A 72089-nucleotide genomic window follows, 5' to 3' on the forward strand; every position below is an offset into this window, starting at 1 on the left:
AAACACTACAAAAGAAAGATTTAAGGGAAGAAAGTATATTTAATCTGATAAAGCCCTGTAGAAATGACAGAGGCAGAGTTTCATCTCTGTATCTCTCTCAAGTCTCCACTCTCCTGGTACTTCTGCCTTTATATATATATATATATAAAATTATCTATTTTTACTGATTTATTTGACAACTGCACAAGAATGACAAATAGCCCTATGGTGGAATGGGTTTTCATTTCTCTTTTCTCTTCATTCCAAGGTCAGAATGTGCTTACTGGAACTTAATCAGGTATCATTAAAATCTTTCTTCTTTCTCTCCCTTTTCCCTTCTGTCTCTATCTAGAGGCTTGACTCAAGCAGGTTTTAGGTGACACTCAACTTAAAGTTGACTTTTAGATGAAAAGATTAGTTATGTCCTTGACCTGCCAATGTTAGTCTAATTTACTACAAGGTCACCACATGAACCAACATTATATCAGCAGCTGCAATTTCTAGGCATTCTGTTTTATAGAGTGTTGTAGAAATCCAAAAATGACTAGAACACAGTCAGTTCTTCAGGCTGGTGTAGTGTGAAGAGCACAAGGCTGAAATCAGAAGACAGTTGACCAGATTTCTGCCACTGTAGTTATGGCTACATTCCCTCCACTTTCCCTTCTCTAAAATAGTACTCTGCCAGCAGTTTACAGTGACATGATGGGCCTAGCTGGACAGACTTTTATTCTGTGACAACAACCGGCCCACTGACTGCAGGTTCTCAGCTCAGTGATGAAGTTGGGATGACGATATCAGATTTTATTTCTAAAATGTAAATTTAGTATATTAGGTCTTAGATTGCTAGATTTAGGGACAGAATCATTGCTATGATGAAACAGAGTTAAGGTCAAGCAGAATCTGAAAGGCACAGAAACTAAGATTGTTGCAGAGAAAGCCAGTGTACAGAGAAATGAATATATCAAACAAGCAGAGAAAAACAAAAATATGAGACAGCTATTGAGAGAGAGAGTAAGGTAGATGATAAGTGGGGAGCAGGAGACAGGAATTAAAAAAAGGGAGAAAAATGAATGAAGACTGTTTTATTAGGATGATGCCTTGTATTTCTTGCAAAGTATTCTGTGACAGTCCTTATAATCTTGCTATAGCATCCCTTATTTTGACTTCAACTTGTATATTTTTTGTCCTCTGGAAGAAAAGACATTAATTACAGCAAATCTTGAGTAGTGCATGACCTGAAATAGGTCATTTTACCTTGCCTCTCAGAGCTAAAACTTGCTTAACTCTGTGATCCTGGTATTAATGTCTCCTGGTGACAGAACAGATGCCACATGTGAAAATGCTACTCATATGTGGCACTTATATGCTATATAAAGTGTCTCTGAACTTTAATCTGAATCCCTAGCCAAAACATTAGTGATAGACAGTATCTGGAATGCTGCCAGAAATTGGGAAGTGTGTAGAGAATCAGGGGTCCTTGGGGAAGATAAAATGGCAAACACGCTACTGTGGGCAAGCAGGGGAAGGAAGAAGGTGAATTGGAAATGGTGCTGAGCTTGCTGTGGCACGTGTTGGCAAGAGAGTGGGACTAGAGATGGAAAAAGAAATTAAGGTTTGGCCAGTGTTTTCCTGAGCACATTCATGGATTTGAATTTCAAGCTGGTTTTGGTTTTATTCTAAGGCATATTCAGTTAAAAAAGAATGGAAAGGAGAGGGGTATAAAGACATGATAAGCACAAAGTTCCTGAGTCTTTTAAATTCATATCTCTGAAGTTAAAATTCTGCAGTTTTATTTTCTAAATTTGTGTTTAAAAAAGAATTGGAATTTTTCCAAAAATACATTTATATTATACTATTCAATATATTTTGAATAGCATATTATCCCAGATTAATGTAAGAATCCTACTTATTCTCCCTCCTCCAATCCTTCCCTCTCTTTCAGAATCAGCACATTTGAAATGCTACCCTCATGTGCAGTGTATACCCTAAGCCAGTTCATATAGTTCCAATACAAAAGCAATATTTTTCTGAGACATTTTGTAGCACAGTGCTTGACATATAGTAAGAATTCAATCAACATTTAACTGAATAAATTAATACATATGGGCTTTCTTAATTTCCCAAAACTGTCAATAAGGTTTACTCCAGGAATTCTGATTCTATATGGAAGAAGAATAAGGAAGAGGAGGAAGGGAAAGAGAAGGAAAAGCAATCTGTGCATTTTATTTAAAGAGAAAATTGGATAACATTCCAATCATAATAACACACTGCTGTTTGAATATAGTTGGGTTGTTCTTACATCTTACATCCCCACCGTCTTGTGACCTGCAACCCTGTGCATATCATTTGGATTTTGAGGTCACTTGCCCTAAGGAAATAAATACATCATTACATTAAATCCTTACTTCATTTAAGAAAAAAATAGATGAAAAGTTAGAAGACAGGCTAAAATATTTATTCCAGTTATAAGAAATGATATATGTTCACTGCAGATAAAATAGTAACTTAAAGCTCAGGTATACAGAGATAAAAGTATGAAAGCATTAATTTATAAAGGGGAGAACTCAAGGCCAAGACAACATATACTTTCTGTTTGCCCTATAATGGAAACACAAACTACAAAAAGTCAATTAATACATTTACAGTGTGGGGGTAATCACCCAGGCCCTAAATTTTGCAGCCTCAGAGCATTTTGTGGCAAATTACTATTGTCTTTTTAGTTAAGTATGGGTGTTAGTAGGATGTACACACCATGATTTCGACTATGCTTTAGGCTAGTAGGGTTTTGAGTGGTTCTGTCATCAGCAGTCTTTTCTCTGGGGTTTTCTCCCCCTCCAACACACACACACACACACACACACACACACACACACACACACACATACACATGTGCTCACAAAGACTGACTGGAGATAAAAATGCTGCCTTTCCTGGAGTCTCCCTTAATTTCTCTCCATCAAGGCAGACACATAAACCTATTCATATTTCTTCTGAGTGTTTGAACCCTGTGAGAAAACAAATAGGACAACCAAAATAATGTTCATGGAGAAATGTTAAAATTCACCAAGTTCACATGATATTAATTCTTGGTCTTTGCTGTAGATGTGACTCCTGAATAACATATTTTGAAGCAGAATGTTGGGTAGAATACTGCTCGCCATTATTTTCTTTTCTGAAACTAGGTATTGTAGTTCACTCCTTCTGGAGCATTCCTTGAAGTAGAAGTCTAAGCATGCCAGGTGTTTTCACTCACAGGAAAGGAAAAAATTGTTCCCTCTGCAATTACACCAGGCTGGTCTATTGACACACAAGTGAATGAAGTATTTATACCCTAAGAGGGAGTTCCTGCATCATTCTCAGAATTACAGGCCCTCAGATCACCACTGAATGTCTAACCCTAGAAAATTTGCAGAGATAGACAATGAATAGGGAAAGAGAGCATGGCGCCTGTATTTATGGCATTGTGTCATAATGGAAACATCAATCTTGTTTTCTGGGGAAACTACTCAATATCCTGACCATAATATTGTCCTCTACTCAACTGTCAGATTGTCTTATAACTCATTCTTTCAAACAGCTAGAAGCTAAATTCTCAGTACCATACAGAGTTCACCCTGAAGATGAAATTGTAAACAATTTCCAAGGCTTGTTTAACATAGAAAATGATGTATCCTGGCATCAAACCATTAATTCTAAGGTGGGTTTTTGAGCAGTTCTCAGATGTGATGGCAGAGGAGTACCTCAGCACCTAGCCTGGTATTGGACACATAATAAAAAATATTTCTATAAATAAAAATTATAGCATTTATTTATTGACATATTTATATGTGATATATAGTTAATTCAGAATACGGCCATTTGTGCAACAAAAATTTCTGAAGCAAAAACTGTCTTTGAGAGAATCTTCTCATATTTCTTGTGTATGAAAAATAATTTGAGACACATTTTGGTGTCATTTATGTTTATATAGTTCTTTCCAATCACAAATTTTTAATCTAATAACTAGACCAACCAGATTCAATGCCATAGTGTTGATAGTAATTATGATAAGTAGTCTCTGATGACTTTACCTAAATATCCTGCTCTTAAAAAAAATCACTAATATCTTTGCCTCTTTTTCACACATGACCTCTTTTTATCTCCAAAACTTTGACTACTACACACACTAGATGGCTCCAGATGGATCCAGCACAGGCTTTTCTCCTGAATTTTAGATTTCATTTAAATCAGTATTTCAGCAGTATAGTTCACCTGGTCTCCCTCCTCCACACTCATCCCTAAACTGCACACTCTTTATTCTCTATGCTAAGACTTCAGTAGTAGGGAACTAACTTTGCACATCCTCCCTGCTCTCAGAATTTGAAAGATTTAATCACTTCAGTTAGAAATGTCAAATTCATGTTTGTGTACTCTTATGTAGAGTTATTCCATTAGTCCCCAAGTCTTATAAATTCTATATTTTAAACACCTCTCTGATATATTCCTTACTCTCTACATTTTCTACCTCTGCTTTAATTTTGTTCCATACTGCTTTATATTGTTCCATATTTCCTTATATCTCATAGTCCATCTATTAAAATGATACAAAGTTCAGAAAAAGAGAAAGAAAATGCATTAAAATAAAGAAAAAGAACATTTTTAGGGACACTTGAGAAACTATCAAAATGTCTAATTAATAATAAGTATTAATTAGAGAACAAGATAAGAGGTAAAAGACATTTGAGTGGAAAGACTATTTGAAGAAATAATGGATAAAAAGTTCTCAGATTTTTCAAAATGACATACATTTATAAATGGAAAAGTCAAGAAATGATGAATAGGATAAGTTAAAAGGTAAACTAGCTTATTCACATAAAATCAACTGGCTGGGAAATCAAGGTAAAGAAAAAATTCAAAGAAAGTAAAGTGACATATTAAATAGAGGGGAACAATAATTAAAATGATAGTAGTCAGAAATCATGGTGTCTGTAAGACAGTGGGAAAAATCAATAAAACAAATAGCTAAAGTGTTGAAAAAAAGGTGAAACGAGTTTTTACCCTAAAACCTATATTCAGTAAAAAATCTTTTTCAAGAAGAAAGGAAAAAATAAAGACATTATCATATGAAGAAAAAACAAGAAAATTTGGTGCCAGAAGGTGTTTTACACAAGAAATAAAAAATGAAAAAATTGCAAAAGTACATTAACTAGGCAAGAAAGGGAAGTATATTACAGAGAAATTTTGAAATTTGAGAGTAAAAAATAGCATCAGAAATCATAAATGTCTTAGTAAATATGAAAGTTTGTTTTCTTGTTTAGCTTAAAAAATAAATGTGGCTGAATCTGTTGCTTTAAGCCAAAAAAAAAAAAAACCCAAAACAAAACAAAACAAAAACAGAAGCAAAACAAAAAAACACACCAAAGTTATTATTCTCATATGTGGATCTGATCATATCACACACAAGCTTAATAAAACTACAATAAATTCTAATTTTCTATTAGATGAAACTCTTTAGAATATCATTCACTCCCTTCACAGTTAAATGTCAATGTAAGCATACTAGAATTTAAGTTCCATGATGGTGAACATTTTTCCAGTATTGTTCACAGCCATTTTCCCAGTGCTTAGAAAGAGTGCCTTGTATATAACATAGTCCTTGGTATCAATAACTATTTGCTGAATGAATGAATACTTCTGGCCTCCTTCCCTCCTAGGTCCCTAATGTTGATTGCTCTTCACATGCTCTACTCTTACCTACCACCTTTTATTCCCCAAGACTCTTCCACTCACCTTGACATTCCAAGTTTAAATACTAATCATTTATGTGGAATTCCCTCCACCTTTTTCAGTAAACATTTATACAAATTTTCTGCTCCCCAAACATTCTGTGTGTACACCAATTATTCTACTTAAACATTTTACTTTAAATATTCCTGTATATCTTAAGGGACTGTCTTGCACACCTATCCATCCTGAAATGCTGAATCTAGACAGATAACAGTAATTCAATAAAAAAATTTGGTGAATGTAAGAATAAAAGTGCATGGCTCCACATGTCTATAAGAAATAAGTATTTTTTTAAAAATATTTGAACCAAAATATAAAAAGGTAAATATGGTTCTTATTTAAGGGAAAGCACAAATATACATTTAAAAGAAATTTATAAAAAGTATGTAAATTTTGCCCCCAAAATCTTTACTTATGAAAGGCCTTATGAAAAATCTGGGCAGAGCTAAAATACAGTGTTGACATTTTTAAAAAATAACAGAGAAATAACAAATAACTCTGAATAGACTCTATTCCAAAGATATTTTGTAAGTAAGTCATGTAGTGTTTGAAAACTATTTCTTAAAGGAAGAAAAAAAGGACGAGAAGATGGGAGGGAGGAAATAAAAATAATGGTTATATTCTCAGATCATTCCATTGAATATAATTTAACCTAAAATATACCAGCGATGGCACATGTGGTACTGCTGAAAAAAAAATAGCAATCTGTATTCCTCCTACCACCTGTATATTGCCTTCTACCTTGAGAAGTGTTATCTGGCAGAAGTTGTATATTGTTGTAAATGGCACTATAGATTTTGCTTTGCTCTGAGATGCAGGGTAAGTGGGAGAAAGAAAATCAACAACCCATAATTATCAAAAAGAAAATAAAAGCAGGAGGAGAGAGTAGAGACTCAAAAATTTCCATACACCTGTGCACACATTTACATGCACTGGGTTCAGAATGTACTGGTTACTTTACTTTATCACCATTTCAGTCAATGCAGGCCACAGATAGGATAAAAGCATTGAGAATTCCTCCTCCTAACTCTTGATTGAGGAACAAAAAATAGAAATAAAAATAAAAATAAAACAATGTTCCAACCCAATTCTTATACCTTCTCTTTCATAGTAGTTTTTGATGGATGCATTAAACATGTACAGTGGGTTTTCTGTTCGATTATGTGTGAATTGAGAGTTGATTATTCTTGGGTTCTGTTGTGATAACTAGAATCACTCACTGAAAAGAAAATGTCTGTTTTCTCTACATGCACCTAACTGGGTTAGCCAAGTATATAAGGAATTTTTAAGTAGCCCCCAAATAATGATATCAAGTCAAGAGATACTTGATATCAAATTTACATTATTTCTTTACTCTGCATCCTCATTCCACTTCTATTTGTGTTCTTTTCTTCTCTCTGCACATCATTCTTGTGACTGTACTTAACATCATTTAATGAAACAACAATTATAGTGCTTGTTTTCTCTCTCTCTTCTCTCTTTTAAAGAAGATTGGCAATGAATCAGTGTACTTTTCCCAATTACCTTATCTGGTGTTCCCTAACTGATCACAGAAACTTCCCTAAACCCAGGGGCTACTAAATACATCAGTGAACTCCAGAGGAGAAATTTATATCCTCCTCATCCTTATAGTTATCCAATCTTGGGCACATGACTTGCTAGACATCCCCCTTAAATTGAGCATTAACAAATCTAAAACCGGATCACTTTACCTAATGGTGATAAGTAGAGGGAATGAGGAGCAATGTGATCTGTTTAGATTCTGGAAAAAAAGAATAATCTCAAATTGCTTAATGAGTACCATGCTTTCCCTTTCCTTCTACATCAGACTTAAAAATCCCTGCTACTTTTTCTAAGTGGTAACTGGATGCTTTTTCTCTGTATCTTCTTCCTCCTTTGGAATAACCCCTGCAGATGGTGTGATAAGCTGCCAGCCAATTTAAATTAATATTGGGAAGAAATAAGTGTTCCTTTCTGAGACAACAGAATTTCTCCTTTAGAACCCCCAAAATAATCTGGAAGAATGATTAGCTCTGTAATAGATTCCCTTGGTGTGTGTCACTCTTAGATTGTCACAGATGTTTGCTGCTAATAGGATTTTGTGTTCCATGCCAAACATTCTTATTTCACTGTTACTTTCATTTATCTAACCATAAAATTATGACTAACATATTTAGCTTGTATTTTCAAGAAACTAACGTTCCCCAAAGGAGAACCTTTTTATTCTAGTGAATAAAATAACTCATTTCTTTTTTGAAAGTGCAGAGTACTAACCACTGGAAAGCCAGGGAATTTCCAATAATTCATTTCTCAAATGTCTTATTATAAATAAAAAAAAGATGCTACTATATTAAACTTTAAAATAAAATAACTCATAATTGACAAAAAAGAAAGTGTTTAATTTAAATTAGGAAGGAGCTGAATTATCTAAGGGGAGAATATCAATTCCATTGTCAAAATTCTTTTAATAACCACCATGATTAGCTATGCTGACGTTAATTTTTCTCACATGGTAGTTAAAGAATAGAGAGCTAAGGAATTCACCAGCAGGGCAAATGCCAGCGTTTGAAGGTACAGGGTATTTTCTAAAATAACCCATATTATTCTATGGAATTACTTATAAGCTTTACAGCTATATCCATTAAAGAAATTAATATATACTTCAGGAAAGTTCCTGTAATTCATCTAGTTCTTTAAAGCTTTTAATAATTAAATCATCTTCACTTGTTTAGTAAAAATAAAATGGAATTTTATTTTATCAGTTAATGCTATTATAAAAACTTAAGGGGAATTAATGCCATTAAAAAGTATCTATTTCTACTTTTTTTCTAATTTGCAATCAAAGACTGAACTAAAGTTTACCTTTGCCCTATAATAATAACATTTTTCATTTTCTAGCACTTCATAGCTCACAAAGAACTCCATGTAAATTACCTCCCTTATTTCTTAAGTAGTTTTAGAAAGTTGATGGTAGTTTGATGCACTCTACAACATGAAAAATAAAAGACTACATGAGCAGTTACAGCTGAGATTATTAGACACACTATCTAGACAATTTAAATAATATATGCACACACATGACAAAAATTTACTCTTACAGATAAAGGTTGCTTTAATCTACTAACAAAATTATTTTTTTCCTTTTTTTTTTGGTATCTATGTGAGATTATGGATGTTTAACTTATTGTAGTAATAATTTCACAACATATGTAAGTAAATTCTTGTGTTGTACACCTTAAACTTACACAGAACTGTATGTTATTTATATCTCAATTAAACTTGAAAAAAGTTATATGAAGTAATAGAATTATTTTATATGAAAATACATTGTATTGACCTCAAGTGTTGGCCAACATAGACTAACTGGTACTGGATCTGGCTTCCTACTGAAAACAACTATAAAACTGAACAAAATATATGAAGACACAGTATACATCCACCTTGAACAACAAGTAGCACAGGAATATGGCCCTTGAAAGAAGAAAAAAAGTGAGGTGAGCTTATCAATCATATCAAAATTGCCTTAGCTTTCTGCTCTGAGCAGGAAAGTGGACCAGAAACGGAGTAGCAGTTTGGTGAGCTAAAGAGATAGAAGCAAGTGTTCCAGATACTGAAGCAGAGCAGGTAGAATTTGTGACAGGATACCAGTAAAGTTGGAACGTACACAGAAAGAGGATCCCACAAATCTGCGTAGACATTCATTGTGAATGAGATTACACAAGGCTCAAGAGAGAACTGACAGTTGAATAGTGCTATCAGTGACTTGGCAGTGATGGAATTTACTAGAGTTCCAGCTCAGCCAAAGCGTGGAGACCTCATTGAACACATCAGGAACCCAGTTAAGGCAGCATAATGTCCACTACTAAGGAATTAGAACCACAAAATGAAATCATGAGTACACCTCTTGGTTTACAACTAAGTTCACAAGTTAAAGAGACTTATTCCAAATAAGCAATTGAACCAGTTTTAACAGAATTAAAGTAATGCCAATGATTTACTAACAACATAATCTACAGCCTACATATCATATATATACAAATGTTCATCAAATAACCACACATAATTAGACCTTTGAAGAGAAAAATGTGAACCATAGTAAAGAGAAAAATAGTCAGAATCCAAATAGTAGAATCTGCACACAGGTCTTTAATGCAGAGTTATTTTAAATGTGTCCAAGACCATGAAAAGAAAAACATACTCATAATGAAATAATATGTGGGAAATCAACAGTAAACTAAAAATTTAATTACATGGAAAATTCTGGAATTTAAAGGTACAGTACCTGATGTAAAAATTCAATTATAGCAAATAAAATAAAGCAGAGAAAAACTGATAATCTTGAATGTGTGAATATATATGATATAATCTGAAGAATAGACAGAAAACAATAAATCTAAAAAATAAACATAAAAGAGCTTCAGTAACTGTAAATCTATAAAATGTGTATGTGAAGTCCTAGAAGAGAAAGCAGTGGGGCATAAAAATACTTAAATAAATAATCATATAAAGTTTATCAATTTTTTTACAAAAATATAGTCCCAAGAAATCTGTAAACTTCAAGAAAAATAAATGTAGGAAAAAAAGAAAACAAAATATCTAGGTACATCTGAGTCAAACTGCTGAAAACAAAAGATAAAAGGAAAACCTTGAGAGTGATTTGAAAAAAAAATTATATATGGGCCATAATGACATAAATAATGACAGGTTTTTCAGAAAAAAAATGGAGGACAAGATTATTTACAAGTTAATTCTAACATTTTATAAAAAATAAAATATATTATGAGCAGGTTTATTCCACATTTGAAAAAATAGTTAATGTCTCTTACCATATTAACAGAGCAATTAAAAAATATTATTATCTCATCTAAAGCAGAAAAAGCATTTTAAAAAAGTAAACTAACTTTTTAAATAAAATTTTAGCAAACTACTTGTACATTGAACTTCCTCAATTTCACAAAGGGTATCTTTTAAAAACCTATACCTAATATCATATGTAATGGTGAAATATTTAACTTTTTATTCCTAACAATGGGGAACATGACAAAGATGTTCATTCATCACTTCTATTCGACATTTTAGTATAGATTTTTCACAGTTAAGTAAGGCAACAAAGAAATAAAAACAAGCAAAACCAATGACAAAATTGTATTTATGCTAATTTATATTTGACAAATTGCAAAGGTAATTTAGAGGAAGGCTTATAATAAATGTGCTACATATTCATATGCAAAAAAATATAAAGAATTATGATCTCACACCATACACAAATACACAAATATTGATTTAGAACAGATCATAGTTACCAATGTAAAAATTAACAGTGTTAAGCTTTAGAACAGAATATAAGTATATATGTTTGTGATTTGTAGATAGCAAAGATTTTTAAGAAAATACTGAAAGCAGTAACCAAAGAAGAAATTAAAAGAAAAATAAATTAGACTTCACCGATATTAATGCATCAAAAAAAGTCAGAAAGTGATGGTTCAAGATGGCAGAGTAGGAGGACATGAGCTCACTCCCTCTTGCAAGAGCACTGAAATTACAACTAACTGCTGAGAAACCATAGACAGAAAGACACTGGAACTCACCAAAACAGGCAACCCACATCCAGAGATAAAGCAGAAGCCACAACAAGACAGTAGGAGGCGTTCAATCATGTTAAAATCAAATCCCATAAGTGCTGGCTGGGAGACTCACAAACTGGAGAACAGTTATACCACAGAAGTCCACCCATTAAAGTGAGGGTTCTGAGTACCACATCAGGCTTCCCAACCTGGGGGTCTGGCAATGGGAGGAGGAATCCCCAGAGAATCAGACTTTGAAAGCCAATGGGATTCAATTGCAGGACCTCCACAGGGCTGGGAGAAAGAGACTCCACTCTTGGAGGGCACACAAAAAAATAGTGTGCTCACCAGGACCCAGGGGGAAGGAGCAGTGATCCCATAGGAGACTGAACCAGACCTACCTGCTAGTGCTGGAGGGTTGCCTGCTGAGGTGGGGGGCAGCTGTGGCTCACCAGGGGAAGAGAGACACTGGCAGCAGGGGTTCTGGGAAGTGCTTATTGGTGTGAGCCCTCCTGGGAGACTGGAGTCCAAAGTCCCTCTGCCATTAGCCCCACAAAAGAGCCTGTAAGCTCTAGTGCTGGGTAGCCTCAGGAAAAACAACCAACAGGGTGAAAATAGCCCCACCCATTGGCAGACAAGAGGATTAAAGTTTAACTGAGCTCTACCTACCAAACCATATTATTGAGCTCCGCCCATCCAGCTCAACCCACTATCAGTTCCTCCCATCAGGAAGCATGCACAATCCTCTTAGATAACTTCCTCCACAAGAGGTCAGACAGCAGTATCAAGCAGTATCAGCAGTATTTCATTCTGTGGAATTCAAAACCACAGTCACAGAAAGATAGAGAAAATGAAAAGTCAGAGGACTTCTTACCAGATGAAGGGACAAGATAAAATGCCAAAAAAACAACTAAATGAAGTGGAGATAGACACTCTTCCATAAAAAAAAAAATTCACAATAATGATAGTAAAGATGATCCAGGACTTTGAAAAAAAAACTGGCCGCAAAGATCAAAAAGATGTAAGAAACTATACAAAGACCTAGAAGAATAAAGAGCAAACAAACAGATAAGCAACACAATAACTGAAATAAAAAATACACTAGAAGGAACCAATAGCAGATTAACTGAGGCAGAAGGGTGAATAAGTGACCTGGCAGACAGAATGGTAAAAATCACTGGTGCAGAAAAAAAATAAAGAAAAAAGAATGAAAAGAACTGAAGACAGCCTAAGAGACCTCTGGGACAATGTTTAATGCACCAACATTCACATTATAGGGGTCCCAGAAGGAGAACAGAGAGAGAAGGGACCTGTGAAAAATCCAGGAAGTGCAGAGAGTCCCAGGCAATATAAACCCAAGGAGAAACATGCCAACACACATAGTAGTCAAATTGACAAAAATTAAAGACAGAGAAAAATTATTAAAAGCAACAAGGGAAAAACAACAAATAACATACAAGGGAACTCCCATAAGGATAACAGCTGATTTCTCAGCAGAAACTCTGCAAGCCAGAAGGGAGTGGCATGATATATTTCAAGGGATGAAAGGGAAGAACCTACAACGAAGAATACTCTGCCCAGCAAGGGTTTCATTCAGATTTGATGGAGAAAACAAAAGCTTTACAGACAAGCAACAGCTAAGAAAATTCAGCACCACCAAACCAGCCCTACAACAAATGCTAAAGGAAATCTCTAAGCAGGGAAGATGAGAAGAAAAGGAACTACAAAAACAAAAACAAGACAACTAAGAAAATGGTAATAGGAACATACATATCAATAATTACATTGAATGTAAATGGACCAAATGGAGTTGTGATACCCATATCAGATAAAATAGACTTTAAAATAAAAAATGTTACAAAAGGCAAGAAAAGACATTACATAATGATCAAGGGATCAATCAAAGAAGAGGAGATAACAATTATAAATATATATGCACCAAATATAGGAGTACCTCAATACATAAGGCAAATGCTAACAACTATAAAAGAGAAAATTGACAGTAACACAATAATAGTGGGGGATTTTAACACCCTACATACATCAATGGACAGATCATCCAGGCAGAAAATTAATAAGGAAACACAAGCTTTAAATGACACAATCAACTAGCTAGATTTAATAAATATCTATAGGATATTACATCCAAAAATGGCAGATTACCCGTTCTTCTCAAGTTCACACAGAATATTCTCCAGGATAGGTCACATTTTGGGTCACAAGAGAACACTTAAAACACTACAAAAATGACTGCAAAATATACATTATTCTCAAGCAAATTAGAACACTTTCAAATGACCAAATTTTCATAATACTTTCTCTAACTACAAGGCATTTAATGCCAATTGCAAAAATATAACTGAGTTTCCTGTGTTTATAAATTATGAAATACTTCTAAGTAATCCGTGAGTTTTAAGAGAAAAGAGAGAGAGAGAGAGAATATTTGGTCTCAATAGTAATGCATAATCAATATACTGGCAAGGAGAACAGCCTGGATGGAGAGGGAATTTTGGAGCCTTGGAGGAAACTGCAGCAACTGGTTTGCAGAAGGCAAAATTGAGAGTGACCTATACATGTGGTGGTCTGTATTATCTCACTGCAGTCCCCAGTCTGAGATGCTTGTCTGCCAGTGTGGCCTGGGAATGGGTGCTGAAGCTCGGGTTTGGAGATCTGACCTGGGGAGAGAACTGGGGTTGGCAGTGTGGAGACAGCCTGATGGGGATGGAGTGTGGCAAATGAGGGTTCATGTGGAAGAAGCCTAAACCTGCCAGAGAGACAAGTGGCAACTGGGGGGCATGTGATGAGAGGTGTGGGACTGCCATAGGAGCTATAGGACACTGCCTACATGAGCTCCAAGGACAGATGTGGGCTACTGCTGCCATTGTGGGCTCCAGAGGCAGGCACAGGCCATCACCACCACTAAAAGACTCAAGAGCAGATGCCAGTTGCTACATACACCCAGAGCAAGCCCCAGGAGTACACACACTGCCACACCTGTACACACCATATTAAGAGGATAATGGACAGCACACACGAAGTAAAGAAGCAGCAAGCATCAAAACTAAAAACAGCCATCATACCAAAAATAGTAAACCCACACAAGCTACACAGGGACACTCCTACATATAAATATCCCTTCAAGACTACAGTAGCTAATTGTTACCCCTAAACTCACAGAATCAGAAAAATATAAGTAAAATAAAGAAGCAGAGGAATGACTCCCAGTTAAAAGACCAAGAAAATTCCCCTGAAGAAAGAAACAATGAAACAGACCTCATCAGTCTAATAGGCACCAAGTTAAAAAAAGAGGTAATAAAAAATTGATGTACTTAAGAAAGGCTATTGACAGAAATGCAGATTAATGTAAAAATGAACTAGAAACTATAAGGAGGAGCCACAAAAAATGATAAAATTTATTTGCCAAGACAAAAGCTAAGCTAAAGGCAATGACTAGCAGACTGAATAAGGCAGAAGAATGAGTAAATGATCTGGAAGATAAAATAATGGAAATCATCTAATCAGAACAAGAGGCAGAAAGTCAGATTAAAAAAATAATGAAGGCAATGTTAGAGATCTTAGGGATAATATAAAGCATGGTAATCTACATATAACAGGAATTCCAGAAGGAGAAGAAGGAGAAAAGGGGATTGGAAATGTACTTGAAGAAATTATGGCTGAAAACTGCTCAAGCATAAAGAAGGAAAGAGATATCTGGATTACAAAGCACAGAAGGCCCCCCCCCCAAAAAAAAAAAAATGAATGCAAACAGACTTACATCAAGACATATTACAATAAAAACCATGTGATCATATCAATAGATGCAAGAAAAGATTTGACAAAATTCAACCGCATTTATGTTAAAAATTCTCCAGAAAGTGGGCATAGAGGGACCCTACCACAACATAGTAAAAGCCATATACAACAAACCAACAGCAAACACCATTCTCAATGGTGAAAAACTGAAAGCATTTCCTCTAAGATCAGGAACAAGACAAGGATGTCCACACTAGCCACTAACATTTAACAGTTTTGGAAGTCCTAGTCATGGCAATCAGAGAAGAAAAAGAAATAAAAGGAATGCAAACTGTAAAAGAAGTAAAACTGTCATTGTTTGCAGATGACATGATACTATACCTAGATAATCCTAAAGATGCCACCAAAAAACTTCTAGAGCTAATCAACGAATTTTGTAAAGTTGTTTGATACAAAATCAATGCACAGAAATCTCTTGTATTACTAAACACTAAATGAAAGATCAGAAAGAGAAATTTTAAAAAAATCCCATTCACCATTGCAACAAAGAGAATAAAATATCTAGGAATTAACCTACCTAAGGAGGTAAAAACCTTTATTCAGAAAACTATAAGTCACTGATGAAAGAAATCAAAGATGACACAAACAGATGGAGAGATATACCATGCTCTTAGATTGGAAGCATCAACATTTTGAAAATGGCTATACTACCCAAAGCAATCTACAGATTCAGTGCAATCCCTATCAAATTACCAATGGCATTTTTTTACAGAACCAGAACAAAAAATCCTAAAATTTGTATGGAGACACAGAAGACCCCAAATAGCCAAAGCAATCTTGAGGAGAAAAACTGGAGCTGGAGGAATCAGACTCCCTGGCTTCAGACTATACTACAAAGCTACAGTAATCAAGACAATATGGTACTGGCACAAAAACAGAAATATAAATCAATGGAACAGGATAGAAAGCCAAGATAAACCCATATACCTATGGTCAAGTAATCTATGACAAAGGAGGCAAGGATATACAGTGGAGAAAAGACAATGTCCTCAATAAGTGGTGCTGGGAAAACTGGACAGCTACACGTAAAGGATTGAAATTAGAACACTCCTTAACATCATATACAAGAATAAACTCAAAATGGATTAAAGACCTAAATGTAAGACCAGACACTATAAAACTCTTAGAGGGAAACATAGGAAGAACACTCTTTGACATAAATCATAGCAAGATCTTTTTTGGTGCACCTCCTAAAGAAATGGAAATAAAAACAAAAATGAATGAGTGGGACCTAATGAAACTTAAAAGCTTTTGCACAGCAAAGGAAACTATAAACAAGACAAAAAGACAACCCTCACAATTGGAGAAAATATTTGCAAACAAATCAACAAAGGATTAATCTCCAAAATATATAAACAGCACATTCAGCACAATACAAAAAAATAGAAAATAAAAAAACAATCTAAAAATGGGCAGAAGACCTAAATAGACATTTCTTCAAAGACATGCAGATGGCCAACAAAACATGAAAAACAGCTCAACATCACTAATTATTAGAGAAATACAATCAAAAGTACAATGAGGTATCACCTCACACCAGTAAGAATGAGCATCATCAGAAAATCTACAAACAGTAAATGCTGGAGAGGGTGTGGAGAAAGGAAACATTCTTGCACTGTTGAAATGTAAATTGTACAGCCACTATGGAGAACATTATGGAGGTTCCTTAAAAAACTAAAAATAGATTTAACATATGACCCAGCAATCACACAACTGGGCTTATACCCAGAGAGAACCACAATTCAAAAAGACACGTAGGCCCCAGTATTCATTGCAACACTGTTTAAAATAGCCAGGTCATGGAAGGAAACTAAATGTCCATCAATGGACGAATGGATAAAGACAATGTGGTACCATATATACAATGGGATATTAGCCAAAAAAGGAATGAAATTCGGTCATTTGTAGAGACATGGATGGACCTAGGGACTGTCATACTGAGTGAAGTAACTCAGAAAGAGAAAAACAAATATTGTGTATTAACACATATATGTGGGATCTGAAAAATGGTGCAGACCAACCAGTTTGCAAGGCAGAAATAGAGACACAGATGTAGAGAACAAATGTATGGGCACCAAGGGGGGAAACTGGAGGTGGTGTGGTGGGATGAATTGGGAGATTGGGGTGGACATATATATGCTAATATGTATAAAATAGCAAACTAGTTTAAAAAAAAAAAAAAGCTCCCTACTAAACAAAAGCCCAGCACCAGTGCTTCACAGGTGAATTTTATCAAATATACAAAGAAGAAATTATACTGATTCTTCTCAAACTCTTCCAGAAGTTTGAAGAAGGAACACTCCCAAAGATATTTGATGAAGCTACCATCACCCTGATACAAAAACCAGGAAAAGATACCACCAAAAATGAAAATTACAAACCAATATACTTGATGGATATAGATATAACAATTCTCAACAAAATACTAGCAAACCAAATCCAACATATAAAAAAGATCATACACCACAACCACGTGGGATTCATACCAAGTTCACAAGGATGTTTCAACATATGCAAATCAATCAATGTCACCACACCAACAAAAGAAAATATAAATACCAAATGATCATCTTAATAGATGCAGAGAAGCAATTGACAAATTCAACATCTATTTAAGATAAAAACTCTTACAAAAGTGGGAATAGAGGGATCATATCTCAACATAATAAAAGCTATTTATGACAAACCCACCACAAATATAATACTCAATGGCGGAAAGCTAAAGCCTTCCCACTAAAATCTGGAACACAAGGATGCCACTCTCACCACTTTTATTCAGCATAGTACTGGAAGTTCTAACTACTGTAATCAGACAAGAAAAATAAATAAAACCTATCCAATTGAAAGGAAAGAGGTAAAATTTTCATCATATGGAGATGACATGATACTATATACAGAAAACTCAAGACTCAACACAAAAACTACCATAATGGATAAGTGAATTCAGCACTGTAGCAGGATATGAGATTAACATACAGAAATCAGTTTCATTTCTTTACATTAACAATGAAATAGCAGAAAGAGAATATAAAAAAATAACACCTTTAAAATCACACCAAAAAAATACTTAGGAATTTACCTGCCCAAGAAGGTGAAAAATTATATGTTGAGAACTATAAAACATTAATAAAGGAAATTAAAGATAGTTCAAAGAAATGGAAAGATATCCCATGCTCTTGGATTGTAAGAATTAATATTGTTAAAGTGGAAATACTACCTAAAGCAATCTACAGATATAATGCCATCCTTATCAAATTACCCATGACATTTTTCCCAGAACAAGAACAAATAATCCTAAAATTTATATGGAACAATAAAAGACACAGAATTGCCAAACAATCTTGAGGGAAAAGAAGGTTCTTTTTTGGAAGGAGACATAACCTTCCCAGACTTCAGACAATGCTACAAAGCTACAGTAACCAAAATAGTGTGGTATTGGCACAAAAACAGACATAGGGATCAACGGAACAGAATAGAGATCCAAGAAATAAACCCATGCATCTATAGTCAATTAATCTTCAACAAAGGAGGCAAAAATATAAAATGGGAAAAGTCTCTTCAGCAAGTGGTGCTGGGAAAGTTGGACAGCTACATGTAAGTCAATGAAGTTAGAACACACCCTCATACCATGCACAAACATAAACTCAAAATGGCTTAAAGGCTTAAATATAAGACAAGACACCATAAAACTCCTAGAAGAGATCATAGGCAAAACATTCTCTGATATAAAATTCACCAATGTTTTCTTAGGTCAACCTCCCAAGGCAATAGAAATAAAAACTAAATACACAAAAATAAATTGGATGTAATAAAATTTACAAGCATTTGCACAGCAAAGAAAACCATAACAAAACAAAAAGACAACCCACAGAATGACTGACAAGGGCTTAATTTTCAAAATATGCAAATGGTTCATACAACTCAATTGAAAAAACAAACAACCAACCCAATCAAAAAATGGTCAGAAGACCTAAATAGACATTTTTCTGCAGAAGACATACAGAGGGCCAAAAGGCACATGGAAAGATGCTCAACATTGCTAATTATTATGGAAATGCAAATAAAAACTACAATGGGGTGCCACCTCACAAAGGTCTGAATGGCCATCATTAAAAATTCTACAAATAAAAATGCTGGTGAGGGTGTGGAGAAAAGGGAACACTCCTACACTGTTGGTGGCAATATAAGCTGGTGCAGCCACTTTTGAAAACAGTGTGGAGGTTCCTCAAAGAAACTAAAAGCAGAGTCACCATATGATTCAGCAATCCCAGCCCTGGGCATTCATTCAGACAAAACTATAATTCAAAAAGTTACCTGCACCATATGTTCATAGCATCACTATTCACAATAACCAATCCACATGTTAATCAACAGAAGAATTGATAAAGAAGATGTGGTACATATATACAATAGAATACTACTCAGCCATAAAAAAGAACTAAGTGATGCCGTTTGAAGCAACATGGATGAAACTAGAGATTATCATACTAAGTGAAGTAAGTCAGAAAGAGAAAGACATATGATACCATACGATGTCACTTATATGTGGAGTCTAAAATATGGCACACGTGAAATTATCTATAAAACAGAAATAGACTCAGAGAATAGACTTATAGTTGCCAAGGGGGATGGAGGGTGAGGGAGGGATGGACTGGGAATTTGGGGTTAGAACAGGTAAACAACAAGGTTCTACTGTATAGCACAGGGAACTATATTCAATATCCTGAGATAAACCATAATAGAATATAATATAGAAAAGATTGTATGTATGTGTATAATTGAGTCATTGTACTGTACAGCAGAAATTAACACAACATTGTAAATCAACTATACTTCAATAAAATATATTTAAAAAATAATGGAGTTTGTATGAACAAATTTACATGAAAATGTAAACAAAATAGATAAGTTCTTAGAAAAATATAATTTAGCACAATTGATAGGGAAATCTGCTTGATGCTTTGTGATGACCTAAAGGGGTGGGATAGGGAGGTTGGGAAGGAGGCTCTAGAGGAAGGGGATATGGGGATATATGTATACATGTGGCTCTTTCACTTTGTGGTAGAGCAGAAACTGACACAACACTAAAGCAATTATACTCCAATAAAGATAAAAAACAAACAAAAAACAGAATAAAAAATTTGGATAATATTTTACTAAACAAAATCAATCAGTAGTGAGAATACCTTCCCTTGAAGAAAATTTATGCATGTTGCTAACCAATGATGTCTAATGAATACTCAAAGAAGACATAACACCAGTCATAGAAAAAGTCTTCCAAAGAGCATAATATGTGACCAGAAATTCATGAATTACAGGCTAATTTCACTAATGAACATAAATGCAAAAATCCAAAGCAAACTATTATAAAATCAAATTCAGCAATATGTAATGAGGATCATGCACTCTTGCAAAGTGAGTTCATTCAAGAATGAAAGGTTTAGTTAATATTAGAAATTAGGCTGAGCAGTCTCACTTTTATATTCATAAGTCATTCCTCCCTTCTTTCATTGTGTATTAGCAATGAGGCTTTAGGGGGGATTTACTCTACCCTCAAATTCAGAAATGTACTTTGATTGGCATAAAATAAGAAAGGTAGTTTTAATGTCCTGGCCACAGTTGAGAGATGGATAAGCAGACCAGGCTGAGGCCAAATGTCCAAATTGTGCACAGCATGTTAGAGACAATAACATATTGGGGAAATGGACAAAGGGTTTAAGTTAATTCAATCACAGTGTGAATTAGCACTTCTACTTGATGTTTGAGAGGAAAGGTGCTATCATTTTCAACTTGGATGAGAAACATGCAGTCCCTGAAGCTCAAGTAGACATCCTGTTACCATGGGAAAGTTGAAGATACCAATAATTCCAGGCAGACAAGTGGGGAGAAAAATAAATACATAACATCAAACCATTAGTGATAGCCCTGAGCTAGTGATGTAAAACAAACCTCAAGCCTGCCTTACCTCTGAAATTTCAATATTTTCATAAAATATTATTTTCTTTTTTAATGTAGATGGTGTGTTTGTTTTATAATTTTGAAACAACATAGACTGTGTGATTAATAAATAAATAAATTTTTCTTTAGGTAAATTATTTCTTCTGTTAGTGAAACTGATGGAAATTGGTAAGGATGAATCTCAGTATGAACAGTAACAGAAAATGTGTAAGAAAGTTAAATAATGAATAAAGTTTAATAACTATGGAATTAGTTTTCTCTTGTATGAGCACAAGGTAAAAATAAAATCTACATAAATGCATCCTTCACTTCCACTATAAGCAACAATTTTCTTAGACATAATAAAAATATTATTTAAAATTTTGACACTGCAGTAAAAGTTAAAAAGTCATTAAATCCTCATGTTTGAGTTTACTTGAAAGTTCTTTACAAAGATTTTTCACAAGATATAGAATAATTTATATTTTCAGATAAAAGCTCCCTAACTCCTTTAATTTCATATATTTTTCTAAGAGTTACTTTTGCCTGCATACTGCAGGCCTGTAAGCCTTGTAGTTACCCAACCTGGAGTCCAAAGAAAGAGACCAGAGTCAGCAAAAGAAACATCAATGATTTAATGGATAGGGGAAAATCGTACACATTTGAAGCAAGGTCCTGGAGTGACACCCCACTGGTGTGTGTCAGATAGCAGGCAGGACATGGAGGCAGTCATTGCTAGGGGGGTGCTTGCCAGTTATAGGGGGGATTGAAGTCAGGTTGTCTTATTGGTTACCAGGGAAATTAGCAGAGGGGCATGCCCCTCACTGCCCCTTTGATAAGTTATCCCAGTGGAAATGTTCTGATTAAAAGATTAGAACAATACTAGCAGGGCCTGGGAGCAAGTATGTAGGAAGGCCAGTCATGTGAGTAGGGTGTAGGTGAAGCAGGCACTGGTTGAGTAGGGGATGTACAGAGATCAAGAGAACAGCCATCTTTTGTGGCCTGATCATACAGTTACTTTAATTACAACACATTTTATAAAAGGTAATATTATGGGACTTAAAAATAGTTTAAAACTCAGCCTAAAGTACAATTTAAACCCCTATGTTAGAAATAAAGATAATTGTTCTGAAATATAAATAAAATTGTTCTGAAATATTTCCTGTAATGTTGACTGTGCCTTTACTAGCATTTAAATGAGAAAAGCCTTAATGCTGATCTAAAGAAATCTAAACCCTGAAACCAGTAAATTTGTCCCTTCTCAAATAAAACAATATGGGAAAAATGTACACACAGGGTGAAAAATACTCTCCAAATATAGTATTCTTAACCCTAAACAATTCAGAAAATTTTGATAGGTAAGCAAGCAATACATTATTATTTTACTTTCTTATTATTATTTACTCATTATTCTCAGCCCTGTAGTCTAGTGATCATCAGCTATTTAAATCCACATCAGACCATTAGAAGCTTAGCATTTTGGTGTAGTGGAGTCATAGCATATTTATTAGCTATTGACTGGGCTATAACTTTTAAAAACAGATGTTATCTAATGCAGTATGATTACCTACTTTTGGTTGTGTGTTGATATTTGTGGTGGTTCTAATGGTTATAGCAAGTAAAGACAATCATTTTTCCCCCCACAGTCAACCAAAATGCCATGCTGAGTCCTATTTTTGACCTATTTGTTGATTCACCTGTAGTTAGAGGATTATTTCATGCCATATAACAGAGTAAATTCAGCTAGTCCCAAGGGAACAAAAAAATTGTGTGGTCTAATTCAAACTGGGGCCTAAACAACTGATTTAAAGAGACTTCTCCAGCCTCAGTTAAACCTGCTGCTCTGGTTAACATCTTGACTATAAAGTAATCTCATAAGATATATCAAGCCAGAACTGCTCAGTTAAGCTACTTCCAAATACCCAGTTCATGAAAAGCTCTGAGAAAACAAACAAATATGTATTCTCTTAAGCAATTGTGTTTTGGGTAATTTGTTATACAGCAATATATAATTAATATATTGTGTCCATCCTAGAAGCACACAAAGATTCAATGTGTTTAATTTAATTGTCTTCACTTAATGATGAAGAAACTGAGAGCCAAACAAAATTAGTGACATATAGTTTTCTAGAATCTCAGTTAAGAAAATATCTCTCTAAGTGGAAAGAAAAAAATCAATGTAATATTGTATAAAATATGGATAATCATTAGCAAGTATACATTAACATATTTTGCACATGTAGGGTCTTTTGCTTGCAATATACCTAATAATGTGTTTAACAGTTTTCTCTGGAATTTCTTAACCCATCAAAATGGCACTTAGAAATGCAAACCATTAGTGAAAGAAGATGAAGGCACACCATTAATTTCTTTTCTTGGTTCAAATAAAACTTTTCAGAAAAAAATAGTCTATCAGATGAAAAAAAAAAAAAAAAAGCACTCTCTGAGAGTTGTGAGTTAAGCTTTATTTGAGGGCAAAATGAGGACTATAGGCCAGGAGGCAGCATTACAGATAGCTCTGAGAAACTAATCCAAAGAGACATGGGGGAAGATCAGTATATATGTACTTTTGGTGAAGGGGGTCTATATACAATCAAGCACATTTTTTTTTTTATAGAAAGTTGCTGCTTAGTCTTGTGAAGGTTACTGCTAGTCACAAGGAGCAGATGTCAGCACAAAGGATTTTAGTGCTTTTTTGGAAGTGAGTAGATGCAAGAACTGGGCTCATAAAATATTCTCCTGAAAATATCTATCTGAAAACCTTTTATGCCAGCTTTTCCCAGAACACAGAATGCCTCCTTCCTGATCTCCACTCTGAACTCCTTTCAGGGGTCTTGAAAATCAACAGATGCAGCAGCTCATGATTTAATCCTTGTAGAAGTAGATGGCAAGTGCCAATTTGTATTTGGCAGTCTCTGTCCTTTTTGAACATTAGAAATATAAATATGACTTAGAATAGAATACCAAGTCAAGAACCCACAGGTCAACTGATTCATGGTAACGAAAGGAAGACAAAGTTAATTCCCTGGACCCAGTTCGTGTGTGTGTGTGTGTGTGTGTGTGTGTGTGTGTGTAGAAGGGTTCCCCCACACAAACAACAAGCAATGATCAAAAAAAAAAAAAATCCACTGAATGTCCTACAATTCAACTCAATTTTGGGACTATCTACCCAGAGATTGTGTCATATCCCAGAGGTTAAGTATTCAGTCCATACAAGACTGGCCCTTCTTCCAGTTCAGATGCCAGTGCAACCCAGTTTGTTATCTGAGATTCTGATGGGCTGGAGCTTCCCATGACTTCTTCCTTGGACTTCAGACACCAAACAAAAGTACAGGTTGTTACCAGTACTTCTGACCAAATGGCTACAAATCAGAGGTTCCAAGACCCCCACTCCCTCTTCAGGTTCTATTAATTTGATAGAGCAGCTCTCAGAGCACAGAGAAATATTTTACTTACTAAATTTTCTGTTTATTATAAAAGGATAAAACTCAGGAACAGCCAGATTTAAAAAAATGCATATGGTAAAGGGCTTGGAGCTTCCATGCCTCTCAATATGTGCACCACTATCTCAGCACCACCATGTGTTCACCAACCAGGAAGACCTTCAAAACCCATCTTTTGGGGGGGTTATGAATGCTTTATTACATAGTTATGACTGTTTAAATCATTGGCAACTAGCAATTGACTTAACCTCCAGCCTCTTTCCCTTTCCTGGAGGTAAAGGAGTAAGACTGAAAGCTGCAACCCTCTAATCACATGATTGTCTACCCCTGGAAATGAGTCCTTATTATTAGGTGTGGTTCAAACTTTACCTCATTAGCATATCAAGAAACACTTTTGTTGCTCTCATCACTTAGGAAATTTCAAGTGTTTGGGGAGTTGTGAGACAGAAACCTTGGACCAAGACAAAATATAAATAAGAAATATATTTTGGTCTAAATGAACAAATTTCTTATGCAAAAATTAATATATAGAAACCTCAAAAAGGGGCAGGAAGGCAGAAGAAGGAGCTCTCATGCCATATAATGCTAGCAAAGTCCAACAGAAAGAAAAAAAGACTTCCTCTTCTTTCTTTGCAAGAGCTTGGCCAATGAAATGCCACTACACTTGGAGCTCTAAATTCCTCCAAGGGACTCTATAGTCCTCCCAAGAACCCTCCCAACTCCCTTCCACCTCTAAAAACAGAGTTCTTCTCACCTTCTTGTGCAGGACTTGCATGTGGATCACCTGGTTGCAGACCCCAAATTGCAATTATTTGTTGATATGGAGTAAATTTATTTTTGCTAAAGAAAAAAACTGACAGTTTATTTGCTTAGTTTAGTTTATTATGACATTTATAAATCATAATTTCACAAAAATATTCAGGGATTAAAGTCTGCTTTCCAAATTAGAGACAGAAATGAGTGGGGATCAAACAGGGAGATGGGGTGAATATCATTTTAGTGAGGTTTTCTAGGAATTAATAAAATAAAAAATGGCATGTCTCTTAATCACATGTTGCTATATCATAAAGAGTATTATAGCCTTATAGTAAGAAACAGCTTTATATTATAAGCAGCTCCTGAAATCAATCTTTTTAGGATTACTTCAATCATAAAGACAGTCTTCAATGAAATTCAAACACTGAATCTTCACAAGTAATGTTAAATTATTATTCCATATTTTTGGTTATTATTTAACTTTCATCTTAAATATTGGCAAAAGTGTCAATACAGTTTCCTAGGTTATTTTTATGTGCTATCATCATATCTATCATAAGTTGGAATCTACTATATTAGAGCAGACTTGTACTCATATACACACAGAAATATAGCCTCCTTACCCTGGCCCTGGTTTACCGGTTCATATGAACTTAAACTGCATCATTTCCACAAGATTGTGTTTTAATGTTGCTTTGCAGTCATCAGTGGAATGAAAATAATTTTCTGTAAACTAGCTGAACTTAACTGTTGGTTTCAAAAAATAAATGAGCAAACAGCTGTAAAATAAGGACTGAATGAGAAAGCTACTTGAAATTATAACAAAGAAAAATATCCATTATCCAAATTACTATCACTAGGCTAGTATAACATTTATTTGATAAAAACATAATTTCTGAAAGATAGTTAAAAATTTCCCCTTTCAAATGAAAAAATAAAAATCCTTCCTCAGAGATTTGACATAGAGCAGTCATATTATTGTATTATCTGTGCTTTCCAAGTCTTGCATATTGAATGATAGAATGAATGACTATATGTATCTTTCTTTCTTGGTAAAAAAATATTCAATAATAATTTTATTGTTAAAACTTCTATTGATAATAAAGGAAATTTTGATCCAAAGCAACAGTATCCCAATATCTCAGGTAATCTGAACATATTTTTGTTCTTAGCTGAAGACATGTAAATAATATACATATGTAATCAATACATGATTTAATACTATTCACCAAATTATTAAGCAGAACTAAAAAGAATCAAAACCATTAAACTAGAAGAAAAATCAGTTGTCAAATAATGAAATTGAAATAAAGTATGAGTTCACGAGTGTGACGAGGGCAAAGACTGATGAGAAAATTAAACTAGAAGTCTATACATGGACTGGCAGAAAACTTCCTCAGGGAAAAAAATAAAAATTAAAAAAAAAACAGAAAAATACTTTAAACACAATCATTTAAATCCTCTGAAGCTTTTTCTAAGACAATACAACAAATGAAGAAACATTCATTCAAGAAATTCTACTAAATCTCAGTAAGAACAGTGAGTCTGTGACATTTCAGCCATGACTCATTCACACTGCATGAACCACAGGTATGTGTCATGGAAACTCTAGCCTGGGTGCTCTATTCCAAGACAAAGATTTTCTACCCTCCCCAAATCTCATTCTGAGATTTTGGTTTTACTCTGGGAGGAGACAACTGCCATTGACACCATCATATTTAATTAGTAAAAACTAAAACAGGTATAAATGACCCTGATTATAACAAGAACTGTAAGTCAAGTTTCTGTAGAAAAAGAAGCATTCAGGAATAATAATAATAATAATAAATCTTAACAATTAGACAGCTGGTAGACTGGGTTGCCAAATACCACAGTTATCATAAAACCATGTTAATTTAAATTATTTGGGATTTGCCAAAAAATATACGACTTCCATGTAGCCCAAAAAAGGATTAAATATAAGTTCAAATACATAGAGATATATACTAGTTGATAAAGATGGTGCTTCAAATGAGGTTCACTTTTTAATCACTTTCTGAGAATAGTTTTACAAGAAAATAGAAAAAAAAAAAAAGGCAAGTCATACCAAAGGTAAAATGGATTATAAATTTATGAAATCACATGTATCATAATAAGAAAAATTAAAATAACACAAATATGTTTATACCCTATGGACAATTTTCAAAATACTTGATGGTACACACGTAGATGAAAGAATGAAATATTGGTAGAATTACAAATTGATGAAATCTCTCTGAAGGACAATAAGGTAAGGTAAGTCATATAGCAAATTGAAAAGTACATGTATTATTTGGCTTGAGTATTCTATACCCATAGTTTTGTGTTGTATTCAAATATGTGAGAGAGCATGTAATGTAGAAGTTATAAAAATGCTTTTGAATCCGGGTTACCTTCTAATACCATTTCTGCCATTTACCATATGTGTGAACTTTAGAAAATATTAAAGTATTCCCTTCTTTATTTTCCACATATATGAAATGGAAATAATAAATCCTTCATAGGATTGAATGATGATCTAATTGTATAATATGTCTCAGAAGAGTACCTTGTATAAAGTAAGTGCTACATAAGTGTTTATTATCATTAAAAGTATGCAAAGAAATGTGGACAATGAGGTTAAACATAGCTTTTTTATAGAGAAAAAGGAGAAAAACAGCAATAAGAAAAAATCTATGATTATGAATGGGGAGTGTTACATATTTTTATTATAAAATATAAAACAGGTATGATTATGAATAGGGGAGTGTGACTCAATTTTATTATAAAATATAAAGCAGGTATAAATATTATATAAATACACATCTCCTGATATAAAACTATTACCAACATACATGCTTAAAATAAAACATAAGGACTTCCCTTGTAGCACAGTTTTTGGGAGTCTGCCTGCCAATGCAGGGGACATGGGTTCAATCTCTTGTCCAGGAAGCTCCCACATGCTTTGGAGCAGCAAAGCCCATGCACCACAACTACTGAGGCTGTGCTCTAGAGCCCTCGAGCCACAACTACTGAGCCTGTGTGCCACAAATACTGAAGCCCTAGCGTCCTAGAGCCTGTGCTCCACAACAAGAGAAGCCACTGCAATGAGAAGACCACACATCACAACAAAGAGTAGCCCACACTTGCTGCAACTAGAGAAAGCTCACATGCAGTAACAAAGGCCCAACGCAGCAAACAAATAAATAAATAAATAAACATTTAAAAAACCTAAAATTATGGAATATAGCATAGGTATACTTCAATTTGGAGAAAATTTTAAAAATCTATCCATATGTCACTTATATTTAAGGTGAATAGCAAATTACTTGAGGAGCCACAAGAAAATGTTATCAGTATTTTTGGAGAGGAGACCTGGGTACTCCAGATGTGAATGAGTCTTTGTTTTCACTGTATAATCTTTTGCCTTATTTGAACTTACATCATTTGTATAGACTTTTTTAATAAGCAAAACAATTTATAAAATAACTCCAGCAAAATACCTTAATTTATGGTCCAAAGTTGTATAGATCCAAGCATTAATTGGGAAGCAATTAAGTCAATATTATTCATCACAATATTAGGATAAAGCAATAAAGTGCACACAATTAATGGTTAGGTTTTTTTCAGGTTTTAGTTTCATAAAGTTTATAAAGCCATTTTTTTCATCCAATTTTTCATAACACCGGCAATTGGAGAAAAGTTTTAAAACACATTAATAACTTCATGGTGTAGATACATAGATATAGATTATATAGATGATTGGGGCAAGCAAAGATGGTACAAAGGCCAGAATGGTTTAATAAGAGAACAGGCTTTATTAACTCAATTGTTGAACTGTAATTAAAAAAAAAAAAAAACCTACTTGTTACTATTATTACAGTCAAAATTCCTTATCAACTGAAATATAAATGATAATTTAAAAGAAATTATTAACCAAAATGCTAGTTATCTTCATTATTTTAAGGGATGGTCTAAAATTTTTCAAACAATTTTTTTCAACTGGATGTAGAAATAGACACTAATTAGATACTATGTTGAAACTGAACTCATTGCTTTCTCTTGAAAATATCTTCACTTCAGCATAAAGCAGCTGGAAAATTTAAAGACTTTCTGAATAAACTCTTAGGTCCACAATAATGTATTTATGATTGGGTATGCCATATAAGCATAAATTCAAACTTTATTTATACTTCTGATAATCAATTGCTTCTACACTGAATTTATATTATATCCCATTTGCAAGTCAAAGTGAGTAGGTTTTATCAAAACAAGAACATATTCCTCAGGGTGAATTGGATTCTTTTTAATACTTGGTAAACATGGTTATAAAATCATCTGAAAACTTAGTGGATATATTTTGAACATTATAAAGAGGAACATGAAATTTCTTCATATGTATTTTTACATATTTACATCTGGATGGAAAAGGCAAATTGAGAAGGATTATCTTTTCTACTACTTAGATATAAATACCAGATAATTTGACATATTTAAAAAACATATAATCTTGAGATTACTTTAGAAACATTTGAAGCATAAGTAACACAAGAGTTAGGACATTTTTTGTTAGTAAATGCAAAGCTAAAAATTCCACTTGGAAATTAACCAACATAAAATAGTATTTCTTCTAGTACTGACAAGCCACAATAGTCAGATGAAATTATTTTCAAGAATGCTGCTTTGGAAATTACATGTTTTGTTTCTGTAATTTCATTATTTTCCATTAAAAATTTTATCTTGAGATACAGATTCACATGCAGTTGTAAGAAATAATAGATTGTGTGTACCTTTCACTCAGTTTCTTAAATGCTATTGCTTTGTAAAACTATGGTACAATACCACAACTAGGATCCTGACATTGATAAAGTCAAGATATAGAACATTCCCATCACCACAAGGATCCCTTATGTTGACCTTTTATAGCCACACCCACTATCCTTTCACTCCCATCCCCTCCTTAGCTCCTGGCAACCACAAATATGTTCCCCATTTCTAAAATATTGTTATTTCAAGAATGCTATGTAAATAGAATCATATCATATGTAAATTTTATGGCTAATCTCTTTTTAATTCATAATAATTTCCTAGAGAATCACCAAGGCTGTTATGTGCTTCAATTTTTATTATTTTTTTAAAGATTGGCTGAGTATTTTTCTGTGGTATAAATGTAGCACAGATTTACCTACTGAAAAAATCTTGATTGTTCCCACTTTGGGGCTATTAAGAATAAAACTGCCAAAAACATTTGTATACAGGTTTTTGTATGAACTTAAATCTTTATTTATTTGGGATAAATGCGCAGGAATTAAATTGCTAGATTGTCTGGTAGATGCACATTTAGTTTTTGTTGTTGTTGTTGCTGTTGTTGTTTTTGTTTTGTTTTATTTTTGTTTTCTTAGAGAGAAACTGCTACTCCTGATTGGCCTGGTAAAACATTTATTTGAACTGTGTTACACTGTGAGTCTTTTCCTGTTGAATGTGTCCTTCCCCTTCTCCTTTCACACATGTCAGATCTGTATCCTGATCTGAAGGATCTCTTACTATTCTCTGTCCTCCATTTTATTCTTCAAGAAGTTTCCCCATAAGTCTCTTTCAAAACTAATTGTGTTTTGGTGTCTACTACTCAAAGGACATAGTGCAACTCAAATTACATTGAAAATAATTTTGTTTATGTAAAAACTAGATCTGTTTACATGTTAAACAGTAAAAATAAAAGTATTGTGTGGATTTATAATGGCACTATGAATGTTGTGAAGAAATGTCTTTGCCTTGATGAAAACTGCTTTAAAGAGCCCAGAAGACATTGGAATAGTATAACTTGCTAAATTTACCTTAGTAATATTAACATCTATAATAGAAAATTCAAATATTAGTGCAGTTTTAAGTATGTCTCAAACCATTTGAACTCCTCTCATTAAAAAGTAGTGTACAATACCTCTACCCCTGAATACTACATGGCTTCAATGACTTAATTTTTAATAAAGAGAATAAGAAAGAAATGTCTAGGTCATAAAAAACAATAGAATTATTGCCTGGTTCTTTCTCTCTTGGGATATGTTCCCTGAACCTGCATATAAGAAATCCTACTATCCTGTAGCCACTATGCTGGAGAGACCATGTGGAGACATCACATAGAGATATAAAAAGAAATTCCAGAAGTCCCAGATCCCTCGGCCCCAAATGAGTCTTTGTACCCCAAGCACCAGATACTAATGCCAGCTTCTAACTTTCAAGCCACACTAGCTGATAACAAGTGGATTAAAAATAAGAAGTGTAGAAATAAGGCTCTCTTTATTCCTGAGAAGAGGAAATGTTATAGTTTTAAGCTACTAAGTTTAGGAGGTGGTTTGTTATGCAATAAGAAATTTCTGCAATTGGATTTCTGGATCTTGTTCAGGGGAACAAACAGGTGAAAGTCTGATGGAGCAAGATCAGGAGTATAGGGAAGATGTATTAACACCTCAAAATGAAGTTTTTGCAGAGTGTCAACAGTGTGGGCAGAAGTGTGCAGATATGCATTGTCATGCAAGGTCACACCACCCTTGGATAGCAGTTCTTTGCATTTAATCTGAAATTTAGGCTTCAGCTCCTCAATAAGCATCTGTATCCATTCATACACACTTCTTCATAAGAAAACACTTTCTGCATACTGTGCACAAAGTCTTTGATAAATAATGGCACCAGGTACACCCTCAGACCACAAAAAATGAACCACTGCATGCTGCTTTTCTTTTGTGAAAATCACAAGTGAGACATCCACGTTTGCTTGCTCCACAGTTACAAATGAACTGATGTAACATGTTCACACCTGCACAGCAATGACTGGGGAGACAGTAGCCTTGAACCAAAAGTGCTGATAAGACAGTGCAACCAACAGAAGTTTTAATATAACTGGAGTGCAGATAATTTTTCAGTCACTTGCATGTAAGTTTGAAGTGACAGAACTAATATTGAGATTCAAAGAAGGTTGTTGCTGATATGGTGGTTTTTATTTCTGAAGTCTCCACAGATTGGGTCTCTCTTCTCTTACTATTTTTTTCTCCCCTTTCCTATTCTTCTTCATCATTTAATTAGTATGTTTTGTGTAACTTCTTTGCCTTTTTTGGAGGGATTGAGGGCTGTGAGCTATATCTATTCTCAAGGAAATAAAAATATACAGATATAGCCAAAGAGTAAATAGATGTCATAAGGAAAACATAAGAGGATATCAGAGGAAAGAAACCAATGGAAGTAAAATCAGAGAATATCGAGTGGAGGATATAGACATTAGTTGAGGCCTTATAGCCTAAGTAGAATAACACAGTAAAAAAAGGGAAGAACACTTCAGACTAAGTTGGAGTCTGAAGCAGTGGGGAGAGAATTACAGACCCAATACTTAGAAAGCAACTAGGTTCCAAATAAGGAAATTTCATGAAAGAAATGAGATTTGAGTGAGGTTTTGAATAAAATACATGTAATTAATTAGTAAAGGGTAAGATATATTCAAATTTTACTAAATGTCCATTCAAAATATTTGTCACATTGAAATTGAGTTGGGCTAAGGAAAGATATTGTAAGCATTAAAATATGAGACAATGGAGTGGAAGAACTGAGAAACTGAGTCAGATGATAAAGGTGAGAAAAAACACAGGAACTTGACAGCCAGGCCAAGATATCTGGAGTTGAGGTAGCTAATAATGAGACATTATTGGCATTTACATGTCTCAGTGTGGTTTCTTTGTGGTAGATATTTCTTAACCTCAAAGCCAGAAAAATGAAACTGAAAAAAAATTAATTATACCCCAAGTAAAGCTTCTCCCTAGAACCACCTAACACAAATTGAATTCTTGTGTTGAGGCCTAAGTGAAGTGTCAGAAAGTTGGGAGTCAGATCCTACAAGACATGATACAAGTATATACAGTAGAAATGTCATTTCCCTTATCATAAAGAACAGAGAGAGTTATCACCTAGGAATTACAAGATGCAATACCAATGGGAAATTTGTTTTCAAGATTTATGTTATTCAAGAGTTAACAGTTTGGAGGTTCCTTAAAAAACTAAAAATAGAACTACCATATGACCCAGTAATCCCACTACTGGGAATATATCCAGAGAAAACCATAATCCATAAAGAAACATGTACCATAATGTTAATCACAACTCTATTTACAATAGCCAGGACATGGAAGCAACCTAAATGCCCATCAACAGATGAATGGATAAAGAAGATGTGGCACATATATACAATGGAATATTACTCAGCCATAAAAAGGAATGAAATTGAACTATATGTAATGAGGCAGATAGACCTAGAGACTGTCATACAGAGTGAAGGAAGCCAGAAAGAGAAAAAACAAATACCATATGCTAACACATATATATGGGATCTGAAGAAATGGTACTGATGAACCCAGTGACAGGGCAAGAGTGGAGATACAGAGGTAGAGAATGGACTTGAGGACATGGGTCTGGGGTGGGTGGTGAAGGGGAAGCTGGGAGGAAGTGAGAGAGTAGCATTGACATATTTACACTACCAACTGTAAAATAGATAGCTAGTGGGAAGTTGCTGTATAACAAAAGGTGATCAACTTGATGATGGGAGATGCCTTAGAGGGCCAGGACAGGATGGGGGAGGGAGCCGTGGAAGGGAGGGGATATGGGGATATATGCATAAATACAGCTGATTCACTTTGGTGTACCTCAAAAACTGGTACAAGAGTATAAAACAAATATATTCCAATAAAGAGCTTTAAAAAATAGATCAAATTCAATAACTTGTTTTGCTAATTGAGACACAGATGTAGAGAACAAACATATGGACACCAAGCGGGGAAAGTGGGAGGTGGGGGAATGAATTGGGAGATTGGGGTTGACATATATATGCTAATATGTGTAAAATAGATAACTAATAAAAAATAAAATTAAAAAAATGATAAACACACACACACACAAAATAGTTGTGCTAATTTACTCAGAGATGATAATTAAAATAGGAGTTTTGTACACTATGTCAGCATCTTTGCTATGCAGGAGCAGGAATCTTCCAAGGAAGTTACCCAAACTATTTTATTCAGCAATATCTTAATTTCACCACCCTTTAAATTATCAACTGTTCTCCATTCCCCAAAGCATATATATTGCCTAGCTATTATGTACTAGATGGATGATTTATCAGTTTGAAATAGCACTGTTCTAATTTGTAGGTAAAAAGGCAAGCTTTGGCAGCCTATTTTAGTTTTGTCAGAAGAGATCAGGTGGCAATTGGCTGGCATCTATTGGAACAGTCACAGAACTATTCATGCTCCCATGGCCTAAGTGGCAATTTGCTAAGTTTCAGCAATGACTGTCTTCCAATTATATTAGTTAGCAAGACTTATTTTCTTCTATCACAGTCTCATCTCTGTAAATGTTATGATGAGCAATGAATTTGTATTTGTTGGACTATAATCAATACATTAACCTATCTTGTATTGCTCAAAGTGGCCAGGTAAGTCTTAGAAAAACATGTTAATGCAGGAAATAAGCTTACCCTAGCAGATAAATTTAATTCATGTGAAAACTGCTAAGACTTTTAGTCACATCTTGAAACGTCACCATCTTTAAGGCATGAACATTCCAGGAGGGCTTAGTCAACATTTTTAGGGAAATAAACAATGTTACCCAAGGAATATAATTTATTCATGTATAAGCATTTAAGCATGTATATTATAGTTCACAAATGAATGGCTAATGAGTTACATTCAGCTCCCAAACATATAATTGCTCACCTATTAATTTTTGGTTAAAGTCCCTCAGATCTTCAAATAGGAAAATTTCACACAAGGATCTGTATTTCAAGAACCTCCAGAAAAATCAGAAGATCTGGTGACACAGTCCTGGAGAGTAATAACAGCTGGAGCTCAGTCAAGCTCTCTCCTCCTTGCAGGCCCTTGTGATCATTCACATTTGCCCCATATCCTCTCTTCCCAATTCTCCATTAAATTTATAGCAGGCATTCTTCAACTAGGTGTTTAACTATATGTTTAATGTTGAATGTGTAGGCTTTAAACAGCTTTGCAAGAAAAGCATACATCTTTTAGATGGGAAATAAATTATCTTTTTTGGAGAAGGAGCATTATGTTACTCTATATGCCTGGGATGTAGGTGGTAGTTACTGAATACACTGAGTTTCTCCTGAAAATTCTACTCTTGAGGGAAAGATGGAGGAATTTGAGCAACTTTTGTTAAACCCTTTTAATGAATTCCTGATCCAAAAGGATAGATTCCTGTCAACCAGAATCCTAATATGTTACCTAGTTTTCATAGAATATACAAGGAAACAGAAAAAAAGATCCTCTCTCCCAGGCATTTTGATACAGATTTTTAAAAAATATTTTATTTATTTTATTATTCATGTATTTACTTTATTTATGGCTACATTGGGTCTTCATTGTTGTGTGCGGGCTTTCTCTAGTTGTGGTGAGTGGGGGCTACTTTTCATTATGGTGCACAGGCTTCTCAGTGCAGTGGCTTCTCTTGTTGTACAGCACAGGCTCTAGGTGCACAGGCTTCAGCAGTTGCAGCATGTGGGCTCAGGAGTTGTGGCACATGGGCTTAGTTGCTTCTTAGCATGTGGGATCTTCCCAGACCAGGGATCAAAGCTGTGTTCCCTCCATTGGCAGGTGGATTCTTAACCACTGTGTCACCAGAAAACTCCCTGGACATGGATTTTTGAACCTCCTGATTGCTTGTCTGTGGCAAAAACTATAAATTAAGCTTTTATGAGGCAGCAATATTTCACAATTTAGATCAAATAGCAAGAAAGACAGTCTTCAGAACTACAAGAATGGAAACAGAAATCATTGATTCTTTGAGGGAAATAGAATTGATAAATAATATCCTGAAGATTTTTGCTACCCACCCCTTGAATTCCAAGAAATAACCATTCTTAAAATAAAATTCTTCTTTTGCTTACTTAGCTTAATCTTCATTATGTGAAACCAACACCATCTAAATTGTAACAATGGAAAAAGGGGGAAATCTGTTATACTGAGGCCCTGAAATTGTCAGACAAGACAATTTCAACGTTCTTCCCCATATATCAAACTTAAGGTGCAAGAAGAAGAATGCAAGTTCATCTACTTTAGTTTAATTCTGCCTGTCTAAAATCCCCTTGGCTTTCTAAAATCCAGCCACATTCTGCACTATACATATTTCCAGTTTTAAGTGTGCAGAGTTGTAAATCATTACAGTTTTATTATTGCTGTGTTATTCTGTTTTACTGTTTGTTTTTCTTGTTTTGAATAATATCTTTTCTAAATTTAAATATAGCAAATTGAAGCCATAAATTAATATTTATTTTATTAGAATTCCAGTAATAGATGAAATGATATTGAATGTTTCCAAGGTGTTTTTAAAACCTCCTTCTGAGGGAGTACTTTGAAATAGACTCTTTTCATAAAGAAAAAGCAAACAAACAAACAAACAAAAAGACTTTCTCATTAATGAATTATTTTGCATATGACATCTATGTAGTCCTGGTTTAGGAACCATAAAGATTACTGATATAGAATAATGCAGTAAGCAGAAATGATATTTAACTCCAGTGACTATTTAAACCAACCTTCAAATGTTTTAGTACAATATATGAGGTGCGACCCTTCCTTAAAATCCATGGTGCCTTTTTTATTCATCAACCTCAGATAAATCTTAACTTTTAGCATTTTAGCATTTCATTTTATAAATGAAAGGGGAGGCGAGTAATTTAATTGATTTAACAATAAATCAGCATATGTAGGAAACAAAAAGTAAATAGGTAGTTTGCAAAATCATCTTTTTTTCACAATGTTTTAATGAAAATGGTTTCTTATTATTCACCATGTCTAGAGGCAGGTATAGTCAGGATATTCCCTTTACCACATATGTCTAGGTCATATTAAAGTGGAAAGGAACAGTTGAGTTATTCTCCTTTTAATACATGACCTCTAATATTTACAACATATTTTAGGTGATAGTAAAATGTATTGTTTTTATATATGTAATAAACCCTTATATTGAACACAAAGAAATACATGATTTCTTCATAGAAAATCCATTACTCATGCATTTGCTAAAAGAGAAAGGTTGAAGGAATACTCAAAATATAATGGTCTTAAGGTTGTCAAATTTCATTTTTTCCCCAGCTTTATTGAGGTATAGTTAACAATTAAAAATTGTCTATATTTAAGGTGCTCAACTTGACAATTTGATATATTTATACATTGTGAAAACTGCAGGACAGGCACTGAGAAAACCAAGTGGTATTTTTTTTTTTTAACAAATTTATTTTATTGGCTGTGTTTGGTCTTCATTGCTGCGCATGGGGCTTTCTCTAGTTATGGCAAGCAGAGGCTACTCTTCGTTGTGGTGCATGGGCTCCTCATTGTGGTGACCTCTCTTGTTGAGGAGCATGGGCTCTAGGGATGTGGACTTCAGCAGTTGTGGCACATGGGTTTAATAGTTGTGGTTCATGGGCTCTGAGCACAGGCTCAATAGTTGTGGCACACAGGCTTAGTTGCTCCATGACATGTGGTATCTTCCTGGGGCAGGGATCAAACCCATTTCCCCTGCATTGGTAGGCAGATTCCCAACCACTGCACCATCTAGGAAGTCCCGCCAAGTGGTATTGTTACAGTACAAAAACAGTGAAAGGAAGAGGGGGAGGTAATGTTAGCAAATTTTGAATGATAGTTTTATGAAAGATTTTGGAAGATTATTTGTGAGTTAAAGAGATCAACCTTGCTTAGTATAAGACACTTTTCCATGGAAAGATTTGAAGGAGGAAAATGCCTTAAATAAAGCTTTGCTCCAAGATCGCCTTGCTGTAGGGCAAAATATATATGGCTCCAGGGGCACATCATGACTTTCAAAGGCCCCAGGCCCTTTTTTCTTCATGGTATCCTTGAATTAACAGTTAATTTTTAACTTCAGATTTTAAAAGAAATTAAAACACTTCATTGGGCAAGCATATGGACCTTAAGTACTGTGATTAGTAGGCTCAGTAGATAAGTTGGCTCTATCTGGCCCACAAGAGAGACCACACATTTTAGGGGAATGTGTAGTTGGAAGATAAATGTATCATACAAATTGATGACAGAGATTAATTAAAGTAAATGTGGCAAAGGGAAGAGTTAAAAGCTAATGTTCAGGAGGAATTAACAGGTTATGGGAATTATTTGGAATGAAAGTGAAAGACAAAAATCAAAGAAAATCTCTAGGTTTTTCCAATCAATCCTATAGGAAATCTAGGTTTTCCCATATACAATTTTTTTTTACACAATCATTGAATAATATATGAGGTTTCCCATTGAAGCTGAGCAAAATAGTTTTGCCACCCCAAAAGTATGTCTCTTTGGCATGAGGATAAATTTAGACTAATTATTTTTAAGAAATAGAAGATTCAGAAAGTTTTTCTTTCTACCTTCCAGTTAATTACCCAAAGAATTTAGATAAAGGCCCTATTTCTGGAACAGAGCTATCACTAGAGATCTGCAAAGTATATGGACTGGGTGTGGTGGGGAAAACTGGCAGGGCCTGGAAATCTGAGTCCACCCTGTGTCTCATTATCTCTGCATGGCTCAGCAATCATTTGTTTGTTTTACATCTTCATGTGAATAGTTTTCCTCTCCATTAAAGTCCCAAAGAGCTAAGCTCAACATCTTCTTTTGTTTTTAGCTGAAGATAATATTTAAGATGAGTGTTTTTAGCCATTTTGGCAAGTTACTTGGTTTTCCTAAATCTCTCCCCAAGTATACATGCTATTAAACTTTTTTTTGATTTTCTTCTGTTAATCGGTCTCATGTCAATTTAATTATTAGACCAGCCAAAAGAAATTAATACAGAAGAAAACTTTTTCCTCCCTAACACAGGGTTTTATTTGTTTTCATTTATGTACCGTGACTACTGATACAAAACAAGATCTCAATAGAAGTTGGTTGAATAAAATTAAATAGTAGGTCTATCCATTTATGTCTTTGAAATTATACATGTGTTAGCACAAATGCACAAATCCTTCTTCAAAGTAGGCAATATATAAATAATGAATAATTGTCTATATAAATGTAATAGGAGAGTATCGAGCCTTACCAGCCTATGGGTTTAGATAAAATCAGAATAACTACTCTTGGGGCCACCAGAACTTCCCTTCAACCTTTTGTTTAAATGTTCTGAAAGTCCTTTTAATTGTCTCTCAAGAGCTCGTGTATCTCTTGTTCTTCTCCTCCATCCACTCCAGTTGATATTCACTATTAGTAAAGCATCCTGGCTGCTTACTCCCACTGTGGTAACTTATATCCCTCAAGATGCCCTTACACATGTAAACTGCAAAGTCAGTGATTCCCAGAGGAGATGGCACATTGTTTTGGACTTTGATGGAGACATTTTTATTGCCACAATGTTAGGAGGTATAATTTGCATATAGTGGGCAGATGTCAAGAATGTTAGATATCCCACAATACAAGGGACAAACAATAATAAATAACTGTCTTGTATCCTGTGTGTATTTTAAATATTCCTATAGGCATTCATGTAAGTGAAATACCTAGTTTAATTACCTGAATCTAGAACATAAGTATGTGCTAAATAGGAATACAAACAGTTATATTCACAGTGATCCTATGCATAAGTTTAAGAATCAGAAAATTTTATTATGTGATCTAGTATAGTTGTATCTGAGTATTATATATATAAATGCATGTTAATGTGTTATAAAGTATATTTCTCTTACTTTTTTATCTTACAATGAGGAAGTTATATTGATTTGCAAAGGTAGATTTTGTTTAAGTATATCAAACATAATTTCCCTAAATATTTGTTGTATAAATGAGATGTTGGTTTTATATAGTTGAGAAGCTCTGCCCTAGAGAGATATCACAAAATAATTAGTGTACTGAAACAGTACTATGTACTGCAGATAGTGGAAAAGAATTTTCTCTTCTTTTTGTGGCCAAGAAAAGGTTTTTATTCATAGAAATCCTCCTTTGGCTGTAACCCGTACCCTCTTTCTTGTAGGTAAAATAGGACCAAATGATTAATATGTGAAAAAATATACAATTCTGAGATTTTTTCCAACTTTCTCAAAATATTGTGTCTAAATTCAATTTATATTTATCTTTAAATGGAAAATAGGTATTCTCTTAAAAGTCATCTCATTTTGATATGAAGTGGTCAGGTGTATTTAAATCTCAGCTTGGCTCAAGCCAAGGATCCCTGTTTAATGATTTTAATCTCTGATTATCTATCTGGTTAGAAAAGTAGATAGAAATTGCCTATTCCACATTTAAGAGATTGAAACACTCCAGGAGTAAAATTTATACATATATAAATATATATAATTTTACTAAACTAAGATGAGTTTAAAAGACTCTTGAGGTTCATTTATTATGGGCCTCCTGAAAGAAATAAAAATACATTGACTAGTAATAGAAAATTGGTAATGTTACTGAGTCCAAGCTCATTCTGCTTGCCCCAGGACAGTCCAATGCATCAGAGACGAAGTTTTGAGACAAGGAATACAACTTTATTCAGAAAGCCAGCAAACTGAGAAGATGGCAGACTAATGTCTCCTCAAAAAAACATCTTATTGGAGTCTGCATGCCAGTTTTTTTTTTATAGAACCAGAGAAGGAGGGGCTGTGGGGAAGTAAAGTTAAAAGGCCTTCAGTCTAACAAAAGATCTCCAGGAGTAACCTGGAGGGTTATGTTAATTTCAGCCATTCACACAGGTAGGCAGGGCAGATTGTCTGCCAGTGGGCTGAACAGAGGCACTTTAGTTCAACATTCAGACAGAGGGGTAGTGTTCCCAGAGGCAGGACATCATGTATGATTACAATAACAAAGGCAACAAGAAGACAATAACAAAAGCAACAAAAAGCAAAAGTTAAAGTCAAAGAAATAGATCTAACAGGGAGTTCGATTTAGCTCCACTTGGTAACAGTAATACAATTAGTCTTCAGTGTTAAGGAATTTATGTATAGCCCTCCAAATATAATCCTCCAGGCAATATTTTTTTTTTCTAGACATTATGAGACAGATAAGTTCTTTTATATTTCAGAGACAGAAATGGTAGGGGTAACATGGGAACCTGGGTTGGTAATTAAACCTAGGTTGGCAACATGGGAAAATAAATTGTGAATGGATATTGTGCTGATGTCTGAGAGAAGCAGGAAGGAAAAACCCATCTAGACCTTTATTCTAGAATTCTTTTTCACCTAAGTGAAATGTCTCTGTGCTGTTAGAATGTTGCTTAGCAAACCCCAGAATACATATCATTTTAATGATCCTATTATTAAATGAGTCAAGTTCCTTTTTTTTTCTGTTTCCAGACATTTTCTGTGCTTTCACATTTGAAATATGTCTATCCTCAATAGATATTACAAAGAAAATTGATTCAAACTATTATTTTCCATAAAGAGAGTGGATATCTCTATCTATCTGTCATCTTTCTATCTACTACCTATCTATCTATCTAGCTAGCTATGTCTATCTATCTATTTATCTATCATCTATCAATCTATCATCTATCTATCTATATCTTTCCACTTGAGTGTGAAAATAGACTAGTTTAGGAGTCTCAAATGAGTCCCAAGCAGGTCAACAGATTTTCAAGTTCTTGAAGGTCTAACAGAAATTTATAGTTTAGAAAGTTTCAAAAAGCAACATGAATCTGCTGCATGCTGGCAACTATTTACATAGTTCTTACATTGTATTTACAACTACTTACATAGCATTTATAATGTATTAAGTATTATAAGCAATCTAAAGCTGACAAAGTACAGGGATGATGTGCATATGTTGTATGTAAACACTGCCATTTTATATAAGGGACTTGAGCATCCATGGAGTTTGGTATCTGAGGGGGACTGAGGGACAAGTGTATATTAGAATAAATGCTTAAATAATTTAAAGGGGTTATCATTACAGAAGGGGCAGTGTGGCTAGCCTTCTGTGCATGATTTATCTTGGTATTACAAAAAGGAAGTTCAGAGAGAGATGGATAACAAGGAGGAGAATATTGTGGTGGATATTCAGAGGTAGATATTCAGTCATGTAGGCCCAGTATTTCAGCATCTTAACCAAAGATTCAATATTCTGTTGTTTCACAAGAAACCCAAAATCTTCATCAATCAAACTTCTGTCATCAAAATCAGTGGAAAGCAAATACAAATTGTGAGGAGGAACAAGAGGAAAAGCCTGATAATTTCACAAAATGACAAGGAGTTAGCTAAATGTTCAATTTTATGTTTTATTAAAGAAGATAGTGCAACTTAAAAATCCATTAGTGTACTGAACAAGTTAATTTCACAGCCAGCCATGGCCATAGCTGTTCTAGGTAAAATGGTTTCTGTCATAGCCCTCATTACGTAGCAGCGTTGAACACCTATAATGTGTGTTTGTAACCTTATTGAGGTGCAGCTGGTTGGGCAACTTGTCTATCCACTATCATGTAGGAAAATGCTCTAAACAAATAGGAAATATATTATTAACTGAAACAAACTGGAGCCTAAAATGAAAAGCACTGAAAGTTAACCTGAAATAGGTTCAAGATGCAGAAGATGGGTGACAAAAGGGAAGTGGTTCATCCACATTAATAGTAAAATATAAGTATAAAAAACAGTCCTGCTATTGGATTCCTAAAGCCTGATGACCTCCAAGTAGTAATATGCATCAGTTTAAAGTTATGTTTGTTAAGGTATAATTTACATGTGGTAAAATTCACCTTTCTCAGGTGTACAATTCTATGACCTTTGACATATATACTATCACTTCACTACCACCACAATCAAGTGTAGAATATTTCTGTCACTCCCAGAAAGTTTTCCTGTATAATGAATTGTGGTAATAATTTTCCTAAGAGGACTTATTTCTTTTTTCTATTTTTTTCTTTTTAATTTTATTGCAGTAGATTTGATTTACAATGTTGTGTTAAAGTGTACAGCAAAGTGAATCAGTTATATGTATACATATGTTCATTCATTTTTTTAAGATTATTTTTCCATAATAGGTCATTACAGAGTATTGAACAGAGTTCCTTGTGCTGTACAGCAGGTTCTTATTAGTTATCTATATCATATATAGTAGTGTGTATATGTCAATCCCAGTCTCCCAGTTTATCTCTCCCCCTCCATCCCCTGGTAACCATAAGTTTGTTTTCTACATCTGTGACTTTATTTTTGTTTTGTAAATAAGTTCATTTGTACCCTGTTTTTTAGATTCCACAATAAATACCATATATTTGTCTTTTTGTGTCTGACATCACTCAGTATGACAATCTCTAGGTCCATCAATGTTGCTGCAAATGGCATTATTTTGTTCTTTTTTATGGCTGAGTAATATTCTATTGAATACATGTATTACATCTTCTTTATCCATTCTGCTGTTCATGGACATTTAGGTTGCTCCCATGTCCTGGCTATTGTAAATAGTGCTGAAATGAATATTGGGGTGCAGGTATCTTTTCAAATTATGGTTTTCTCTGTGTATATGACCAAGATTTGGATTGATGGGTGATAAGGTAGTTCTATGTTCACTTTTTAAAGGAACCTCCATACTGTTCTCTACAGTGGCTTACCAATTTATATTCCACCAATACTATAGGGGGCTTCATTTTTCTCCACCCCCTCTCCACCATTCCTTATTTGCAGATTTTTTGATTATGGCCATTCTGACCAGTGTAAGGTGATAGCTCATTGTAGTTTTGATTTGCATTTCTCTAATAATTAGTGATTAGATTAATATTAGAAGAACAGAAATCAAAACTGAGAGATCTTCTTGAAGACCTTTCCATGAAGGCTGGTTAAATAGTGCCAAAGAAGTAAGACCCTCAAAAGTGCACAGTATGTGATTTCATTTGCCTATATTTTATGTAGATATAATATATATATATTATATTTGTCTATATTCTCATATCTATGATGTTAGTTTTTTTTGTTTTTTTTTTTTTGTTTTTACTCTCAGAGACATGGAGTGAGGCTAATGACAAGAATGTGATCTGAGTAGAGGTTATGGGATGGTGGTAATGATACTCTTTTGATATGGGTACTGGTTATACAGGTGTATTTAGTATATGCAATTTTATTACTATGATTATGACTTTTTAATTTTCTCTATATATGTTATACTTTAATAAAAAGTAAACCTCTCCCCTTGGTGGGGGGGAGCAAACTTCTAAAAATACTGCAATGTCTCTTAGTAAAAGTCAAAATCCCTATAACATGCTCAAAGGCTGTACATGATCTGTTCCCCTTTGGTACTCTACTCTCATAGCATTATTTTCCAGCCTACTGACCTCTTTACTGTTCCTAGCACACACACGGTATGTTTCTCTCCTGTAGACCTGAGAACTAGTTGTTGTCTTGTTTGGAACACTTTCTAGCTGTAACTCCCTCACACTGTTCAAGTTTTCCTTTAAATATAAAATCAATAAAGTCTATCTGACTACCTTTTTGTAGAGAAATTCCTTTTCACTATTGAAATGGAGGAGGCCATATTTTCAACTAAATTTGTGGAGAAGTCAGGCGTTAAGTATTTTTAAAATAACTGAGTTTTCTGTTAGTCACCAACAGAGGACATTGAGTAATCAGTTGTACTTATAAATCTGGAGTTCAAGGAAGTCAATCAAAGTCAATCAGAGTATACATATTTTAGAGTTGTGGGCCTATAGGGATATTTAAATCTGGAATCATGACATGAGAGAGAGAGAGAGAGAGAGAGAGAGAATGTACATAGAGAAGAGAAGAAGAACAATAAATAAACACTAAGGCATACCAACTTCAAGAAGCTCAGGGAAAGGAGAAAAATTAAAGAGACTGAGAAGGATAAATTAACGAGGCAGGAGGAAAACCAAAACATTGCATCATTCTAGAAGTCAAGGTGATAAAATACAAGCAGAAGAGAGTGATAAGTTATACACAAACCTGCTTAAAGTTAGTGTGACCATAAAATTTATTATCCAAACTAAGACACTTTTGAGAATAAGCAAAATCCTCATGTTGCCCAGTAGATTTAAAACAGAACTGTCTTAGGAAACCATGACCATATCATATATATAGGTCAAGTAAGATGAGGACTGAGAATTGACCATTAGATTTAGCAATGTGAAGGCTATCATATAAAAGAAGATAAGTGCAATGTGGGGAGTTGGGGAAGTGTACTGAATTGAACAGTTCTCCCCCAAATTCAAGTCCATTTGGAATCTCAGAATGTGACCTTATTTGGAAATATAATAATTTAAGGATTAAGATGGACTCGTACTGGATTAAAGGAGACCTTAAATCCAATAAAAAGAGGAGAAGATGCAGAAAGACACAAAGAGAAGGTGGTTATGTGAAGACAGAGGCAGAGATTGGAGGCATGCTGCCACAAGCCAAGTAATGCCTAGGACTACCAGAAGCTGAAAGAGGCAAGTAAGGATTCTCCCCTAGAGCCTACAGATGGAGCATGGCCCTACTGTCAACTTAATATCCGACTTCTAGACTCAATAACTGTGAAAGAACAAATCTCTGTTGTTTTAAGCTATCCGTTGTTTTTGTAGTTACAGCAACCCTAAAAAACTAATACAGTAGGTAAAAACCATACGTGAAATCAGTTAAGAAATATTAAGAAGAGAGTGATTAGAGGTGGGTGGCATAGAAAAGTGTTCCTCAATTTGCCTTATAAACTATATGTGTTCTTTTTTTTCTTTCTTAATGTACTTTATTTTTTTTTAATTAAGGTATAGTGGTTTCACAAGTCATGTTAGTTTCTACTGTATAGCAAAAAAAAAAAAGTAGTGTTCTCTGTGCTATACAGCAGGTTCTTACTAGTTACCTATTTTACACACATTAGTGTATATATGTCAATCACAATCTCCCAATTCATCCGACAACCCTGCCCCACTTTTCCCCTTTGGTGTCCCTATGTTTTTTCTTTACATCTGTATCTCTATTTCTGCCTTGCAAACTGGTTCATCTGTACTGTTTTTCCAGATCTCACATATATGTGTTAAAATATATCTGTTTTTCTTTTTCTGACTTACTTCACTCTGTATGATGGTCTCTAGGTCCACCTACATAACTACAAATGACCCAAGTTTGTTCCTTTTTATGGCTGAGTAATATTACATTGAATATATGTACCACATCTTCTTAATCCATTCATCTGTCAATGGACATTTAGGTTGCTTCCATGGCCTGGCTGTTGTAAAGAGTGTTGCGATGGACATTGGGGTGCATGTGTCTTTTTAAATTATGGTTTTCTCAGGGTATATGCCCAGTAGTGGGATTACTGGGTCATATGGTAATTCTATTTTTAGTTTTATAAGGAGCCTCCATATCGTTCTCCATAGTGGCTGTATCAATTTACATTCCCATCAACAGTGCAAGAGGATTCCCTTTACTCCACACCCTCTCAAGCATTTACAGTTTGTAGATTTTCTGATGATGGCCATTCTGACAAGTGTGATGTGATATCTTGTATTTTTGATCTGAATTTATCTAATAATTAGTGATGTTGAGCAGCTTTTCATGTGCCCATTGGACATCTGTATGTCATCTTTGCAGAAATGTCTATGTAGGTCTTCTGCCCATTTTTGGATTGGGTTGTTCATTTTTTTGATATTGAGCTGCTTGAGCTGCTTATATACTTTGGAGATCAATCATTTGTCTCTTGATTCATTTACAAATATTTTCTCCCATTCTACTGGTTGTCTTTTATCTTGTTTATAATTTCCTTTGCTGTGCAAAAGCTTTTAAGTTTCATTAGGTCCCATTTGTTGTTTTTTGTTTTTATTTTCCTTGCTCTGGAAGTGGGTCAAAAACATCTTACTGGGATTTATATCAAAGAGGTTTCTTTCTCTGTTTTCCTCTAAAAGTTGTATAGTGTCCAGTTTTACATTTAGGTTTTTGATCCATTTTGAGTTTATTTTTGTGTATGGTGTTAGGAATTTCATTCTATATTCATTCTTTTCCATGTAGCTGTCCAGTTTTCCCAGCACAAAATATTGAAGAAGGTGTCTTTTCTCCATTATATATCTTGCCTCCTTTGTCATAGATTAGTTGACCATAGGTGTGTGGGTTTGTCTCTGGGCTTCCTATCTTGTTCCATTGATCTATATTTCTGTGTGCCAGTACCATATTGTCTTAATTACTGTAGATTTGTGGTATAATCTGAAGTCAGGGAGTCTGATTACTCCCGCTCTGTTTTTGTTTTTTTTGCTTGTTTTGTTTTTTATCAAGATTGCTTTTGCAGGTCTGTTTTTTCTCCAAACAAATTTTAAGATTCTTTGGTTTAGTTCTGTGAAAAATGCCATTGGTAATTTGATAGGGATTGCATTGAATCTGTAGATTGCTTTGGGCAGGATAGTCATTTTTACAATATGTATTCTTCCAATTCAAGTACATAGTATATCTCTCCATCTATTTGTGTGATCTTTGATTTCTTTCATCAGTGTCTTACACTTTTCTGAGTACAGGTCTTTACCTCCTTGGTTAGGTTTATTCCTAACGTATTTTATTATTTTTGTTGCAATGGTGAATGGGATTCTTTCCCTAATTTCTCTTTCAGGTCTTTCATTGTTAGTGTATAAGAATGCAAAAGATTTGTGTGTGTTAATTTTATATCCTGCAACATTACCAAATTCATTGATTAGCTCTAGTAGTTTTCTGATAGCATCTTTAGAATTTTCTATGTATAGTATCATGTCATCTGCTAACAGTAACAGTTTTACTTCTTCTTTTTCAATTTGGATTCCTTTCATTTATCTTTCTTCTCTGATTGCTGTGGTTAACACTTCCAAAATTATGTTGAATAATAGTGGTGAGAGTGGGCACCCTTGTCTTGTTCCTGATCCTAGGGGAAATGCTTTCAGTTTTTCATCATTGAGAATGATTTTTGGTGTGGGTTTGTTGTATATTGCCTTTATTATGTTGAGGAGGTTCCCTCTATGTCCACTTTGTGGAGAGTTTTCATTATAAATGGGTGTTGAATTTTATCAAAAGCTTTTTCTGCATCTATTGAGATGATTATATGGCTTTTACTCCTCAGTTTATTAATACGGTGTATCACATTGATTGTTATATTGAAAAATCCTTGCATCCCTGGAATAAATCCCACTTGATCATGATGTATGATCCTTTTAATGTATTGTTGGATTCTGTTTGCTGGTATTTTATTGAGGATTTTTTGTCTATATTCATCACTGATATTGGTCTGTAATTTTCTTTTTCTGTGACATCTTTGTCTGATTTTGGAATCTGGGCAATGGTGGCCTCATAGAATGAGTTTGAGAGTGTTCCTTCCTCTGCAATTTTTTGGAACAGTTTGAGAAGGATGAGTGTTAGCTCTTCTCTAAATATTTGATAGAATTCATCTGTGAAGCCATCTGGTCCTGGACTTTTGTTTGTTGGAAGATTTTTAATCACAATTTGCATTTCATTACTTGTGATTGGTCTGTTCATATTTTCTATATCTTCCTGGTTCAGTCTTGGAAGGTTATATACTCTTCTAAGAATTTGTCCACTTCTTTGAGGTTGTCCATTTTATTGGCATATAGTTGCTTGTATTAGTCTCTTCTGTTGCTTTTTATTTCTGCAGTGTCCATTGTAACTTCTCCTTTCTCATTTCTAATTTTATTGATTTGAGTCCCCTCCCTCTTTTTCTTAATGAGTCTGACTAAAGGTTTATCAGTTTTATCTTCTCAAAGAACAAGTTTATAGGTTTTTTTTTTTTTTACTATTGTTTCCTTCATTTCTATTTCATTTATTTCTGCTCTGATCTTTATGACTTCCTTTCTTCTACTAACTTTGGCATTTGTTTGTTCTTCTTTCTCTAGTTCCTTTAGCTGTAAGGTGAGATTGTTTATTTAAGATTTTTCTTTTCTCATAAGATAGGATTGTATTGCTATAAACTTCCCTCTTAGAACTGCCTTTGCTGAATCCCATAATTTTTGGATCATTGTGTTTTTGTTGTCACTCATCTCTATGTATTTTATGATTTCCAGTTAGACTTCTTCCATGATCTCTGGATTATTTAGTAGCATATTGCTTTGCCTCCATGTGTTTGTGTTTTTAATTTTTTTTTTATTTTCCTTCAATTCATTTCTAATCTCATAGCATTGTGGTCAGAAAAGATGCCTGATATTATTTCAATTTTCTTAAATTTACTGAAGCTTGATTTGTGATCCAAGATGTGATCTATCCTGGAGAATGTTCTGTGTGCACTTGAGAAGAAAGTGTAATCTGCAGTTTTCAAATGGAATGTCCTATAAGTACCAATTAAATCTATCTGGTCTATTGTGTTATTTAAAGCTTGTTTTTCCTTGTTAATTTTCTGTTTGGATGATCTGTCCATTGGTGTAAGTGAGGTGTTAAATCACCCACCGTTATTCTGATTCTCTCTATTTCCTCTTTTATAACTCTTAGCATTTGCCTTATATGTTGAGGTGCTCTTATGATTCATGCATACATACATACAATTATTATATGTTCTACTTGTATTGATCCCTTGATCAAATAGTGTCCTTCCTTGTCTCCTATAACATGCTTTATTTTAAAGTCTGCTTTATCTGATATAAGTATTGCTACTCCAGTTTTCTTTTGATTTCCACTTGCATGGAATATCCTCTTCCATCCCCTCACTTTCAGTCTGTATGCGTCCCTAGGTCTGAAATTGGTCTCTTACACACAGCATGTACACAAGTCTTGTTTTTGTATCCATTGAGCCAGTCTATGTCTTTTGGTTAGAGCATTTAGTCCATCATATTTTAGGTAATTATCAATATGTATGTTCCTACTACCATTTTCTTAATTTTTTTTTTTTTTTGGTTTCTTTTGTATGTCCTTTTCTTCTCATGTATTTCCCAATTAGAGAAGTTCCTTTAGCATTTGTTGTAGAGCTGGTTCAGAGGTGCTGAATTCTCTTAATTTTTCTTTGTAAAGCTTTGGATTTCTCAGTCGAATTTGAATAAGACCCTTGCTGGATAGAGTATTCTTGGTTGTATGTTGTTCCCTTTCATCACTTTAAATATATCATGCCAGATCCTTCTGCCTTGCAGAGTTTCTCCTGTGAAATCAGCTATTAACCTTATTGGAGTTCCCTTGTATGTTATTTGTTGTTTTCCCTTGTTGCATTTAATAATTTTTCTTTGTCTTTAATTTTTATCAGTTTGATTACTATGTGTCTCAGTGTGTTTCTCCCTGGGTTTATCCTGCCTGGGACTCTCTACACTTCCTGGACTGGGTGGGTATTTCCTTTCCCATGTTAGGGAAGTTTTCAACTATAATCTCTTCAAATATTTTCTCAGGTCCTTTCTCTCCCTCTTCTCCTTTTGGGACCACTATAATGTGAATGTTGGTGAGTTTAATGTTGTTCCAGAGGTCTTTTAAGCTGTTTTCATTTCTTTTCAATTTTTTTTTTCTTTATTGTGTTCTGCAGCAGTGATTTCCACCCCTCTGTCTTCTAGGTCACTTATCCATTCTTCTGCCTCAGTTATTCTGCTATTGATTCCATCTAGTGTATTTTTAATTTCAGTTATTGTGTTGTTCTTCTCTGTTTGTTTGTCCTTTAATTCTTCTAGGTCTTTGTTAAATATTTCTTTTGTCTTCTCGAATATTGCCTCCATTCTTTTCTGAGGTCCTGGATCATCTTCACTATTGTTACTCTGAATTCCTTTTCCGGAAGGCTGCCTATCTCCACTTCATTTAGTTGTTTTCTGGAATTTTATCTTGCTCTTTCATCTGCTACATAGTCCTCTGCCTTATTATTTTTTCTATCTTTCTGTGATTGTGGTTTTCATTCTGCAGGCTGCAGGTGTGTAGTTCTTCTTGCTTCACCTATCTGCCCTCTGTTGGATGAGGCTAAGAGCTAAACTATCTTTGTTGACAGACAAGCTTTTTATTTTCTAGTCTGTTGCAGAACAAATGTTCCTGCAAAATACAATAAAAATAATCAAATTACTCCAAAAGTGAAATAAAGACTGAAAACAAACAAAATATGAGCCACATTTTCATTGTTATTTGATTCAACCAATATACAAAATTATGCCACAAATTTTTTGCTAGACTTGTTTCTAAATGCTTACTGTCAATCACCATTTATTTCTTCATAGAATGGTACTTACAGTTCAAGGACTGGAAAGGGCCCAAAGGCATATACTTAAGAGTGTCAGTGGTGCAGACATCTATTTTAAGGAACACTTAGAGAAAATCAAATCTGACTCTGCTAATCATTACTCTATTGAAACATTGTCTATTTTTCTCTTTTTTATTTTTCTAGAAATTCTGGGAATAATTATATATGATATTAATGTGCATGATTTTATAATTTTGGAAAGAGTATAACTTTGATGAAAATAGGACCACCTGTACCAAATATTCAGTGGCTATTATTGACACACTGCCCAGTAACTCTTACATCTCTCCTGATGTTTCTTTGAGCTCAACATCCAGCTTTCAAGTAAATTTACAAGTTTTCTTTTTGATACTACCCTTTTGGCTACTGAAAATAACTTTTTCCACAAAGGGTCTGGGAGTTTACTTCATCCTAGCATTCAGGTGCAAAAGTATGAAAATCCAACTCCCTTTCTTCCTGTGAGAGCATTCTCCAAGGTACAATTTATACTCTAGAGCACCCCTTGGGAACAGAGTGGGAATGGGGCATCTTAAAAGTTCACACTGATTTGACTTCTTCCTATTCTTGCTCTGTTTGCTCCACTTACTTTCTGTTTTTACATGGAAATGCTTCCACAATGAGCACTTGCATATGAATTCTCATGTCATGGTCTGTGTCTGGGGAGTCTGAGGTAAGACCAAATATAGTCACCTTTAATAAAGACAAGAGTTCATAAAGTAGTTTTCTATTTCATTTATTAGTATGTTAGCCACTATAACTTCATTATAAGAGCTAAGAGAGGAAAGGATTCACCAAACTTTGAATATTTTCAATAAAATTTGAAATGCGTGGAAATGTAAGAGGAATTTTATTTATTAATAAACTTTTAGAGTTTTATTCAAGGTAAAATTTCTCTCTGGAGCAAAATGTTAGTTTTGGTTTTTGGAGTACAACATGGACTGTAATGAAAATATTTTTAATTATTTGCTGGGTTATAGAGATTTTAATTGGTGTTCTGGTGTTTTTTCCTCTAGCTAGTATTTTTATAGACAGATATTTGTGTTTCATAATATACATATATAAATTATGTATATACCATAAATTAATTAATTAATATATATATCACATGAATATAATCAAATAAAGCTTAAAAACACCCAATTTATGTATCTATGTAGGGAAGGGTCAATAATTATAAAGAATTCTTTCCCTTAGACTTTTACAGTCAGAGTATATTCTAGTGGAGAATTGAGCAAAATTGAATATAACTTACTTGATCTGCAAGCAATTTAACTTTTATACAATAAACTTAAGGCTCAAAACTGTAAATGTACAAGAGTTTTTCACTTAATGTAGCCTTAAAAATATGAATTCCATCTGCCTCAGTCTTAAATATGCTTATTTAGGAGTGAAAAATTATATATTACTGAATGACTTCTTAATCTGAAGCTCTGGGCTATTGTAAAAAAATTGATAGGAAATATAATGACTGGAAGCTGCTATGTTGATATTGTTTTCCTTTATAAATAAAGATTCATGTAAATGTACCCATACTTCTAAGATGTTCTTAGAAGCAACTTTTGTTTAAGGAAAAAGATACATCACAGTTAGTTAAAGAGATGTTATCATGTTATAATATATTCTGAAATCCATCCCCACTACTTTCTGTGAGTGCTCTGTCAATTTTTCCCATGCCCTGGCACCTGTCACATGCTTCTGGATAAAACACCATCTACTAGGTCCAAATGTCAACCAAGGAAAAGGGAACTAAGCTTCTGTCAGATGCAAGTTCTGTTTCTGGCTTACTGTGGTAGTTTTTGAAAAAAAATCTTAATATTTATATTTTTCTTACTATAAAAGAAGGTTTGAATGACAAAAATGAAAGTATCTTGCAAAGAAAAGCCAAAAAAGGCCTCTGATAGGAATAATCTAAGTAAAACCATTCTTTTGCTGCTATGTGGAGCTCTTGTGAGGGAAATTTTCATGAGTCTCCATTTATGCTAAGTTAATGATGGAATGCCAGGGCTGGATGGGAACTCAAAAGTCCCATTTCCTTTAGGTCATGAAGATTCTGAGAGAGATCACAGCTCCTAAGTTTTGCAGGCTATGGAAATTCATATGAACAGAAGAAAAGCATTTCTACAAGTCAGTTCAAAGTGCATTTACATAATATTAGTAAAAGTAACAATTTTAAAAGAAGGAACAATATTTTATATAAAAGTTATTTGACTCTAATAGGTAGCTTATGAAAATATCAAGCATTTCAGCAGTAAACTTATATTACAGCCAAAAACTGGAGAAAAAATATGCTCTAACATCTACTAATTCATCTTATTTACTTCCAACCCTAACCTGACCCAAAAGAAACCAACAGTCAATGAGAATATCAATGTTAAAATCTAGAAGTCTGACATTTATGTATTCTGTAATAATCAGTTTGTTTTTGTATACTTAAAGAATGTAGTTAGAAATATTGTCAAGTTGACATTAGCTCCATAGTTTGTGTGAAAGTCTTGATAGGAAGTTTCTAAGAGCATCTGGACTCTCAAAAATGCATTGATTGTTAGCAAAATGTAACAGTTACATTGAAGAATATGTTTTGTCTTTTATTTGCCTACTTTATCTTTGTTTTATACTGAAATGATCACATAAATTAGAAGACTGAAACTCTCTATGGTCATTTTAGGTCTCTGATCCCTCAAGACCCTAATTAGTGTAATAAACAGGAGAGGACTTTTTCCAAGCCTGAGTAACATTCCTATTGCCAGTCTCAGTGTGTTGCTATAGCCCTTTTGCCCCCTTCTAACTGTATTTGGTAACTCTGGCAACTTGCCTGTCTGGAACAGGTGCAAGTGTGCATTCCTGAGTATTCACAGATAAGTCTGAGATCAATGCCCAGATGTGTAGGTATTTTACCAGAAGTGGGTTTAAGACTTCTCTGTACTTCTGTTTATTTTATTATCTATGAAATTTTGATAATAAATTTAGGCTGAGAACCAAAATTACAAATCTATTTTTCTAGCATTGTCAAATCATAATTACTTATTGAATATCTGATGCTACATGTAGAAAAAGTAAGTTATTTCTATCTGAGCCAGGAAGCATAGTGCCTCCCTGATATGAGCTGAGAAAAAAACCTTTCTGCCTAAAAGAAAGCAACTATCTTTTAAAGTTGAGAAATTCAATTTTCTAAAGACCAGGTTTTATTTGGGCAAATAACTCGCAAGAGATATGAAAACTGAAAACCAGTACTGCCCTGATAATGGATATCTTCTTTAAAATGGCAATGGTAGTGATGGAGGGAGTAATTGCTTAGCGAGTCTCCTAGGGAGCAATGTGGCAAGTTGTTTCTGTTTGTTCTATTGGCTGAAAATGTGTAACTACACTGTTTACCTAATTGCCACAGAGGAATAAGTCTCTTGGAAGTCTGACAATTCTTTATAAAATAGAACTATCCCTTGCCAGTTCAGGGGAATATTTCCTTTTGAGTTTGTTTTGGTTTTCCTAGCAAGGGTAGGCCTTTCTCTCCTAGATTCAACTTCCTTTTCTTGGTGTTTTTATTTTTATGCTAATAGAAAAGAGGCACAGCCCAATAATAGACCCAGTATTTGGTTTAAAATACTGAGTAAAAACACAAGCTATGAATAACCTACTTTAGTGCCTCAACGGTTAAAAATCCAAACTACCCCAGACTGGGTTTTTTAATGGAGCTAAGATTTTCATGTCTATCACATTATCAGTCTTTCCACTTATGCTACATTAGCTTGTCATGAGTTGTGCCATTATACTCATTTTCCTACTTATTCTAGTCTTTGTGGTTTCAATTTGGTGAAACATAAAAGCTGTAGTGTTGCAATATTTATATTATTTTGCATATTTGCAGTTTGAAGAAGCAAGGTGTGTACCAGTGCTCTGGTTATTGAGAGCCCACATTGTAATTTAAACTGGACATTTAGTGTGCATAATGGAATATTTGGGGCTGTGCAGCACTCTGTGATATTGCAAACTAAACTATTTTAACTTTCATAAAGTTTTAAGGTGAACATTTAAGATTAGGTAAACTGAACAATGTGATTAAACTCTTAATGAAGTAGGCTAGTAAGCTGGAGAAAATTGTCCTTACTCCTGAAGAGAAACTTCAATAAGACAAATTAAAATGTCCAGAGGGCAAACTTAAGTCCCACCCTAATGAGCATTGGTATTTAATTTTGTGGCCAGGATGGAGTTTTATCTTCCAGAGAGATGGGTCTTGAAATATTATGGTTTCATAATATGGCAATATTATGGTTCTGATAGGTCCTCCAGTTCACCTCTGGTTTGTAGCCTAACAAATGCATGAGTTACTAAGTAGATGGGGGTCCAGCTCCAAGTGACAAGGTTTTGGAAAGGGTCAAACAGATTTTCATTTTCAAGGACTTATTTAAGTAGGTTAAAGATCAAGTCAGGAATTTGTATTTCCATATCCCACCTGTAGGTCTGGAAAGAACTAGTAGGAAAATTGGCACTTGTGTTCTTTTGCAGAGATAATAGTCTCAGGTACAGGTTTTTATATAAAGCTATTAATAGTAATTGTAAAGAAATATATATGAGTCAAAATTGATGAGCAAAGCCAAGACATGTTATGGAAGAGGAGTATCATGGGAAAAACCAAGTTGTAAACTCACGGTGGAGTGACAAATAAAATGGTAAGAAGATTTTGAGTAGATCTTAAAGGTAGGTATGGAGGGAATAACAAAAAAATACAGGCATACCTATACTTTTGTTTTATTGTGTTTGACTTTATTGCAATTTGAAGACATTGTGTTTTTTACAAATTGAAGGTTTGTGGTAACCCTTCATGGAGCAGACATCAGTGATCAGTGATCTTTGATGTTACTGTTGTAACTATTTTGGGATACCACAATTTGTGACCTTATAAGAAGGAGAACTTAATAGAGAAATATTGTGTTCTGACTATTCCACTGACTGGCCATTCCCCTGTGTCTCTCCCTCTCCTCAGGCCTCCCATTTTTGAGATACAACAATATTGAAATAAGGTCAAATAATAACTCTAAAAAGGCCTCTGAATGTTCAAGTGAGAGTTGCACGTCTCTCACTTTAAATCAATGGCTAAGAAGGCTTACATTTAGTAAGGAAGGCATGTCAAAAGCCAAGGTAGGTTGAAAATTCGGCTTTTTGCATCAAACAGTTCCCAAGTCATGAATGAAAAGAAAAAGTTTTTGAAGGAAATTAAAAGTGCTCGTTTAGTGAATATATAAATAATTTTAAAAAGAAAAACAGCCTTCTGCTGATATAAAGAAAATTTTAGTGGCCTGGATAGAATATCAAACTAGTCACAACACTCCCTTTAGATAAAGACAGATTCAGAATAAAACCTTAAATATCTTCAATTCTATAAAGCCTGAAGTGAAGAAGCTGCAGGAGAAAAGTTTGAAGTCAGCAGAGGTTGATTCATGAGGTTTTAGGAAAGAGAAGCTACTCCAAGCAAAAGTGCAAAGTGAAGCAGCAAGCACTGATGTAGAAGCTGAAGAAAGTTATCCAGAAGATATAGCTGACATCATTAATGAAGGTGACAACAATAAACAACAGATTTTCAAAGTAGAAGAAAGAGCCTTATATTGGAAGAAGATGTCATCTAGGACTTTCACACCTAGATATAAGTCAATGTATAAGCCAATGCCTGGCTTCAAAACTTCAAAGTTTGGGGCTAATGCAGCTGGTGGCTTTAAGTTGAAGTCAATGTTCATTTATCACTCTGACACTACCTGTACTCTAAAAATTGTATGACAAAGCCTGGATGACAGCACATCTGTTTGCAACATGGTTTACTGAATATTGTCCATTGTTGTGACGTACTGCTCAGAAAAAAAAAAAAAAAATTCCTTTTTAAATATTACTGCTTATTGACAGTAAACCTGGTCACTCAAGAGCTCTGATGAAGATGTACAACAAGATTAATGTCATTTTCACGCCTGTTAACACAGCCTTTATTCTGTAACAACCTATGGATCAAGAAATACTTTCAACTTTCAGGTTTTATTTGCTTGTGTGTGTGTGTGTGTGTGTGTGTGTGTGTGTGTGTGTGTAATTGTTTTAAGTTGCTGGTCTCTAATTTCAAATGTATTTCAAATACCCTGCATTTGCACCCTCCTCTTCTCATGATTGAAGGTTTTGATATCATATTAGTGCATGATGATTTCCTACCTTTACTGTATGTTCACCTTTAACAATGAGTTTCCCCATTCATAATTTTGTTGTTTCTAATTCTGGCCCTTTCTTTTCCACCTAGAGATGTTCCTTTAGCATTTGTAGTAAAGCTGGTTTTGTGGTAGTGAATTCTTTTAGCTTTTGCTTGTCTGTAAAGCTTTTGATTTCTCTGTTGAATCTGAACAATAGCCTTGCTGGGTAGAGTATTCTTGGTTGTAGGTTTTTCCCTTTCATCACTTTAAATATATCATGCCATTCCCTTCTGGCCTACAGAGTTTCTGCTGAAACATCAGTTGATAACCTTATGGGAGTTTCTCTGTATATTATTTATTGCTTTTCACTCGTTGCTTTAAGTATTTTCTCTTTGTCTTTACTTTTTGTCAATTTGATTACTATGTATCTATTTGTGTTCCTTGGTTTTATCCTGTATGGGACTCTGTACTTTCTGGACTTGGATGACTATTTCCTTTCCCATGTTAGGGAAGTTTTCATCTATTATCTCTTCAAATATTTCTCAGGCTCTTTCTCTTTCTTTTCTCCTTCTGGGACACCTACAATGCAAATGTTGGTGCATTTAGTGTTGTCCCAGAAATTTAAGTTCCAGAAGATAGTTTAAGTTCTCATTTCCATGTATTCTTCCTTTGTTTTGTTTTTATTCTGTTCCATGGCAGTGATTTCCACCATTCTGTCTTCCAGCTCACTTATCTGTTTCTTTGCATCAGTTGTCGTTGTACTGATTTCCTCTAGTGTCTTTTTTATTTCAGTTATTTTATTGTTCAACTCCGTTTGTTCTTTATATCTTTTAGCTCTTTGTTAAGCATTTCTTTAATATTTTCCATCAGTGCCTCCATTATTTTTCCCATATCTTGAATCATCTTTACTATCAGTACTCTGAATCCCTTTATAGGTAGGTTGCCTATCTCCACTTCACTTAGTTGTTCTGAGATTTTATCTTTTTCCTTCATCTGGAACATTTCTCTGCAATCTCATTTTGTCTAACTTTCTGTGTTTGCAGTCCCACCAGCTGCAGGATTGTATTTCCTCTTGTTTCTGGTGGTTGAGGCTCATTGAGAAGCTTGTGCAGGCTTCCTGGTGGGTGGAGCTAGGTCTTGTCTCTCTGATGGACAGGGCTGTGTCAAGCATTGTGTTAAGAGGTTGGTGTGGGCTCAGGAAAACTTTAGGCAGCCTGTCTGCTGATAGGCAGGGCTGTCTTCCTTTCCTGTTGGTTGCTTGGCTTGAGGCATCCCAGCACTGGAGCCTATAAACTGTTTTTTTTTTTTTAAAGAACTTTTATTGAGATACAGTTAACAGACAATAAACAGCATATATTTAGAGTGTACAATTTGGTATCCCAATCTCCCAATTGATTCCCCTCCAACCCTCCCCGCTTTCCCCACTTGGTGTCCATGTGTTTGTTCTCTACACCTGTGTCTCTATTTCTGCCTTGCATTTCCTCTTTCATAGTTGTTAGCATTTGCCTTATGTATTGAGGTGCTCCTATATTGGGTTCATATATATTTATAATTATCTCCTCTTCTTGGATTGATCCCTTGATCTTTATGTAATATCCTTTCTTGTCTCTTGTAACATTTTTTATTTTAAAGTCTATTTTATCTGGTATGAGTATTGCTACTCCACCTTTCTTTTCATTTTCATTTGCATGGAATATCTTTTTCCATCCCCTCATTTTCAGTCTGTATGTGTGCCTAGGTCTGAAGTGGGTCTCTTTGAGATAGCATATATATGGGTCTTGTTTGTGTATCCATTCAGCCAGTCTGTGTCTTCTGGTTGGTGCATTTAGTCCATTTTGGGTTGTTGTGTTTTTATTGTCATTTGTTTCTAGATATTTTTTTGATTTCCTCTTTGATCTCTTCAGTGATTTCTTGGTTAATAGAGTCTTCTTTAGCCTCCATCTGTTTGTATTTTTAACAGTTTTTTTAGGTAATTGGTATCTAGTCTCATGGCATTGTGGTCAGAGAAGATGCTTCATAGAGTTTCAGTTTTCTTGAATTTACCAAGGCTTGATTTGTGACTGAAGATGTGATCTATCCTGGAGAATGTTCTGTATGCACTTGAGAAGAAAGTGTATTCTGTAGTTTTTGGATGGAATGTCCTATAAATATCAATTAAGTTGTGATGGTCTAATGTGTCATTTAATGCTTGTGTGTCATTTATTTTCTGTTTGGGTGATCTGTCCATTGATATAAGTGGGGTGTTAAAGTCTCCGACAATTATTGTGTTACTGTTGATTTCCCCTTTTATGGTTATTAGCATTTGCCTTATGTACTGAGGAGTAACTATGTTGGGTGCATAGATACTTACAATTGTTGTATCTTCTTCTTGGATTGGTCCCTTGATCATTATGAAGTTCCCTTCCTTGTCGCTTATAATAGTCTTTACTTTAAAGTCTAATTTGTTTGATATAAATATTGCTACTCCAGCTTTCTTTTGACTTCCATTTCCATGGAATATCTTTTTCCATCCCCTTACTTTCATTCTATATGTGTCCCTTGGTCTGAAGTGGGTTTCTTGTAGGCAGCATATATAAACGTTTTGTTTTTGTATCCATTCATCTAGTCTGTGTCTTTTGGCTGGAACACTTAACCCATTTACATTTAAGGTAATGATTGAGATGTATATTCCTATTACTATTTTCTTAATTGTTTTGGTTTTGTTTTTGTATTTCTTTTCATTCTCTTGTGTTTCCTGCTTAGAAAATTCCTTTAGCAATTGTTGTAAGGCTGGTTTGGTGGTGCTGAATTCTCTTAACTTTTGCTTGTCTGGAAAGCTTTTGGTTTCTCCATTGAATCTGAATAAGAGTCTGGGTTTTTGTTTCGTTTTGTCTTGTTTTGTTTTGTTTAGAACTTCTATTGAGATAACCAGGTCATGGAAGCAACCTAAATGTCCACCAACAGATGAATGGATAAAAAAAAAATATGGTACATATATACAATGGGATATTACTCAGGTGTAAAAAGCAATGAAAGTGGGACATTTGTAGAGACATGGATGGACCTAGAGACTGTCATACAGAGTGAAGTGAGAAAGAGAAAAACAAATATCATATATTAACATATATATGCAGAATGTAGAAAAATGGTACAAATCAACCAAATGAGGTTGTTGCTGGGTAGAGTATTCTTGGCTGTAGGTTTTTCTCTTTCAGTGCTTTCAGTATATCCTGCCACTCCCTTCTGGCCTGCAGAGTTTATGCAGGAAGATCAGCTGTTATCCTTGTGGGTTTTCCCTTATAAATTATTTATTGCTTTTCTCTTGCTGCTTTCAATATTTTTTCATTGTGTTTAATTTTTGTTAGTTTGATTAATATGTGCTTCAATGTATTTCTCCTTGAGTTTATTTTGTATGGGACTATCTGAGCTTCTTGGACTTGGTTAATCTTTTCCTTTCCCATGTTGGGGAAGTTTTCCACCATAATCTCTTCAAATATTTTCTCAGATTCCTTTTTCTTTTTCTTCTTCTTCTTCAGGGATGCCTATGATTTGAATGTTGGTGCACTTCATGTTGTCACCAAGGTCTCTGAGACTGTCTTCCATTCTTTTAATTCTTTTTTTCTTTTTCCTGCTCTGTGGCACTTATTGCCCCCATTCTATCTTCTAACTCACTTACTCTCCTGCCTCAGGTATTCTGCAGTTTAAACCATCTAAAGTATTTTTAATTTCAGTTATTTTGTTGTCCATTACTGTTTGCTCTTTCACTCTTCTAAGTCCTTATGAACTGTTTCTTGTACTTTCTCTATTGTGTTATCGATATTTTGCATCAACTTTACTATCATTACTCTGAATTCTTTTTCCAGCAATTTTCCTATTTCCTCTTCTTTTATTTAGTCTTATGGCTTTTTTTCCTGCTCCTTTGCCTGCATGGTGTTTCTTCGTTTTCTCATTTTGTCTAATTTATAGGATTTGCTGTCTCCTTTCCCTATGCTACCTAGTAGTAATTCCTCTTGTTTCTGCTCTCTAATCCCTGTGGTGGGGTTTGTCCAGTATCTTCTATAGGCTTCCTGGTGGGGGATCCGGTGCCTGCTTTCTGGTGTGTGGCTCTGTGTCTTTTCTCTCTGATGAGCAGGACCATTTCAGGGGGTGCATTTTAGGATATCTGTTTGTTGATGGGTGGGTTTACGCTCCTGTCTTGTTTGTAGTTTGGTGTGAGGTGTCCAGCACTGGCAATTGCAGACAGTCAGACAAAGCCAGGTCTTAGACTCTGATACTGGTTTGCTGTGGATTTGTCATATACGACCTTTATTTTGTTGTGGTAGGTTCCCTGTATGCCCATTTTCTGGAAAGTTTTTATCATAAATAGGTGTTGAATTTTGTCAAAAGTATTTTCTGCATCTATTGAGATGATCATATGTTTTTTATTTCTTAAATTTATTAATATGGTGTATCACATTAATTTATTTGCATATATTGAAGAATCCTTGCATCCATGGGATAAATCTTACTTGTTCATGATGTCTGATCTTTTTAATGTGTTGTTGGATTCTGTTTGCTAGTATTTTGCTGAGGATTTTTGCATCTATGTTCATCAGTGATATTTGAGAGTAATTTTCTTTTTTTGTGATATCTTTCATTTTGGTATCAGGGTGATGGTGGTCTCATAGAACAAATTTGTGAGTGTTTTTCCCAATGCAATTTTTTGGAAGAGTTTGAGAAGGATAGGTGTTAGATCTTGTCTAAATGTTTGATAGAATTCACCTGTGAAGCCATCTAGTCTTGGACTTTTATTTGTTGGATGATTTTTAATTACAGTTACAATTTTTGGGCTTGTGATTGGTCTGTTTATACTTTCTAATTTTTCCTGCTTCAGTCTTGGAAAATTGTTCCTTTCCAAGAATTTATCCACTTCTTCGATGTCCACTTTATTTACATATAATTGTTTGTAGTAGTCTCTTATAATCCTTTGTATTTCTGTAGTGTCCATTGTGATTTCTCCTTTTTCATTTCAAATTTTATTGATTTGCTTCCTCTCCCCTTTTTTCTTGATAAGTCTAGATAAAAGTTTATCAATTTTGTTTATCTTCTCAAATAACCAACTTTAAGTTTTATTGTTCTTAGCTATTGTTTTCTTCATTTCCATTTAATTTTATTCTTCTCTGATCTTTATGATTTCTTTCCTTCTACTGACTTTGGATTTTCTTTTTTCTCTTTCCTGTTGTTTTAGGTATAAGGTTAGACTGTTTATTTGAAGTTTTTCTTGTTTTTTGAAGTGAGATCAAATTGCTATAAACTTCCCTCTTAGAACTGCTTTTGCTGCAACCCATAGGTTTTGGTTCATGAAGTTTTTGTTGTCATTTTTTTCTCTGTATTTTTTTTTAAATTTCCTATCTGATTTCTTCAATGATCTCTTGGTTATTTAGTGGTGTACTGTTTAGCTTCAATGTATTTGTGTTTTTTATAGTTTTTTTTTTTTTTTTCCTATAACTGACTTCTAATCTCATACTGTTGTGGGTGGAGAAGATGTTTGATATGATTTCAATTTTCTTAAATCTCCCAAGGCTTGATTTGTGACACAAGATGTGGTCTAACCTGGAGAATGTTCCATGGGCACTTGAAAAGAAAGTGTATTCTGCCACTTTCCATGGAGTGTCCTATAAATATCAATTAAATCTATCTGGTCTGTTATTTCACTTAAAGATTATGTTTCTCTATTTATTTTCTTTTTGGGCAATCTGTACCTTGTTGTAAGTAGGGTGTTAAAGTCCCCTACAATTATTGCATTACTGTTGATTTCCCCTTTTATGGTTCTTAGCATTTGCCTTATATATTGAGGTGCTCCTATGTTAGGTTCATAAATATTCTAATTGTTATATCTTTTTCTTGGGTTGATTTCTTGATCATTATTTAGTGTCTCTCTTTAACTCTTGTAACAGTCTTTATTTTAAAGTCTGTTTTATTTGATACCAGTATTTACTGATACGTCAGCTTTCTTTTGATTTCCATTTGTATGGAATATCTTTTTCCATCCCTTCACTTTCAGTCTGTATGTGTCCTTAGGTCTAAAATGTATCTTTTGTAAACAACATATACATGGGCCTTGTTTTTGTGTCCATTCAGCCTGTCTTTGCCTTTTGCTTGGATCACTGAATCCATATACATTCAAGATTATTATTGATATGTATGTTCCTATTACCAATTTCTTAATCATTTTGGGTTTGTTTCTATGGGTCTTTTTCCTCTCATGTGTTTCCTTCCTAGAGAAATTCCTTTAGCATTTGTTGTAAAGCTGGTTTTGTGGTGCTAAATTCTCTTAGCTTCTGCTTATCTGTAAAGCTTTGATTTCTCTGTCAAATCTGAATGAGATCCTTGCTAGGTAGAGTAATTGTGGTTTTTGGTTTTTCACTTTGATCACTTTAAGTACATCCTCCCACTTCCTTCTGGCCTGCAGAGTTTCTGCTGAAAAATCAGCGGATAACTTTATGGGGATTTCCTTGTATATATATATATATTTTTTTGCTTTTTCCTTGCTGCTTTTAATATTTTGTCTTTGAATATAATTTTTGTTAGTTTGATTAATATGTGTCTTAGTGTGTTTCTCCTAGGATTTATCCTGTGTGGAACTCTGCACTTTCTGGACTTGGGTGGTTACTTCCTTTCCCATGTTAGGGAAGTTTTCAGCTATAATCTCTTCTAGTATTTACTCAGACTCTTTCCTTTTCTCCTCTTCTGGGACCCCTATAATTCAAATGGTGCATTTAGTGTTGTCCCAGAGGTCTCTGAGATTGTCTTCAGTTCTTTTCATTATATTTTTTTTATTCTGCTCCTTGACATTTATTTCTACCATTGTGTCTTCCAGCTCACTTATTTGTTCTTCTGCCTCAGTTGTTCTGTTATTGACTCCTTCCAGTGAATTTTTCATTTCAGTTATTGTGTTGTTCATCTCTGTTCTTTATTTCTTCTAGATCCATGTTAAACATTTATTGTATTTTCTCGATTGTGTCTCCATTCTATTTCTGAGATTCTGGATTACTTTTACTATCATTACTTTGAATTCTTTCTCAAGTAGGTTGCCTATTTCCTCTTTGTTTCTTTGATCTTGGTTTTTACCTTGCTCCTTCATCTGTAGTATTTTGTTTTTCATCTCACTTTTTTTTTTTTTTTTTTTTTTTGGATTGGTGCAGATGTGTTCCTATCTTACTGATTGTTTGGTCTGAGGCTTCCAGCACTGGAGTTTTTAGGCTGATGCATAGAGTTGGGTCTCTGTGCTAAGATGACCTCTGGGAGACCTCACTCTGAAGAATATCCTCTGAGGTCTGACAGTCTCTGTTGGCCCAGTGGTTCAGATTCAGAGCTCACACCACATGAACTCAGACCTGACCTCTGGCTCATTAACCTATATCTGGCAAGCTGTGTGGGGTAGAAAAAAAAAAAGAAGCAGAACAATAACAAGGAGTAAAAAATAAAATAAGATTAGAAAACTAACAAATATTTTAGAAAAAATAAAAATATAGATGATACAGCAAACAAAAGGTAAAAAAGAAGCACAATAATGAAAAAGTTGAAAAAGAAAAAGGCAGAAAAGGCCTAGGCTGTGTGCAGTAGGGACTAGGCAGGGGTGAGGTTTAGGCACCGGGCAGGGTCTAGGCTTAGGACCTATGAGGTGGGGAAAACACCCTGGGGTGGGTGGTGGGGCTTAGGCTCAATATAGACAGAGGAAGCCAGGAATATCTCTGACCTCAAAGTGTGGAGAAACAGATCTTGGACCCCAGTAGTCTCCTTGGGCAGGAAAGGGTGGGGGAAATGCTAGGCATGTTCCCCCAATCCTCCCCATTTGCCTCTCTTCTCCCTGCCCCCTCATGCCCCTAGGACCCACATGGCTGGAGGGGGCCTCAGAAGTCAGGGGATGAGGTCAGAAGCCCAACAGGCTTCCTGAGGCCCAAGTGGGCAGGGAAACTAGTTGTGTCTCCTCTGATCCTCTGGTCCTGGAGAATCCCCCCACCAACCATCCACTCTTCATTCTCTTCCCCCCTTCCTCTTGCCAGCCCATGCCTCTAGGAGCCATACTGCCAGAGGGGACCCTGGGGGGTGGAGGACCAGATCCAGGAGCCCAGCAGTTTCCCTGGGGCATGAGTGGGCGTGGGAAATACTAGGCACATTTCCCCCTGATCCTCCAATCCCAGTGGGCCCCTCTATGTCCACCTCTCTTCTTCCCTCTTTGTCTTATGGCTCTAGGATGAAGGCAGCTGGAGGGGTCCTTGGAGGGCAGAGGACCTGATCTAGGACCCCAGCAGGCTTCCCAAGGCCCAAGTGAGCAGGGGAAACCAGTCACATCTCCCATTATCCTCCAATCCTGCATAATCACTCCCTGTCCACTTCAACTCTTCTTGTCCCCCTCCCTCTCTCCTATGTCCCTAGGACCCATGTGGGTGGAGGGGCCCTGAAGGGCAGGGGACCTGGTCTGGGAGTGCAGCAGGCTCCCCAGGGCCCAGTTGGTCAGGGGAAACACTAGTTGTGGTCCTCTTGATCTCCTAGCCATCAAGAGTCCCTCCAGGCATGGGAACCCCTCCCTTCTCCCAGCCACTCCTCAGGGATGCCAGTCCTGTCTGGCCTCCACTTCTTTTTCCCCCTCACTCCACCACACATCCTACCCATTTGCTCAGAGGTTCCTTCTCCCATCTCCTTGGGCCTGTTGGTCCCCCACCAGCATCTGGTATGTGCCCTAGTTGGGGGAGACACAAATTCCACATTCTCCCATTTGCCATCCTGACTCTGCCCACTACCTTGATGCCACCTCCTAGTTTTCTTAATGTTTACTTCCCTTGGGCTTAATTTGCTCTTCTTTTTTTGTTTGTTTGTTTTTGCTTTTTTTAAATGCAGAAATATCTGTTTTAACATAAACATTTTAAACCATAAATTTCTCTCTGCTTTAACTGTTTCCCACAGATAGTAGTATATTGTGCTTCAATATCCATTTAGTCCAAAATATTTTCTAATTTTCTTTAGGTTTCATTGAACTGTGGATTATTTACAATTTTCTGCTTAATTTGCAAGTAGAGATTTGGGAGGTATCTTTTCTCATTGTTCTCTGTTAATTCCTTTGTGGTATGAAAAAAGACTCTGAATTGTTACAATGCTTCTAAATTATCTGAGAGACTTCCAGCATATGAACTTTTGTGATAAATATTCCACATAAATAAAATCTATAGTTTTGAAGAAAAGTGCTTTATAAAATTGTTTTATAGATTAATTTTGTTGCTAGTATTGTTCATCTATATCTTTTATTTCTTCTACATATCCTAGCAATTACTGAGAGATATTTTCAAATGTTTGTGTCTTTTGTCTTTTTATCACTTCAGGCCCATGAGTTTATGCTTCATGCATTTAAAACTTTCTTATGAAGTACATACACGTTTTGGATTGTTATATCTTAATGAATAGACATGTTTTTCATGATGAAGAGACCTTCTTTATCTCTGATAATATGCTTAATCTTGAATAGTGTTCTGACACTTAAATAGATTCTTAGCCTTTCTTGTAAATGTATTAATTCATCAATTTTAGAATATAATCTATTAATGTGCCTTTTGATACCTATTTCCTTTCTCTTTTTTGGTATCTTTTATTATACAAATGTTGGAAGATATCCTTTTCTCTACCTTTTTATTAATTCTTTTTTATGTTTTTAATGTTTAATTTCTCTGTAATGAATGTTGAGAAGTTTCTTATATCTTATAAAACATTTATTCTCTTGAATTATATCTAATCTCTTATTTAAGCAATGCTAATTATTCTTTAAATTTATTTATATGACTATATTCTTATGGGTACTATGTTTTCTAAATTTTTCTAAATAAGCCTATTTTTTGTTTACTTATTTGAATTTTGATGTTTTGTGGTTTATTTGATCTATTTATTCCATTTCTTTCATATACTTTTCATTGTGGTATCTGCTTGAGTCTACTCTTGACTTATTTCCACAATGTCTTTGTGGGATAAGTTTTAGAATTGTTATCAACACTATAAATCCCCAAAGTCAGAAGTGATCTTCCAGATCTGCTATGTATTTGCTTCTAACAAGTACCCTAGCTGCAGCAGCAAACAATGAGAAATATTTATAATATTCATTTTGGAAATACATTATATAGATAATATAGTTATTATTGAATTAAAATGTGCATACAAATAGACTAAATCCATTTAAAGGCTACAGTTAAATAATTTTGCTAAATGTGTATAACCATGCAGACAACATGAAAATCAAGAGATGGATTTCTGTCATCGAAAAAATTATTCTCATTCCCCATTTCATTCAATTTGTCCAAGCCATCCACAACCAAGGAAACATATATATGTTTTCTATGATTATAATTTAAATTCCTAGTAAACTTAGGAATTCAGTGGAATAAGAATTTCAAGGAAAAAATAGGGTTTCAAATAAAAAGAGCATGGCTTTTTATAACTGACTTATTTTGATAGGAATAATATTTTGAGTTGTTCATGTTGTTGTGTGTATCATTAGTTTGCACATTTATATTCCTGAGAAGTATTTCATTTACTGAATATATCATGCTTTGGTAATCCATTCAGTCATTGATGGACATTTCCATTGTTTCCATTTTGTGGTTATAATGAATAAAGCATTTATGTAGATTGTTTGCCAAGTTCCTATGTATACAAATGTTTTTATTTCTCTTGGGTAAATACTTAAGATTGAAATTTCTAAGCTATGGGATTATGTTTAACTATATCTGAAACTGCCAAATTATATTTCTAAGTACTATTTTACATTACTAATAGAAATGTCTGAGAGTTCTACTTGTTCCATATTCTCAGTATCAAGTGGCATTGAGAGTCATTTTAATTTTAGCCATCTCATTGGCTATATAGAAGTATCTCATTGTGGAAATTTAAATTTTTCTTAATGAAAGTGATATTCACATACAATAAATTTTATTCTTTAAATGTTCAGTTCTCTGAATTCTAATAAACACATACAATCTTGTAATCAGTATCACAACCATGATATACAACAGTTCTATCACCTCTGCCCACCCCCCAATTCCCTTGTAACCATTTTTGAGGATATATACCACTCCCCACCTTCAGTCTCTGGTAACAGCTGACATATTTTCTATTCCTGTAGTTTTGCTTTTCCAAAATATTATATACATCAATTCATAGACTATGTAGCCTTTGAGTTGGCTTCTTTTATTTTAGTTAGTATAGTGCACTTGAGATTAATTCATGGCATTGTGTGTATGTTAGTAGTTGGTTCTTTTATTGCTGAGTGATATTTGTGAATTAACCATAGGTTTTTTTGCCATTCAACAAAAGATGGAAATCAATGTTGTTTTCAGTTTTGGGTAATTATAAATAAATTATGTGCTTAATTATCATCCACTGATTTTCCAGGTTTACCTAGTCAGTCATGTTAAAATTATAACACATTATAATTAAAATGGCAAAAAATAAAAATAAAATCTTAATAGCAGCAAGAGAAAGCCAACTAGTTATGAACAAAGGAACTCCCATAAGACCACTCTTTGACTTTTCAACAAAAACAATGCAGGCCAGAAGGGAGCAGTGCAACATATTCAGTGATAAAAAGAAAAAACAAAAAACAAAAAACAAACTCTACAACCAAGAATATCCTACCTGGCAAGGATAACATTCAGATTTAAATTGAGATAAAGAGTTTTACAGACAAGCAAAAGCTTAAAGAGCCCAGCACCACTAAACTGAATTTACAAGAAATGTTAAAATGAATTCTCTAAGTGGAAAACACAAGAACAAAATTAGAAATGTGAAACTTACAAAAGGAAAAAAAATCTCAATGGTAAAGGAAAATATAGAGCAAAAGTGGTAGACCAACCAGTTATGAAGCTAGTAGGAAGTTAAAAAGACAAAAGTGGCATATGTAACCATATTTACAGTAAGTAGTTGAGATACACAAAACTAAAAGATATAAAATATGTCAAAACATTAAATGTGAAAATGGTCATAGAGAGAACATACCTCAACATTATAAAGACCATATATGACAAACCCACAGCTAACATCATACTCAATGGTGAAAAGCTGAAAGCATTTCCTCTAAGATCAGGAGCAAGACAAGGAAGCCCAATGTTGCCACTTTTATCAACATAGTTTTTGAAGTCCCAGTCATAGCAATCAGAGAACAAAAAATAAATAAATAAATAAATAAAAGGAATCCAAACTGGAAAAGAAGTAAAACTGTCACTGTTTTCAGATGACATGATACTATATGTAGAAAATCCTAAAGATGCTACCATAAAACTACTAGAACTCATCAATGAATTTGGTAAAGTTTCAGGATACAAAATAATACACAGAAATCTGTTCCATTTCTATACCCTAACAATGAATGTTCAGAAAGATAAATTGATAGAACAATACCATTTACCATTGCATCAAAAATAATGAAATCCCTAGGAATAAACCTACCTAAGGAGGCAAAAGACCTGTAGTTTCAAAACTAGAAGATGCTAATGAAAGAAATTGGAGATGACACAAACAGATGGAAAGATCCACAGTGTCCTTGGATTAGAAGAATCAATATTATTAAAATGATCATACTATCCAAGGCAATCTACAGATTCAATGCAATCCCTAACAAAATACCAATGGCATGTTTCACAGAAATTGATCAGAAATTTTAAAATTTGTATAGGAACACAAAAGACCCCAAATAGCCAAAACAACCTTGAGAAAGAAGAACAGACCTGGAGGAATCAAGATCCCTGACTTCAGATTATACTACAAAGCTAGAGTAATCAAAACAGTATGGTACTGACACACAGATAGAGATAAATGGAACAGAATAGATAACCCAGAAATAAATCCATTCACCTATAGTCAATCTATGACAAAGGAGGCAAGAATATAAAATGGAGAAGGGACAATTTCTTCAATAAGTGGTGCTTGGAAAACTGGACAGCTACATGTAAAAGGATAATATTAGAACATCATCTAACACCATATACAAAGATAAACTCAAAATTGTTTAAAAAACTAAATGGAAGACCAGATACTATCAAAGTCTTACAGGAAAACATAGGCTGAATACTCTTTGACATAAATCTCAGCTTAGCGTAGTGAAGCTTTTTGGATCCACCTCTTAGAGTAATGAAAATAAAACAAAATAAACAAATGGAAACTAATTAAACTTAAAAGTTTTTGCATGGGAAAAGAAACTATAGACAAAATGAAAAGTTAACCCACAGAATGAGAGAAAATATTTGTTCATGTTAACCCTAAACAAAAATCTATAATAGCTACATATAAAAAAGGAGTAGGGAATTCAAATGGAATACAAATGACAGTTATGAAATCACAAAGGTAGAGAGCAAAGAAGAAAGGAACAAAAAAGAACTACAAAAACAATCTTGGAAAAATTAACAAAGTGGCAGTAACTACATACCTGCCACTAATTACTTTGAATATAAATGAACTAATTGCTTCAATGAAAACACATAAAGTGGCTAAATAAATAAAAAATACAAGACCCAAAAATACACTGACTACAAGTGACTCATTCCAGTCTAAACACATGTGTAGACTCAATTAAGTGGTTTAAAAAATCTAGTCCATGAAAATGGAAACAAAAAGAAACCTGGAGTAGCAACACTTATAGTTAGGCATGAAAGATTTTAAACCAAAAACTGTAACAAGAGACAAAGAAGGACATTACATAATGATAAAGGGATCACTCAAACAAGAAGACTTAACAGTGTACATATATATATATATACATTTCCAACATAGAAGCACCTAAATATAAAGCAAATATTAACAAACATAAAGGAAGAAATTGACAGTAATACAGCAATGGAAGGGGATTTTAACACCCTACTTACATCACTGGACATATCATTCAGATAAAAAATCAATAAGGAAACACTGGCCTTAAATCACACATTGGACAAGGTGTGCTTAATATATGAAAAACATTACAGTCAAGCAACATAATACATCTTTTTTAATGCACATGGAATATTCTCCCAGATAGATCACATACTAGCTCACAAAATGTTTCAATCTTAATAAATTTAAGATTAAAGCATTTCAAGCACCTTTTCCCAAACACAATAGTATGGGACTAGAAACCAACCGTAAGAGAAACTGCAAAAATCACAAACACATGGAGGCTAAATAGTATGTTTACTAAACAAAAATGGGTCACTGAGGAAGTCAAAAAGGAAATAAAAATACCTGGAGATAAATAAAAATGGAAAAGTGATGATGCAAAATCTATTTTATATAGCAAAGCAGGCCTAAGAGGAGATTTAGAGTGATAGAAGCTTACCTCAGGAAATGAGAAAAATCTCAAATAAATGACCTAACCTTATATGTTAATGAACAGGAAAAAGAAAGAAAAAAAGTCAAATTTAGTAAAAGGAAGGAAATAGTAAACATTAAAACAGAAATAAAAGAAATAGAGAAAAAATAAATGAACTAATAGCTGGTTCTTTGAAAAGATAAACAAAACTGATAAAACTTTAGCTAAACCAATCAACACAAAAAGAGATAGAACCCAAAAAAAGAAAATCAGAAATAAAGGAGGAGAAATTA

The sequence above is a fragment of the Hippopotamus amphibius genome, chromosome 17 (assembly GCF_030028045.1).
Source record: "Hippopotamus amphibius kiboko isolate mHipAmp2 chromosome 17, mHipAmp2.hap2, whole genome shotgun sequence".
NCBI lineage: Eukaryota > Metazoa > Chordata > Mammalia > Artiodactyla > Hippopotamidae > Hippopotamus > Hippopotamus amphibius.